General features: G+C 42.1%; 7 protein-coding genes across 7 annotated transcripts in view; all 7 read right to left on the minus strand.

Annotated features, from left to right (window-relative positions):
- Positions 1-15,697: 15,697 nt before the first annotated feature.
- On the minus strand, positions 15,698-25,714 carry si:dkey-43k4.5 (potassium voltage-gated channel subfamily S member 2). The gene is made up of 3 exons (XM_036569647.1): positions 25,611-25,714; positions 18,776-19,752; positions 15,698-16,519 (listed from the first exon to the last, which is right to left on the minus strand). Exons 2-3 carry the CDS (start codon positions 19,739-19,741, stop codon positions 15,980-15,982), a joined length of 1,506 nt encoding a protein of 501 aa, XP_036425540.1. The 5' UTR covers positions 19,742-19,752; positions 25,611-25,714; the 3' UTR covers positions 15,698-15,979.
- A 6,489-nt stretch (positions 25,715-32,203) lies between these two features.
- On the minus strand, positions 32,204-33,130 carry LOC118807669 (odorant receptor 131-2-like). The gene has a single exon (XM_036569700.1). It carries the CDS (start codon positions 33,128-33,130, stop codon positions 32,204-32,206), a length of 927 nt encoding a protein of 308 aa, XP_036425593.1.
- Positions 33,131-38,354: 5,224 nt separating this feature from the next.
- Positions 38,355-39,278, minus strand: LOC118807670 (odorant receptor 131-2-like). Its single transcript, XM_036569701.1, has one exon. The coding sequence runs from the start codon at positions 39,276-39,278 to the stop codon at positions 38,355-38,357; it is 924 nt and encodes a 307-aa protein (XP_036425594.1).
- Positions 39,279-45,499: 6,221 nt separating this feature from the next.
- On the minus strand, positions 45,500-46,444 carry LOC118807671 (odorant receptor 131-2-like). The gene has a single exon (XM_036569702.1). The coding sequence runs from the start codon at positions 46,442-46,444 to the stop codon at positions 45,500-45,502; it is 945 nt and encodes a 314-aa protein (XP_036425595.1).
- Positions 46,445-52,689: 6,245 nt separating this feature from the next.
- LOC118807672 (odorant receptor 131-2-like) lies at positions 52,690-53,634 on the minus strand. Its single transcript, XM_036569703.1, has one exon. The coding sequence runs from the start codon at positions 53,632-53,634 to the stop codon at positions 52,690-52,692; it is 945 nt and encodes a 314-aa protein (XP_036425596.1).
- Positions 53,635-59,333: 5,699 nt separating this feature from the next.
- On the minus strand, positions 59,334-60,278 carry LOC118807674 (odorant receptor 131-2-like). The gene has a single exon (XM_036569704.1). It carries the CDS (start codon positions 60,276-60,278, stop codon positions 59,334-59,336), a length of 945 nt encoding a protein of 314 aa, XP_036425597.1.
- An 11,598-nt stretch (positions 60,279-71,876) lies between these two features.
- Positions 71,877-72,089, minus strand: part of LOC118807675 (odorant receptor 131-2-like) — a 933-nt gene continuing 720 nt past the window's right edge. The window contains exon 1 of the mRNA XM_036569705.1: positions 71,877-72,089. This exon is cut by the window's right edge and continues 720 nt beyond it. Within this exon, the coding sequence (XP_036425598.1) occupies positions 71,877-72,089 (213 nt within the window).

Here is a 72,089-nt window from a genome sequence, read left to right on the forward strand (position 1 = left end):
AGTCTGTTACATCCTGTATTAAATGAGTAGGCATGCTGTTGAATCTCAAACATAGTAATATTACTTCTTTCTTACACACAATGTGAATACAGAACCAATGTCAGTACACGTTCTCTGTCCTATTGTTGGTCCTGAGCAAGGATTTTGTAATGTGCCTTAAATTATGCAAAGAACATCTATTTGCAAGTGGTTAAACCTGATTTGTCTGTTTGTTTTTACTTGTGTGGGTAATAAACCAGATTCATGGTCATCTGTGTCATTTGATGTTCTGAATATGGCTCTTGATTAGGAACTCTTGGAAGACGGTGCATCATCCCAGGAAATATTGCTTGACCTCACACACAGTCACATCAGTTATTATGGACAACGGTACTTAGTTACAATAGTCGTCTCGCCCATGGCCCCTCAGATATTACATATGGACTCACTTGCTAGCAGACATGTCTACTTTCATATTCGCAGCCACCTGGGATAACAGGTAATGGCCAAGCAACACCTTAGCACAGGGGTCGTAAACCCCGAATGTCAAGAAGAGCCATTTTGTCAAGTTTCAACAAAGATCTAACCACCTTGGGAGCCACAACTTTTCATGTCCATTTTATTGAAGTAAGTTAATGTTTCACCATCTTGGCTGTAAATATGTCTCAGTATGTGCTAATGTACTACAAGGAGATTCACTCGAAAGAGGCCCCGAATATTCCGTTGTAACTCCCGTTAGGATGAAGCAATCTGAACCAAAAAAATACGCTACTTACCTTGACTGATGTGTAAACGATTTCATTACATGCAATGCTGGAAGTGATCTCCGTTTTCTGGCAGACACACGGGTACAGGGGTCTGCATCCAGAAGGTATGAACCCGCAGGTTAAACGTCGCGACGGCTGTACAGCGTGTACCTCATCTCTCTGACGCAGGGGCATCCCGGCTTGTTCTAAACTCCATATACTGAGGAGCTCATTGCACGCTGTTTCATTCAGATTGTTTTGTCCTAGCGAGAGATATTACAGAATATTTGGGACCTCTTTCAAGTGAATCTCCCTGTAGAATAGGATAACAAGTATAAACGAAAACAGACTTTAGCTCAGCTATAGCTGCTTTTCTCGCATCTCCGGCAGGAAACCTTTCCTCAAAAGTAGAACAGTTTCTTGTAAAATGTCTCTCAGCGTTCAACTTTTTACAAATCTAAGGCCAGTTTCTCATTCGCCAGCTTCTTGTTCGAATTTTCCCACTCCACCTTGAATGAATGTAGCTAACTATGTAGCTGACTGTTGCACCATTTAAGGTAGAACGTGAAAATTCGAACAAGAAGCAGGCGAGCGAGAAGCGACTTCAGCTTGGCGACGTTTTAGTGTTTAACAGTTTCTCGTTGCAGGTTAAACGTATCAGCTGGAGTGATTATAAACGCAAATAATTTGTCTCCAAATTATCGATGTTCACCTTAAATCTTTCTCTTTGTTGTTTCATTAGCTACTAGCTAGGTGAGGTTGTTGTCTGTGTTGTATGGTGAGCAGGTGTCTCTGCACCTATCTTCATGGCTAAAGGGTGAATTAGCAGTTCTACATTAACTCCAGGGTTTAGGACCATTTATTGTTAAAAAACTTTATTTTACTGCAAAGGAGGATTATTTTGTTTTTACCTAAATATCTAGTTGTGCTGTGGAGCCACAACAGGACAATAAAGGAACTGCATGTGGCTCCGGAACCGCATGTTGCCGACCCCTGCCTTGTGTGCCGTAACAATGGCCTAACAATAAATTAGATAAATACATTGACAACCTTACCGTTGTCAAGCCAACATAAAGTTCATTCATGAAGTTTCCCCTTTTAGTTAATAATAAGAATAATAGTAAAAATGTATTGTACTGTGTTACTCCAGTGTTTGAAAGTTGGATAAATAAGAACAGTTTTGATGAGAGTTTCATGTCTGTTTAATCCTGTACTGTCAAGTCAAGTCAAAGTTTATTTATACAGCGCTTTTTACAACAGGTGTTGTCACAAAGCAGCTTTACAGAAAAATCTGTGTCCGAGCCCCCATGAGCGTCGCCAGTGGCGACAGTGGCAAGGAAAAACTCCCTAAGAGCAAGAGGAGGAAACACTGAGAGGAACCAAGACTCAGAAGGGGAACCCATCCTCCTCTGGTCGACACCGGATAGCAAACAAGATTAGTATAAAATATTAGAATACAAAACAGGGAAAAACAGGTGGAGCAATGGTTAATTAGATCAGGAGGGTCAGTTCATGAGGGATACTGGTGGAGTGTCATTCAAATTTGCATTATATGGTCACATATTTCAAATTATCATCCTCAACATCATCGTCACCATGGCTTATATTTATATAGCGCCTTTCTAAATGATCAAGGAAACTTTCAAATTAGAAAGTAGCAAAATAATCAACAATACAGAACACACACACACACACACACACCTTCACGGTTCCCACAGCTAGTGGGGGGGGGGTTTCACTGACCACAGTGTGGACTCACTTAGCTAGCCCACCACTATGGTGCATCACACAGGAGGCCGGCCCGGAAGACTTGAAGGCTGAAAAATGTTTATTTCCAAAATTCGCAATGGCTAATATTTAAAGTGAGTTTTGAGTCAAAGAGTTTTCTGTTCTTTTCTAAGTAAAATGAAACACTGTCCATAATAATTGCCCATAATGACCGACAGTATGATACAGCAGATAAAGATAAGGTTGAAAATGTTGTCTTTTAAGACCTTGACCTCTTTAACAAACCACAAAGGAGTGCTGTTATGAAATACCAGACCTTCTTTAATTCCTACATGTCCTGTCTTTTCTTAGCCAAAATATCAGAGGAGAGTTTTCAGTGGGGTCAGCGTTTGACTTCGGGTTCCACATGCATCATCTTGCCCAGACTTGGTGTTTATTTCACCCTAAATATGGAAGGGCAATGAAAGGAGAGAGATCTGAGAAACACAATCGCAGAACCGGACCACAAAAACGCTGCCAAAGTTTCCACAAGGACCAAAAGTAGACAACGTATTTGTTTAATGTTTTATTTTATGTTTATTTTTTGTATATGTTAATGATGCTGTAGTTGAACAATGAGATTGCTTGTAGCACCTCAAAGCATCTGTCCATTATATTTTTCATCAAACACAGTTATTTATGTCGGCTAAATCAGCACGGTCACCTTCTGAGTCATCTTTGGTTACAATTCTAGTGGCATGGAATGAACAAATACCAGCACCAGAATATCAGCACAGTTTATCTGTTGGAAAAAAAAAAACACATATATGATTATTCCCAGCAAGAAGTACAAGAGCCTATGTACATTGTCCGGACATTTAAGAGTGTCCAGTGAATCACAGAGCTGCGTTTCTTCCATCATCCTAACGATGTCAGGAGAAATGTAGTGCTTCTGGAAGTTTCCCTTAAAGCAGCATATAGGAGTTCAAAGCTTTGCCAAAACTGAAAAAGCAAATCAGCGCACAAGTTTAAAACCTGAAATCTAGAAAATCGTTAGATTAAATATTTGAAAGGAATATGCTAACATGCACCGAAGCTACCAACATTTTATTAACTTTTGTTTTTCCCCCTGAGGGCCACTTATGACATTTGTGTTGTTTTATGTATTAAAAACAGTCATCATTCATTTTTACATTAAACAGGCTGGTTTTGTTGCTGTGCCTTTAAGACTGGTTTATGTAAATGAGCTCTGTTCTGATTGGCTGTGCCTCATTCAAAAAGCAGTCTGGGCTGAAATCAGGCCCCCAACTTTTACCTTCCAGAGCGTGTCCCCGAAAGTGAGCTGATGAAGCTCAAGAGGACCATTTGAGAGAAGCTCTCCATTCACGTCCATTCATTTTGGGTTGATTTCAGTCTTAAAGGCACAGCTGACCGATCACTGTCTGTCATTTGATCCACAGACTCGACCATCGCTTTACAGCTTCAAAATAAAAGTTTATCGATGACAGAGAATGGTGCGATAAAGCTGTGATTCAAAAGAGTGTGCAGTAATGTTTGAAATAGAAGCGCCTCAAAAAAGAGTGAAGCGGATTCAGTGCATAATAATAATAATAATAATAATAATAATTAGCATTAATAGTTATTTGTAATTATCATTATCCATTTATTTATGTATTTTATAATGATCAGTAATATAGTATATGTTTAGTTGAGGCTTTTTCGCTGTATTTTCTTGTTCTCTAATTCTACTAGGAAGTAGTAACTACAATTGAGAGTGAGAGTTTACTGTCATGCTGAATAGTTGTGATGATTTATATTCCCCTCAACATTGTGCGTTAATATGCACCGCACGCTTTAGATTTGCGTCATTAAGGCGCCAGTGGGGTGCAACGCATTCCAGCTATTTTATGTTGCCTCTTATGCTCCTTGGAACCACCGGTGGTTCCAAAACGCACTTCGTCATATTCTTCACAACTTTCATATTTCATAAGCTACATTCTAAAGGTGGGGGTCGTATGAGAGCTGTAACTGTCTTCTTTCCAGTCAAATAGATGGTGATGTAATTTTAAACCCTTATAATAAAAGAAGCTGAACTCACAATTTTTTTCTACTGAAAGTCGACCCATTTTTCCACAAATCTGGGCTATAAACTATAAACAGATGGCGTCTCTTCAGTGATCTGCTCTGTAAACATTATTTTATCAAATAATACAAAGAGCGTCTAAGATTTTTGGCTTTCAGCAGTAAATTGTAAGCATATAGCAATATGTGTATGATCATAAAACACATTTACTGTTAATGTAAGGGGAGCTTTTACAAAAAATAAATAAATAAATAAATAAAAATGTGCATTTATTTCATGCAGTTACTGAATAATTTGCCTTACGATTTGGTCATGGAAATTCAGATGGACAAACCAAAATATACTCTGGAGCATACGAGGTTAATATCTCAAGGTTAATGTCAAAATAACTTTCTTGAAATTCTGACATCTGAAAATGACTTATTTTCTTAATATTTTGATTTAATATCTCAGAATAATGATTGCTTGAATTTTTGGCTTCATATTTCAAAATAGCATTTTCTCAATATTTTTATTTATCATTTCAAAATATTTACATTTTCTCAATATTTTGACTCCAAATATAATGACATTATCTCAATATGTTGACTTAGTATCTCAGAATAATGATTTATATTCCTGAAATTTTTACTTCTTAAGATTTTGACTTCAGATTATTACTATGCTAAAAGAATTACTTTCTTTACGTTTCTTTACTTTAATAACGTACTTCCTTGAAACTTTGAGACGCAGTAAGTGAACATTTTAAGAAATCATTATTTTGAGACACAAAGTCAAAATTGTTACATCCTGCCGGAGACAGAGAAGCGTGACGTCTTCCTCTCTGACCTGACGGGACTGGACTTCCATAAATCTGACTCTGTTATAATTTTATCACAGGGTTTGCATAATCTGTTCTGCATATTTGTTGGAAGTGTTGACTGTATGTAACGAACATGTAGGACTTTGTGAAAATTCATTCCCAGCTTTTCACCAAAGGAGCAGAATCAGCAGAGCTTCTACATCAGCAACAAACTCCGAGAGAGACGAGTAAAGAAATGCACTGGAGTGTGAGAATCCCTGACCGTTCCAGGAGCAAAGCTTGAGTTACCTTTAATGTGCTCCCCTTCAGAACCAACCTTCCGTAACGTGAGCTCGGAGATGAGTCGGGGGGTATATTAGGCGGGATATCTGCAACACAATACTCCAGCCATTAGGCTGCTGACACTCGCTCGCTGGACGAGAATACAAAGAGCAGAAATGCAGGAGATTTGTTTTGAAGAGCAAGAGACAGAAAGGAAAAAGTTATGGGATGTTTGTCATGCTGAGGAGGTAGTTGGCATGGAGACAGACAGAATGACCAACAAAGCATGAACTGAAAAAATGGAATTATAAAGCACTTTGTGAAAAAAGAAGGGTATTAAAATGCAGCCTTTAACTGACCACAGGTCGAGTGCTTTCTGCTGTACATACACAGCTTTTTACCGATGAAAACAAATGAGACAACAACCTCCAAAGCATAAACAAAGCATTGTCAAAAATCCTAATTAATAGGTCTGATCAATTTAGCAATACCCTATATTTCTTTCAGGTCACATGTGTCAGCTTTGATGCTGTAAAATTGTGACTTAGCTACTGACCAGTATACGCCGATCAGGTACATTATGACCACCTCCTTGTTTCTACGCTCATTGTCCATTTTATCAGCTCCACTTACTATATAGGTGCACTTTGTAGTTCTACAGTTACAGACTGTAGTCCATCTGTTTCTCTGATACTTTGTTAGCCCCCTTTTACCCTGTTCTTCAGTGGTCAGGACCCCCATGGACCCTCACAGAGCAGGTGCTATTTGGGTGGTGGATCATTCTCAGCACTGCAGTAACACTGACGTGGTGGTGGTGCGCTGGTCTGAGTGGATCAGACACAGCAGTGCTGCTGGAGTTTTTAAACACCTCAGTGTCGCTGCTGGACTGAGAACCGAAAACATCCAGCCAACAGCGTCCTGTGGGCAGTGTCCTGTGACCACTGATGAAAGACTAGAGGATGACCAACACAAACTGTGCAGCAGCAGATGAGCTATCGTCTCTGACTTTACATCTACAAGGTGGACTGACAAGGTAGGAGTGTCTAATAGAGTGGACAGTGAGTGGACACAGTGTTTAAAAACTCCAGCAGCACTGCTGTGTCTGATCCACTCGTACCAGCGCAACACACACTAACACACCACCACTACATCAGTGTTACTGCAGTGCTGAGAATGGTCCACCACCCAAATAGTACCTGCTCTGTGAGGGTCCATGGGGGTCCTGCCCACTGAAGAACAGGGTAAAAGGGGGCTAACAAAGTATGCAGAGAAACAGATGGACTACAGTCTGTAACTGTAGAACTACAAAGTGCACCTATATAGTAAGTGGAGCTGATAAAATGGACAATGAGCGTAGAAACAAGGAGGCGGTCATAATGATATGCCTGATCAGCCAAATGCAACTATTTCAGTTTTTGTGTGAAACATTTACAAACACTGTTCATATCGAGTATCAAGAGGAGAAACATCACCCAAGAATTTCTCCACTACAGGTCTGATTGCACCTGAAAACAACATCCCGCTCGAAACGAAAGCACCCCCTGCGTAGAAGGATAAGCGCTTTAGAAAACGTGTGTGTAGTTGCTAGCTGACTGAGACGTCTAGACACCAAGCCAGATGTTGAAGGTCTACTTAAAGACCTGTTCAGTTTAGCTTGTTGGCTATGCAGGGATCGTCGACTTGCAAAGCAGCGCTGTAAACTTCCATATAATCTGCCATGTTCTACTTATGCTAATCGATGTGCAGGGCTAATAATGGACACGTCCTAATTACAAATAAACTCTGAAATATGTTGAGTGTTGTGGTAATAATGTGTAGTCCTGATCAAATTATTCTTTGTATAATTATTCAATTCATATCCAGTTGGTCAACTGGTAAACAGTTGTGTTTAAATTCATTTTAAAATAAATTCAAGCAAGGTGTTCTTTATTAGCAGGGCTGATTAATTCTAGAAATTCTGGAGTCGACTCTAATTCCAATTCTAAGGAATGGGAATCAGCAGAATCGATTCAACACAGTAACCTTCTTGATTCCCAATTCCAAAAATCAAGACGTCAGCCATTTAATGCATGGACTTAATGCATGGACGCAGGAATTTAACAGGAATTAAACAGGAATTAAACAGACAGTTGTTAAGTGTGAACACATTGTTTGCACTATTACTCTCTAATATCTCTCCATAAATGGACCTATCCTGTTAATCTCTCTCTCTCTCTCTCTCTACCTCTCTCTCTCTCTATTTGAGCCCCTGAGCGACGTCTGCCTGAGTCGCCACATGGGAGCCACCAGAGCTCCATCTCTGTTAGCTGATCTATTTTGACCATCATGGAGTTTCATGCTGTACAAAGCTGTGCAAACCTCACCTGCATGAACTGACCCTCCTGCTGCTGCTGCTGCTGCATAAAACTAATTAATCATTGCTCCACCTGTTTTTCCCTGTTTTGTATTCTAATATTTTATACTAACTGTTTGCTATCTGGTGTTGACCAGAGGAGGATGGGTTCCCCTTCTGAGTCTTGGTTCCTCTCAAGGTTTCTTCCTCTTGCTCTTAGGGAGTTTTTCCTTGCCACTGTCACCATTAGCGACGCTCATGGGGGCTCGGACCTGGATTTTTCTGTAAAGTTGCTTTGTGACAACACCTGTTGTAAAAAGCGCTAAATAAATAAACTTTGACTTGACTTGGCCTGCATCGCCACCTAACTTAGCACAATTCCCAGGAAATTACCAGGAGGACTCGTGAACAGATGCCAATTCAAAACCAGGAAAACAATGGCGTCTTGTTTATGGCTGGTGCGTTTCTGTGATGCATTTGGTTTCGCAGTGTTTTCAGGTTTCATGAGTGAAGAACGTCACCAAAGTGTATTTGCTGGTGACGCACTAAAATGAAAATTCGTGGCTGAAGCTAAAAATAAAAACTCAGGATACGATCAGCCAAAAAGCAAATGATAAATAGAAACAGTTTCCATAAATTAACTTACAAAAAGATTACAGTATGATGGCTACAGATCCAGAAATCCTCAACAACAGAGAACAGTCGGCCATCCAAAACAACGAATTAAATTATTCTTCGGTTTATTCTTTGTTTTGCTGTTTTCTGCGTTTCGAGTGGGATGTTGTTTTCAGATGCAATCAAACCTGTCGTGGAGAAGTTCTTAGGTGTTGTATCTCCTTTTGATACTCAACAATCATAGAAACAGTAAAATAGTTGCACATGGCTGATATTTTCACTGTTGATCTGCCGCAGCTTATTTTGTTTGAATGTGTCTGTGCTGACAGGCGTAGGAGAGAGAAGAAAGGAAGCAGTGCCTCAATCACTATTTCTCCATTTCATTACCTTTACAATTATTTGTAAAATCTTGGATTCCGATACTTAGTTTTAGGCCTATTTAGTTGTTTTATTTTGGTCAAAAACCATTTTTGTCTTTCAGCCAAAAAATTATCATTTTCACTTTGTGAATACTTGAAGTATTGCCTTTGTTTCACAGTCTTACCAAGCCTTCTAGTCTCTTAGTTTGCTTTTCCGTGTATGACCATTGCTTTGTTTGTTTTTGACCTCATTTTTAGCCTAGCCCTCTTTGTATTGTTGGTATTTCTGGTTTGACCTTCTTTTCTGAATTTTTTGAAGTTTGGACTGCCCTCGTGGTTACTGTTTTCTCATTTTGGCTTCTGACTTTGGACTGGTTGACCTTGATTTTGCTAATAAGCATATTTCACTTCAGTTTGGTCTGCAAGCATCTGAATTCTGTCCAAACCTGACAATGACCAGCAAAGTGGAACATTTCTGTGAGGCTTCTGATTTTACTACAAACATTTTGTTTGTGAGCCACTTTATGTTAGAAATTTTAGACATTTTGTTTTCCACTTTGCCCAAAGGGGAAAGAAACAAAAATACAACCTATGTTTTCATATATGTGTTTTGGAAGGATGTGTTTTCCAGTTTGTCTACACAGTGACAGTACAACATCATGTTGCTGAGGACAAATCTGAACATATCTGTGAGGAATGGAGGCCAAAGCTTTGGAGTCGACTCTCCATTCCCAAATGCCTGGACTCTGGGATCGATTCCCAGCTCTAATTAGCCTGCTGAGGAGTGGAACACCATGCTAACCAAGTGTCATTAAAAAACAAGTAAATAAACAAACAAATAAATAAATAAATACATACATCTATTAGGTGAAAACAAAACTGTTGCAGTCATACAGTAAAAAAAAAACATACAAACCATTTTTCAGATTATCGTGATTCAACACTGTAACGAATGACATCAGAAAAAAAGAATAAAAAGGAATACAAGCCTCTGTAGCTTTTCAACAGTGATTCAGGTCAGTAGAGGCCATTTTGTTTGTAATAAAGTCACGAGTTTTATGGAACCGTTAGAACTACTTAGTCCTTCAGGTGAGCTGAGCTAATGTGAGTCTCACAGTCTTAAAGGCAGCACGTTTTCTGAGTCACTGCAGTGGAACTGAATTGCTGCTCTGCTGTCCTTCTGGTCTGTGAGGACATTTCAAGCCTTTCAGGGTTATTCAGGTACTGTAGTAGTCAGCATGGTCTGTGCAGTCACTCAGCCACTGTACTGATGTGGTCAGTGGAAGGTGCATCAAATGGTTTAGGGTTTCATCATTAATAAACCGCAGTGCTAATACTGATTAGAGGGAGGGTCAGCAGAATATCAGTAGAACAGCATCTTTTTGGTTGTTCATGTAAAAGCAGTGCACATTATAACTGCATTCTTCTGTACTGAGCTGGTTAGTGGGACAGATTAGTGCACAGACAGGGGGGTAAATGCAAAAAGACCCACTGATTTCAAACCGTTAGACATGCGTCAGATAAATGATGTGCAATAAAGAAGCGTGCAGGCATGTGTGTCGTTTAAACTGTTTTGCTTCAAAGCAGTTCACATCAGTACAGCTTGAATACTGCAGAGCATGGCATCTGCATCAGTTTAATCGTGAAGTTTGAACAGACAGGTTAGTGTTTTCACTGTGAAATAGTGACACACTGCCTGTAAACTGAATTCTGAGGGCGCTGTTATGATACTACAATTACAGGCTGATAGGCATTAACCCTTGTGTGGTGCTCAGGTCTGTGGGACCCATTTTCAATGGATACCAAAAGAAAAAATGATGTGGTTTATTATTATTTCAACCTCAGATTCTTGGTCTTTGCTCATTTTCTGTGAAGAACATATAAAATAACCCATTTTCAGTGTCTTCACTCTGTTCACCCCCCACACATTTATATATTATGGTGTTGGGTGAACCCGCGGGGAGTAAAAGTGTGGAGGTGCTGTGTCCTTCACTCTGTTGTCCTCCTACATGGCTGCTGTTAGTGTGTGTGTGTCTGTGTGTGTGTGTGTGTGTGTCTGTGTGTGTGTGTGTGAGGTTGGACAACATGGACAGGCTGCTGACTGGCTACAGCTGCTAAAGGAGAACCCTACGCTGGACACATATTTTAAACATCTGGTATTTTTACATAAATTGTTACGGCTGGATTGATTTAAAGAAACAATAATGCGGTGGGTCCACCAGACCACTGAGTAACAAACACATCAACACCACAGAAGGGTTAGGAAACAAAAAGCTTATTTGTGTGAATATATTAAAACACTGCACAATAAGGATGGGCATTCTGAATAATTTGAATATTCGAGTATCTGTACTGGGCTTATGAATGAATGTCAACCACACAGAAGGAAAAAACACAAAAGAAAAAGTATTTCAGCTGAAATGAACACAGAGCTGTGGCGAGCAGTCATTTAATACTTGCATAGTTTAAATGTAAGCATGATTCTATTGAATAAAACTGAACTAAACATTACATACATGCATTATGTAGTTCCCAGAAATCATCAGGCCTTCTCTGAAAGCCCAGCAGGCCCTGAGAGTTCCCCTCAGTATTCAAACACTGGCACTTTGAACAGTTAACCAAGTTCTTGAGTATCTGTGCACATCCCTAAAAACATCTATAAACATGATGAAAGTGATTTTTTTTTTTAAATTGGCAACACACAACATTGGCTCATTCATCAAAGCTGCATACATCTAAATCTGATCATAAAATAGGCGCATGCAAATGTCAGTTTGGTTATACATCAGTATCATCTTTGGCATCATAGCATGAGAGTAATAATTTGGCAATTTAGTAGAAATACTTTATATATAGTAAAATAAAAAAAAATCATCAATATCAATAACATTAAATATGTAACGTAACCTAACAATGTAATTTGCACATGTAAATCAGATCTTGCAGTTTTTGGTCTTTTTCTTGGCTCATTATTCTTTAAGATGAGTAGTAAAAGTCTAAACAGACAAACATCTGAGAATCAGACACAAAATCATGGCAGATTTAACAGGCTAAGAAGATCTCAACTGTACAAGAAAGAAGCTGTTTACACCTTGAATCAACAAGCATTTTCATTGAGACGTATACATGCACTCAATAATCCGATCATAATCAGATTTCAGCAATGGTCATGTAAACACCATACTCCGATCTAGAAATCTGATACAGAGGCTGGATTTTAGCTCAGTAATCAGATTTCTCAGTGCATGTAAACTCTTACTCCGATTTCTCAGTCTGCACATGTGCGAGATCAGATGTTGGATGTCGCGAGACGCAGCAAAACACTGTTGGAGCGGCGCTGAAACCAATTTCTCAGTAAAGGATTTGAATATTCTTCATCTTCTAGATGATGTATGTTCATATTTTCAGGTAAAGTGACACGATGTTTAAAAAAACTGCGGTATGAAGTTATGTTTTCATCACAACTTCTTCTGTGAGTTTATTGGCTGGTTGGAAGAAATCAGATTACTGCCTGACTCATGTAGACCTGGAGTTTCCCATTATCTGATTACTCAAGTGCATGTAAACGTGTTGATCAGATTACTGACAAAATCAGATTTTTTTTCTGAGTTATCAGATTATTGAGTGCATGTAAACACATTCACTGATAGGATTATGTTTGAATTCCACGTTCAGATTTTACTATATGAAAGACCAGGTGTAAACACTCGCAGGATGCACTGTGATCATATTATGATTGGATCACTCAAACCACATTCAGACATAGTCAGAGATGGATCTTGACCACATGTGATGCAAGTGTAAACGTAATGCGGTTTCTATGTGTAATTATAAGTCTTAACTTCCCTCTTTTGTCTAAAAAGTCCTCTGGACAGCAGTGGTGCTGATCACAGAGATGATTAGTTGCCTGTTTAAACTGCGTTCTATTGAAATCTGAATACACAGTCTGTCCAGGAAAACAGAAACAACGTATCTGTTGTGCGGGAAGTAAAATCAGATCACATCTGGAGACACTGTGAATCCATTTTAGTGAAACATATAAATGGAATCAATACAACAGCAGGGAACACTCGGGGCCTTCTAGGCCTTCAGAGAAGGTCTAATGATTTCTGGGAATTAAAAAATACATGTCTGTAATTTTTAGTTCATTTTAATTAAGAAGAACCATGCATGCATTTAAAGTCTGCAAGTGTTACAGTACTACTTTTGTTTCCAAGTTTTGCACGGAAACAAAAGGTTTAAATTCCTAAAATTCTTGGCCAATCAGGAATTGTTTTACATAGATATAGTTAAGCAAGCTCTTCTATTAGTGAGGACATTAGGAAATGAAAAGAAGTCCTAACACGTCAAAATAATCATTGGCATAATTACGCAGTGACAGAGAAATCAATCACGAAGGCATTTTACATGAAACATCACTCTAGGCCTTCCGGAAGTTCTAGATACATCTTTGACTGGTAATACAAGTGGCAGCCTAATCAGTGTGTTGCTAGAAATGGAAAACAGCGGCGGCAGCTTTACACCAGAGCTCACTACTAAGTCACAGTAAAAGTGCTACAAGGTGAAAAATATATAATATGTTTGTCACAAACTTCAAGTAAAACAAAGAATGTCTTTTAGAAGCTTCAGATGTCTGTGTTTAATATAGAACTGCCAAAAAATGTTCATGTGAAACGCCATTAGCTCAGTGCTGACAAAGATGTAGAATCCTACAGTGACGATAGCGCTTTTTCCTCATGTTCTGGCCCAGTTTTGACGTTTATGGCCCAAATTGAAAGCCTAGCTCTAATAGTCACAGTTCGCCAAAGTATTTAAGATATGATTTAGACAGGAAACGTGTTAATGCAAGGTGTAAACAAGCTCGTAGAGTAATCCTTGACTGCACAGGGATTTTTTTTATTAGCATTACAACCAGCCTGTTCAATGCTTTCCTTTAATTGATTCAAAACTGCACAAATTAGGGTGCATTGCATATGTATATATATATATATATATATATATATATATATATATATATATATATAAGGGTTAAAGGGGTCTGTCATATGCAACTGAGCAGGTGCTTCTTTCAACGTAGCAGAAGTGGATTCATCAACTGTGCTTATTTCAATGTCATACAACAGTTTAATGAATCAGATGCTGAGTAGTTAGCATGTCACTCTGGGTTAAATCTCCCCTCATTTTTACGCAACTTTAATAAATCTATATTATTACCTACCAGTGCACTTGCAATACACAGAATGAGTATGGTTAGGGCTAAATAATTTAGGGAAAAAATATCAATGATGATTATAGACTATAAATAAAGACTATAAATTAAGCTCTGGGTCTTTTTTTGCCAAGAAGACTAGCACATTAATTTCTTTGGACTTGAGGATTGATCGCTGAATGTGTGCCAGTCTGCCAGTTCACAAGCTCATTGTTATTACATCAAGTTTCTAAATAGGACGTATATTTAAGTACAATGTATGTTTAAAATTGCGCTCTTTTCAATACAGAAACGATTAATCATTCAGCCCTACTCATGACAGCTCAAACAGAGCATTCTCTCATCTGATTTAACATTTTTTGACGTTCACTGGCAAACATGTGTTTTCATTGGCAGATTATAATTTAAAATAAAGAACTATAAATTGCAATATTTATTTTCAAACTCTTTTCTGTCAGCCAGTTAACCAAAGTTCATGAGACACCTCCTGCATGAATGCCCCCAACAGAGCATTCTTGCTGCAAAGGGCATCCATCTGCCAGTTCTCACTCTGTCTAATTCAATGAATCAAATGATCCAAAGAACTAGGTTGTAATTATTCCTTATCCATAATTATTCCAGCTGTCACGAGAAGTCAGAAAAACAAGACCCACATCACCACCCACAGCTGTACATCCTCCCTACAAAGCTTCATCAAGGCCGAAACAGGCTCATAATACCATCGTGAACAGAATCATACGTTATCTCAGCTTCCTATGCGACTGAGATGGACCTCTGAAGTGGTGTTGTCATTTTGTAGTCGGGGTCTTGCTCAGATTAGAAACTCTGGGTCTAATCAGGTTTTCTCTGTGGGTAAAATGAATGGCATTTTCGAAAATTGCTGCTAATCGCACCCTGTGGTCAACAACGATCTGAACCCGATATGTTTTGCCGTAAGGAGTTTTACCCTCTGAACGTTGCCAGCTCCTCTGAATTACGAGGAGGTTAAGGAGCTGAAAAACGACTATTGCCACATACAAGCTAACACTGCTGTGGACTGACTGGCAACCTCCCCAAAATACTCCTCACAAACCAGCCACTTGGTACTTAAACTGCTTTGGCAGTTTTAGGCTGCAGTTTGAGTAGCTGGTGTTATTTTACAATAGTGTTCAATTAGAGAATTAGCTAATATCAAAATTTGAGAAGTAAGACGGGGGGATATCAAACTACCCCAGATAAATGGCATATAAACTGTTGTTTGGGACACTATTTGTGCAGTCGGGGTCTCTCGAGACCCTGTGCCACTTAATGCTGGAATAAAGAAGAAGCCTTTTTCCCTCTTTCCACAAACTCAGCATCTGAAGACTCTTTCCTTTTGACATCTTTTGAGAACTTAGACTTAGAACAGTTATTAGTATAAGCACTTAGTCAGTATTAAAAGATTTCTCTTTTATTCATAATATTATGTTGGAGGCTTGGGGTTGAACGAGATAGCCCTTGGTCCCAACAAAGGTGTGACAGAGGTGGTTTTCCAAAACAGCAGTTACTTCTCGCATAGAGAGAATTTGATTAGACCCAGAGTTCCTAATATACGCATGATGCAGGCTATGGAATGACACATGAGTTTAGAGGTCTATTGAATCAGTACGTGACTCTGTGAAGGTAAAACGGTTAGAAAAGCTGCACTCTTGAACCACTAGGTGCCTACGGCCAACCTCACTGCTCTGATTCAATACAGCACAGCCCTAATCTCAGTGTTTTTGTCAATGTACCAATAGAGTAGTGAAACGAAAACTCTGGCAAAGAAAATGCATAAATACATCCCTAATCATTCATGACCCAATTTTGACAATAATTAATTAGGACACAAGCACTCTTGTATGTCTAGACGTGCAGACGCGTTACCCTCAGAGCTGATAAAGTTCTTTTCCCCTTGCGAGTGGAGCTCTCCTCTCATACTGAGATGAAGACATTGGAAGCGGATGATGTACATAGCTGTAGTTTACCACCCCTCCTTCATTGTCTCCATCTTCATCCTCTTCCTCATCTTCCAAACACTGACTGTCCCCTTCGGATCCTTCTTCCCCCTCTCTGTCCTGCCCATTCATCCTCATTCTCTTCTTGTTGTTGTTCCTCACCGAAGCCTCCAGAGCCTTCTGTTTGCGGTAGAAATGTGAGAACTTGTTGAATATGATGGTGATGGGTAAGGCCACCACCAGCGTGCCTCCGAGGATGCAGCCTGTAGCCGCTAGCTTCCCTGCCACCGTGACAGGCACGACGTCCCCGTAGCCGACCGTGGTCATGCTAACTGTACCCCACCACCAGCAAGCAGGGATGGTGTCCAAACCGACGTCCTCCTCATATTCTGCAGTGTAAGCCATGCCAGAGAAAACAGACACGCCCACCGCCAGGTACAGCAGCAGGATGCCCACCTCTCTGTAACTGTGCTACAAGGGTGAACATGAAGCAGGGAAGAGAGTGAGCTGTTTGAATTCATGTGTGATATTTCCAGAGAGATCCAGTCTCTTTGGGCCAGATGTCATCTTATAATGTCTAGAGATGACCATAAGAAATTTTAGACTAATTGTGGGTGGAAACGTAGATTTATTAGGGTGGAAACAAACTGAGTGTGAAATTTTGGTACACCAAATATAAACGGGGGTTAGACTCAAAAGTTCCAGAAACTCTAAGTGAATTTCCAAAGCTTTTGACTGTAGCTTTTTACTGACTCTTACGTGCAAATTCACAAACATCACTCGCTTGTGCCATACAGTGTGAGACAAGAAACTTACTCACCATAGGAACATTCATTAGCTCTCTGAACAGCCGCTGTGACAGACGCTTATCTATTGTACGTGGCTGTAGCCCTAACAGCTCAGAAATTTCAAGCAAAGCCCATTTAACGAGGGATGTATCGTTGGTTATTTTCATCTGCCACCATGTTTATTATCATCAGTGGGTGCTGGTTCAAATCCCACGACTGACTAGGTATGCCTGGTTGTGCCCTTGGGCAAGGCACTTAACCCCCCACTGCCCCAGTTGGTGCTGCTCTGCTGGCAACACTGTGCTGCTCCCAGATTGGGCATAGTTAGGCAGCAAAATGATGAATTTCCCTTGTTGGGGCAATAAAGTACATAACATAACTTTGGAAAACTGTCAATTGCCTGAGGGACAACAAGCCTGTCTTAGCCCATTTATGTAACGCAAGTTAGTCTGGCTGAAAAGTTCTCCCAGAAAACTCCCAATTATGCATGTTGATGTGTGTCATGTGTTTGTGCAGAGAAAACATTACATGCAGCAAAAACAAACATCACTTCTTACAAGTGAAGACAGTTTTGTTGGCTTATGACAGTGTTTCGCTAGCTTGCTTGGTCTGCTTGTCTTCTTGATTGTACTTTTGACGTTAAAAAAGTACAGACTAGAGGAATTTGGGGGTGGGCGTTAGAGGGGGATAAGTCCCAAGATGAGTGTTCTCACTACAAGGCTTCCAGCACTGAGTGAAACCATACAGTGTCAACGAAAGTCATAAGCAAACCATGGTATATTTTTATGCCCAATTTCCTACTCAATGTTAATCACTGTCAATTTTTACTTGCTATTATGAGGTACCAATAAGTATCAATCTGTTAGAATGACACATGCCTCCTTCACAATACATGTAGCTAGCCACTGCACCTTTTGGAGTTAACTGCCCAATTTTGCATTCTTCACCTCATAGCTACACATGGTTGGCTAATATTGATAAGGAAGCGGGGGACTAAGCCATTCTTCCTACACAATAAGAGCAGAGTCAGTTGTGTGCTTGTGGATGCATGTCCCATTAAATAGAACACAACCTTCTTAAAACTGGTTTTCCTGACCACTCCTGACCTGCCATTACACAACACACGATTTTGAATGGAAATCAAAACACATTTTCATTTCATACACTCTCAGAAATAAAGGTACTGAACTGTCACTGGGGCAGTACCCCTGTTGTCATTGGGGTGGGACCCTCAAGGGTTCATCTCAGTACCTTTAGTCAGGGAACATAACTGAACCATAATCCACTGAAATGATATGTTCTAAGCTGTACTGACTCCACACACCCCGTCTCGTCTCCAGGCTTTTATTTTACTGTTCTGATTTAAAACATTCGGTTACGAAAAAACAACCACTGTTGTACCTTTGAGGGAACATTTACACTGTTTGTACCTTGATGAACAAAAAATGTACCTGAACAGAACCTTTATTTCTAACAGTGTAGCATAATGTGTTTCCAAGAGAAACACAGTATCAGGGAGGGTTTATGACAGTGGTCTTCAACCCTGGTCCTGGAGAGCTACCTTCCTGCAGCATTTAGTTCCATTCTGTATCCAATAAGCTGCACTCTAATACATCTAATCTAGCCAATCAGGGACTTGGGAAGAGGTTGATTATCTTGAACAGGTGTGGCAAACTGGCTGGAACTAGGCTGTGCAGGAAGGGCGCTCTTCAGGACCAGAGTTGGCGACCACTGGTCTATGAGCTAGCTGAGCGGTTTCTCTCTTTGATAGGTGGGGACGGTGGGAGGGGGAGATAAAACATATCACTGGTTAACATTTGTTTGATTTGACTGTGAAAACCTGTATGGTCTAAGCAGACTAGGTCCCATTACTTTTAGGACTGTAATGTCCAGGTAAGATTATTATTATTCCCCTGATGATGTATTTTGATTACCCTACCTTTAAAGTAGCGCCGAGTGACCTCAGCCCTGTTGAATGTCGGGCCAGCTTCAGCACCCTGAAGATTCTCATCAGCCTGAGGACCTGGACTAGTTTCCCTAAGTTCCCAAGCTCAGATTCGCCACCAGCAAGCAGATCAAAGAAGAGCGTGATGTAAATGGGCACCACTGAGATAATGTCAATCATGTTTAGTGGAAGGAGGAAAAACTTTCGACGGTTTGGGGCGAGAAGCATCCGTGTCACCACTTCGAAAGTGAACCAGCAGATACAGAAAATCTCTAAAGCTTGCATGGTTGGGTCCTCAATTTGCTGACCGTTCTCATCATACATGTGATACTCTGGGATGCTGTTGATGCACATGGTGGCAATTGACATTAGCACGACACTGATGGAAAGCAAACTGAAGAGCTTGCTTGGGATGGAATATCCTGGGTTTTCCAAGGTCAGCCACAGGCACTTCCGAACATTACCACAACGCATGTCCTGGAAATGCTGAATGTCCTTGTTGAGGTCAGATATCTCATCCACGGAAGTGTCCACACTGCTCACATCGCTCTCCTCATCCCAGGACTTGTGATGGCTTTCCAGCTTGCGATCATGGTACCGATAACTACAGCAACTGTCCAAGAAGAACTCGTTGATGCCCCAGTACTCGATCTCCTGGCAGAAGGAGAAGACGCACAGCTCTTCCATGATGTGCAGCTTTCCGGTCTGGTAGAAATGGAGGACGTAAGGGAAGAGGCCAGGGTTCCGGTCGAAGTAAAACTCCTTCTTCTGAACATCATAGTCATCACAAACCTGCAGAATGGCTTCCTCTGTGTCACAGGACAGAAGGCGGCACAGTCGCGTGTCTGGAAACTTCCGGAGCATGCTGGAGCAGAAACTGTGCTTCAGGCCACCCACATTGATGTTCACCAGCCGATCCTCCGGATCCTGGTCCCACCTGGGGAGATTCCTCTTCACCATGCTGCACCTTTCTGCAGAAGCATAAACCACAGCCTGTCAGAGCTGCATACATACAGATATAATCCAATTCACTGTATGTATGTAGAAGGTAGGCCATACAGGGTGATTCAAAAAGATTCATCCGATTTCATGATTTATTTCACTTGTAAATCGTTACAGAACAATGCAGTAAATTGTAAATGGGTTTAAATGAGCATAAAGTTTGATGTAATTTTACAAGGTCCCAATATGAACCTCCTCCAGCTGTACAGACAACATCAACACCATAGTCAAATTCATCCCACACTCGATTGAGCATGTCGGGTGTCGCTGCACTCACGGCTCTTTCAGTGCGATTTCGGAGATCATGCAGTGTTGTGGAACCAACAAGGGACACTCTGAGCTGTCGGAGGTTCACTGCTGTTATGACGGATTCACTCTTATTGAAGTGGAAAACGCAGAACGCTTTCTGCTCAGGAGTCTCATCTCCTCGCAGACTGAAGGGAGCCATCTTCCACTGACAGTCAGAAACTCTATGACCTCTTCTTTGGTATGTGATTGGTTCCTAAGCGCCTCACGGTTGTTAAAATATGGCGCTTTGAAATTGGATAAATCTTTTTGAATCACCCTGTATTTTACATCTTGTAAAAAGTATGCCAGGCAGCTCACTGAAAATTTAAATGCAAATTTCACAGTAATGTCAATAAAACCATGCTGGTGTCAAATTATAAAGAGATGACTCTTAACATTTAGCATAAATTAGGTAACAGGTTTTGGTACAGTATTGTGCAAAAAATCAGAGACCACCATTAATATATTTAAAGTCCACTCAAAATGGTCATTAAGTATAAATTATTCCAACTTATCAGGGGATTTTTCGGATATTAGCTATAAGATAATCCACTTGCATAATGAAGAAGAAAGGGAGTACAAAAAAAGGAGCTGTATCCGAAACTGGAGTTCAAAAAATGAAAGATTCTTATCCCATGTGTGGTGTTGATGTGTTTGTTACTCAGTGGTCTGCTGGACCCACCGCATTATTGTTTTTTAAATCAATACAGTCATAACAATTTATGTAAAAATACCAGATGTTTAAAATATCACAAGTGTCCAGCGTAGGGTTCTCCTTTAGCAGCTGTAGCCAGTCAGCAGCCTGTCCATGTTGTCCACCCTCCCACACACACACACACACACACTAACAGCAGGCCATGTAGGAGGAGAACAGAGTGAAGAACACAGCACCTCCACACTGTTACTCCCCGCAGGTTCACCCAACAACACGTGTAATATATAAATGTGTGGGGGGTGAACAGAGTGACGTCACTGAAAATGGGTTATTTTATATGTTCTTCACAGAAAATGAACAAAGACCAAGAATCTGAGGTTGAAATAATAATAAATGGCATTGTTTTTTTCTTTTGGTAAACACACTGAAAATGGGTCCCACAGACCTGAACACCACACAAGGGTTAAAGCTTTCATCTTTGAGAGAGAGGAGAAAATCAAGCTGCTTCAGATCCGAAAACATCCACAGGTGTTTCTGTCCATCCTTCCACTGTGAGAAGACGACTCAGCGCTGTGGGTCTGAAAGGATGTGTAGCTGATCAAAAAGAACCTCACTGAGAAAAGGAGACAGACACATCAAACAAAGAAGCTGAACAATGGACTGACCACCCCAGAGTCCAGACCTCAACATCACTGAATGTGTTTGATTACTTCAGAAAATCATCAACCAGCTTCTAAGACTGAACTCTTGAGATGTGGAGTTCGTTGTTGAGGCTTGTCTGTAATTTTCTGTTTTATGATTTTTTTCCTGACACTGACAAATGGATGAATTTAACTCTTTAATGGCTGTTTTGAGTGGAAATTAAATGGATGAAGGGTCTCTGACTTTTGCACACTTTGTTTTCTTGCATGACAAACACAGAATATACAAAACATTAGGGCTGCATGCGTTACAACAGGTGTTCCTAATATGTTGTGTATAGCCACTTGTGAGTTGTGCGTACACATATTTTGGGCTTGTTTATATAAAAATGTCTACAAACCAACCAAAGGACACAGCGACTGTTGGCTGTTTTAGGTAAATCTCCTGCTTGGGCAGCAACAGCACCACAGAGAATTACCATCCACAGCAAACTGGATTAATGTAAGAAATGTTTCAAAGTGTTTTAACGTTCTTCTTTGCATAATCGTGTCCATGAATTATGGATGACACTGGCACAGTCCAGATGTATCACATCATATGCATTAGCTTTATAAATGTATTTGTAAATGTCAGCATATATTTGTAAGTGTGCTTATTTATTTAACGCAATACATCCAGCTGTAATCTGTTCTGTTGTCAGAAACAGGCCTATCCCAAAAGAGAACAAGGCAGACTCCCTATGACATCATTAAGCTGACCAGTGTACACTGTAAAATCACAGTGAAGTACTTTCACTGTATTTACTGTAGCATATTGACTGTAAATAACAGTAAAACCTCAGCTGTTTACTGTGACTTCACAGTCAACTGCCCACAACTGCTGTGATGCAGTTACATGTTACTGTAGAATTACAATAATCTCCTATATTATTATATTTGAACTTGGGCCTGAACTATATATTGGCTGATGGTTCCACAGATTTATAGGCATCATCAAAACAGGACACTGCCAACAGGACGCTGTTGGCTGGATATTTTCGGTTCTCAGTCCAGCAGCGACACTGAGGTGTTTAAAAACTCCAGCAGCACTGCTGTGTCTCATCTACTCGTTCCAGCGCAACACACACTAACACACCACCACCACGTCAGTGTTACTGCAGTGCTGAGAATGATCCACCACCCAAATAGTACCTGCTCTGTGAGGGTCCATGGGGGTCCTGACCTTTGAAGAACATGGTAACAGAGTATGCAGAGAAACAGATGGTCTGTGTAGAGTGTAGATACTAGGAGGTGTACTATATGAATTGGCCAGTCTGAAGTTGATTATTTCATGATTCAAGCTCAAACCTCTACACTAGTCATTTCAAAGGGTTCTCTGTAGTAGAACTAAAAGCATCTCCACAGAGAACCTCTGAAATGCTCACGGCTGAGTGATACAGTCTGGTAGGTAAACTGTCACGGTTCAGGTGAGCAGCTGCTCATTTTTATTACAGCAATAACAGGCTGAACTGATAAACCTGAACATGAAATACCATCATGGTTAACATTCTGAATTACTTAACCTGACGTACATTTCTGCCTTTGGCAGCTTTTTAAATCTCACCTGTTGCAGTTGCCGACATGTTCCTCAATACTGTGCAGAGCAATTCAATTACAAATGTACAATAATTTGCTGTCTTGTGACAGACAGCTCCTTATCCTGTACTGTTTCCACCATATAATCCTTCAGTAAACAGTGTTGAACTCCTCCTGCTTTTCCCCTTTTTCTGTATCTTATATTACTGATCAAATTTCATTCTTTGCTGTTATTGTTTCCTATACGGTGTCGACCAGAGGAAGATGGGTTCCCCTTTTGAGTCTTGGTTCCTCTAAAGGTTTCTTCCTCTTGCTCTTAGGGAGTTTTCCTTGCCACTGTCGCCATTGGCGACGCTCATTGGGGCTCAGATCTGGATTTTTCTGTAAAGCTATGTTGTGACAACACCTGTTGTAAAAAGCCCTGTATAAATAAACTTTGACTTGACTTGAGCTCACCTGCAGGATAGGCGTCCCTAATGTTTGGCAAACTGTAGGCCTATTTGGTAATGGTAACATTACTTACAGTTTATGGCATTCGGTGTAGCATCAATGTCTAAAGGATTTTTTAAAGGGTCCATATTTGACAGTTTTCATGTAGTTTTTTCTCCCGGAGGTCCACTATATTCGCACAGAGTGGGGGTCCAAAAGTCTGAGCACACCTTGAAAATCTTCAGAAATTTTGAAACATTTTAAACCAAGAAAGGTTGTGAGAAGTAAAATGAAGAAGAAACACTCAAGATTCTGCTCTATTTCTATGTCAATATTCACATTTAAGCGAATCTGTAACATTGTCAATTTTTGTAAAAAAGGTCAGGATTGTTTTTTCAAATTCTTTCTTCTGAAGCTCGTATTCAGACGACTCTCTGGTGGATTTGATCTGCCTATCAGAGGCTTCTACACAAACTTGTGGAGTCCAGTTTGAGTGCACACTGTCCTAAAGTACCACCAAATACTGCAAAATTCTGAAATTCATGTGAACAGATTCCATTTTTCACTCAAATTTTTGAGCTTGTAATGAAAAAGTGTATCATATTAGAAATGCAATGCAAACTTGACACATTTTCAGGAGTGCACTCAGATTTTGGGCCCCACTGCACATCATAAATGATGCACAGCTACTGCAAGATTTTCACATCTCTCAGATTTAATATGATACATTTTTTCCAATATATTAAATTCAGCAAATAAACAGAAATTGTGCACTAAAAATGTCATATTTAAATGTGTTCTTCACTCAGAAAACTAACATGGGTTTGTGCAAACTTTTGCATGCGACTGTTTAAGCTTTGCCTTTACAAAAGAGCCCCTAAAGATCCATTTTTTAGGGGTGTATGTTTATGTCCACACAGAGTGGGGGTCCAAAAGTCTGTCTACACTGAAGATGAAAATCTTCAGAAATTTTAAAACATTTTAAACAAAGAAACGTTATGAGAAGAAAAATGAAGACATTACATTCAGGATTCTGTTCTATTTCTAGGTCAACATTCACATTTAAGTAAATCTGTGACATTCAGACCTTTTTTGTACAAAATGGTCAGATTTGTTTTTTCATATTCCTTCCACTGAAGCTCATGTTCAGACAGCTCTCTGGTAGATTTGATGATGATCTGAGGCTTTTACAAACTTGAGGATGCTGTCATAAAGTAAAATACCACCAAATACTGCAAAATTCTGAAATTCATGTAAACATTTCAAAGATTCTACTTTCACTTAAATTGTTGAGCTTGTAATGAAAAAGAGCATCACATTAGAAATGCAATGCAAACTTGACACATTTTCAGGAGTGCGCTCAGACTTTTGGACCCCACTGCACAGTATAAATGATGCACAGCCACTGCAAAATTTTCAGATGCCTGGAAAATTTCGCTGCATTAAAATAAACACATTCACAACACATATTTAACGAAAACAACTTCAAACATCTCCCTCTGTTCTTGTTCCTGTGCAGCGCGTGGCACTGCTGGGAGCACAGAACTCTGCACAGTGTACTACTTTATTTTCCCCAGTATATCTGATTCAGCTCCAGAAGCTCTTCATGAGTCTTAATCCGGCTGAATCAGGTTTGGGACCAAGACCTGTTCTGCCTATTTAGGTCTGTATTAAATGATAATTAAATGCAAAAGCTTGTAGAAACGTAGAGAGCATGCAAAAAACTGCAAAAACCCCAGAGTGCACTTTCTCTGGAGGACTGTCTATAGGCGCTTTCTGCACTTAAGGTACAACTTAATCTATATTTAAAGAGAGGAGCTCTTTGCCATGTTGCTCTGAAGAGGTTTGGGGCGGGTGGGGGGCTGGAGGGGCAGCAAAACGGAAAAGTAAACAGCACGACACTGAGAGCAGTCAGTACTCACCCTTTTCGGCTAGTTTTGCGTTAAATTGGGGGTATTTCTTCCTGCTCACGACCTGGTCAGTTATTATTCTTTGCCACATTGTCAACCACTGGAACACGTCAGGTTACGGAATTAATCACATTTATCGTAATCATTTGCATATTTGCGTGCATGTTTATTCAGGATTTCCAAGGCGAGGCTGAAGTTGGCTTCCTATTGGAATTCGCCGTTCCACCTTAAATGCCGCAGCATTTAAATGAAACTGCTGGCGCGTTTAAGGTGGAACGGAAAATTCTAAGAGGAATCTGACTTCAGCTTCGTGGTTTGATGCAACTCACCTCGCAGACGGAACGCCGCACGTGCGCTCTCCTCCTCCGGCTTCTCTCATGTCCCTCGGGCACTTTCGGTCACCGCTCGGCCTCCCTCGATGCCCCGAGTCTAATCATTTGTCAGCTCGACGTAACAGTTGTTTTCAATGCAGCTTTGTTTGCAAACCGCCCCCCTCCGCGCGCCGTCCACCTCTGACGGTAAACCGAGAGGATCTCTCTGTCACAGTGACGCCCTTCCCGCGCGCTACACGGTGGATTCCTGCACGCGAGCCAGCGTTGGCGGCGCACGTGGCTGCTGTCACACCTACCCTGCTGAAAAATATCGTAGAAACCACTAAAAGTTCCTGTTGGTGTCCAATGGTCAGTAATGGTAATCTCTGCTTTCCTGATGGGTTGATATCACACTATATGGGATCCTAATGGTTTAACAGGTGTTCTGGGACGGATTCCAGATGCTTTCTTAATGGGATCTAAAGCTATCCTACAGTTTTCAAGTTTCAAGTTTGTCATTTGCACAACATGTCAGGACATTCATGCGTTGAAATGCTTGTGGGAGGCTCAGCTAGTCACTTTACAGCAGGACAGCATTATATACATACTAAACACAGTGCAGACAAAACAAAACTAAAAATACAAAAAGAAAATACTAAACTGAAATATATTAAATATACACAAAATATAGAGACAGGAGGGACCTATGTAATAAAAAACTCTGCCATGTACAAATATATTAAACAAGGGATAATCTCTAAAGAATATATATATTACAGTGACTAGTGTTATTGTCCATAGCAGTGATATGATATAATAAATAATACTAACAAAGTGACAGAGTGTAATGGTAACTGGGGAGGACCCACAGCATCACAGCTTGAAGGAAACTAGGAAACTAGTGGTCTGTAGATTAAGCCAATTCCCAGTAGAAAGCACAAATGTCAGGTTTTAACCCCAATCGTTCTGATGGTCTTTGTCAGCAGCGTACTTTTTCCATCCGTTTTTAGTCAAAAGGAGCTGAAATTGTTTTTGTCAACAAACAAAGAGATTTAGGTTACTTTACAAAGCAGAGGTAGATCATTATGTTACATATTATATACATGTTATATATTGCGTTATTTGTGTTTATGTGCACTTTGAGCAATGCAAATTAGTTACTTTCTGTTTTAAAAGTGTGCAGATTAGTATTGTTCCCAGATAGCCAGCAAATATCGGTCCACTGGCTTGATAAGGTCGGCGCCCCGCTGGCTGTTTACCACTGCTGTTCCACCCTCAGACCACCCAGATTACTGTCCTGGATGCAAGCTCTAACTAGTTTTTAATCATCCAGACTTTTATTTTAGAAAATAAACTTAGAATATACAAACAACCGAGAGAAAAAAAATGACTAGGTCTAAAATGATTTTATAAAAGATGATGTTGTTGCTGACACTGTGCTAGATTAAAATTATTCACTAAATTAATTAATTTAGAATAACTAAAGAAAGGAAGGAAGGAAAAATAAGTTAATTGCACTGCAAGTGAAAATGAGCGATGATAGGTGAATATTTTTCTATTACTCTGCTTAAATACCAGTGGACCGTCCAGAAAACACTGAGCAAAATGCCAGTGGACCGCCAGCTTTGCCATCAGTGGGCCAACAGTGGTCCACTATCCTCTTGCTATCAGGGTTGTGTCTACATTAGGGATGCATTAGGGACGGCAGTGGGACGGGCGTCCAGCTAATGTGTCTCAGAACACGACGTCTTCCTCTCGGCCTTCTTTAATAAGGACATGTGAAGGACGTTTTCCTCAGTCTGACATCATTTTAAAGTAATTAAAAACACAAGCGCTGCTCACTGCTGCTCGTCTCACTCTGACTGGACTCACGTGATGCTCGTTGTCATGGCAACGTCTACACTGAGTGGTGCTCTACGTATGCGCATAATTTTGGATCGGATTACTTGTAGTGAGCATGTAAACGGAGGTTTTCCATCAGATTGTTGAGTAGAGTGAGCAAATAAACACTTCGGTCTTAATCTATAAACGGAATAAATTCAATTCATAGCCACTGTGCACTGAAGTATACACAGTAGGACAGTACAGTCTTTCAACCACCTATGTTACGACCCGGTCTAGGGTCAGGCCATAACAGAGAATGAGAGTGGGCTCTCTCCCCAGACCTGCTGCCAGACCAGACACCGAACATCATTTAAACCAGAAAATGACAGGTTTATTAAAGGCTCAAACAAGCTGGGTTGATGGCTTCAGGGATGAGCTTTAGCCAAAATAACAAAACAACTAATGATTTCAAACTTAACTAAACTAAAAACAAAAGAAACAAAAGACATATAGGCTACCCTAACTCCCTACCTTAAACTGGAGAAAAGGTAACCAAAACAACACAGCACCTGTCCCCTACTTTCCCCAAGCTCTCAAAGCATAAACAGTCACAATTTTAACAACAGCAGCAAAGCAAAGCAGACAGAAGTGAAGAGTGCCGGGCTGGTCTGGTCTGGACAGGTGTTCTTCCAGGTCAAGTCAGAGGGGAGAAAGCCCTGAACGTCTCCCAAGATGGTGGCTCGATGACCCTTTATACTTCTGTGCGCCCCCCTCTGGCCAATCATGTACCTGCACATAAGGGGACATGCAACAGGGAAAACACAAAATGCCAGCACAAGGCACACAAAAGGTATATTACGACCAGGGGTCGTAACACCTACTTTAAAGACCATGTAAAGTCACTTTTATGCCTTGCAATTCCATTCAGTCAACCAGAGTAAAGTCACATATATGGACTTTGGTAGCAAATGCTGAAATGCTAAATTGTCAGTCTATCACATACCATCTAAAACATACCATTTGAATGCTGAACGCCTTAAAGGAATGGCAACAACAAAATCCCACAAATTAATAATAACATAAAACCACAAGGGTCTGATAGAGCATTTCTTTATTTATTTCATTCATTTAGTTATAATTATTCAATGGCTGTTCATTCATCTGTTTGCATCTGCAGTGGATTGTTCCAAGTGTTTGAGCCTCCTGGGGCCTTGTGGTCTGAGACCCTGCAAAGTCCTTGGCAATCAGAGGCCCCTGGGCTCCTGGGCACCGACCCAGTCAGTAATCCACCCCTGATAAAAGTGTTCAGACACACTGCAAAAATAGCTTTTACTTAAAGATAGTTTTTAACTTAAAAAATACAAGGTTAATTTAACATTTTACATTCACTGAACTTCAGATAAGTTAACAAATGTAAAACACACATTTTTCTTCTGTCAGCTTAATATCAGACATTTAATAAACTCAATTTTAAGTTAACCAGTTATGTTTTTACGTTAAAAAGTTGCATTATTTTTAGAGTTACAGGGTTGAGTGAATGTGAACTAAAATGTACATTTTTCATAACCTAAAATGGAGAAATCACTGAAAAAAGGATGTTGCAAGTGCAAGATGTTAAATGGATTCACATATTAATGCAAACATAATAAGATGAAAGTATTTTAATGCTTATATTTTAAGCTAAAGTGTAGTTATATTGGGCTGGGTCAGGCAAAAGTGCTGTTGATTTAATATGATGCCCCTGAATTCATGCCTTAAACCCTTTTTCATATCCCCTTATGATGGAATTGTATTAGAGTGCAAATATGCAGATGTTGGAAAAGGAACCCAGTTCATAGCAGTGTCAGGCTAAACATCATTTTGTTGTAAATTTGTAAAAAGCCTCTTCATGGAGAAGCTGATCACAGTGGTTAATAAACTGTTGTTGTTTATGCCCCCGAGAAGAACATTCAAGGAGTTGCCCAGATGTTTTCTGGCCCACAGTGAGATACAAGCCTATTTCAACCCCAGTTTAACCACATGCTAGAACTACAGTGGACACTGAGGATCCCAGGATCTCATGTTTGTCACGTAGGTCACGCAAGATTATTATTGATTCTGGGTTTCTAAGATTACACTAGGCTTTATCTGCACAGTGTAACTGAACTGCTTACTGTGACCGCTAGTGATTTCATATCAGAGATATTATGTCATGTTTTGGTAAGGGTACATATTCATAAAACCTCTCAGAACTCAGAGAAGGAACATGTTTGAGAATGAGACCTCTGCTTCAAAGCCTTTTCAAAAATGTCACTGTAGGTGCAACTCCTGTAAGCAGCTGTAGGCCAGTTTATGTGGTTTTAGGTATTTTAATCCTTTCAACACTTTGTATTTAAACATAAATTCAAAAGAAAACATGATGGACAGGAAAGTAGGATTGACTGCATTTTGTCCATTTTGTGTAGTTTTGTATATTTCATCTAGACACAGCAGCTATCCTGAGCCATGGACTGCTCAGAAGAAAAGACGATAAATGGATACAAAGTAAATGGATACAACATTAAGCATCAAAGCTGCAGTATACAGTGGCACTGTAAAGTGTTTCTTTTTTTGAAATGTGATTTTTAGGCTTGCTGGAAGATTCTTAAATGAAATGCTTAATTCTTTAAATAATTAATGAAGAATAGTTTTTGATACAGTGCCAGCGCTAATGCATTCTGCATTCTGCCAATCCAGTGTGCCCCTCTATGCAAACAGTTGGAGGTTTAGCCTGATTACAGTCTTAAGACTATGAGAATTTTGTTTTCAGTGTGTTTGATTTAAAAAAAAAGTACAAATTAGGCTTTAAAAAATGGCAGGGGAAAAAGAAAAAAGAAGAACAACAAAAGCAGTAAAGTGGGCTGTGAAGATAGACTGGAGCTGTTAATAAAAAGGAAGCTCATTGCTGCAGTCATGCAAAAACAAAACCTTGTATCTCCATTCGTCATGTTTTACTTTTTTGTAAAATTCATGCTGAATGGACCAATATAAATGTTTCAAAACTGCTTTAAAAGAAATCTTGTTACATTAACTTCAAAAGTTTTTTTCCTTCTCCTGTGAAGGTGCGGAGTAACAAAGTTTTGTTTCAGTTGTGAAACATCCTACTGCAAATTTTTAGCATTTTCAAGTTTTCCCCTCATAAACTGTTTCTGTGTTCAGATTTAATGTTCTCTTGACCTGTGAATTGTAAAGGTTTTAACTAAAGGTGAAGTATAAATTGCTTTGGTGTCAGCTGTGTATGATAAGGACCCTTTCTAGGCTCAGCTTCTATCTTTCAAAAATTAGTCAAAAGTAGTTCATTATACAGTTTTACATTAAAGCCACATCATGATGAGGCTGTTGAGAGGCAACAAACATTACAATTTTAGCCAGTTGAATACAGCATGTTAATATGCAGTCACATTGCTAATATTCATATTCACAGCTTGCTGCACACTACAGATGACAGCATGGGCATTGTGGTGCTATTACAAAATAAGTAGGCATGTGAACATTTTGGCATATTGTAATGAAATGAGGTGAAGCGAGGGGCCCAAGCATTAAATTATCAAAATATTCCCACTGTCATTCCTGACAGTATACTACTAAAGCTTTGCTGATAGTGGGCATTCCCAAAAAAAATGCAGAACATTTGGAGTGACATGAAACACAGATATTACACATTGAGCTGAAATGATTTTTAAAACCTTCTGTCTTTATGCACACAATTTTTGAGACATCTCTTTTCTGCCGTGGCAAATCTTGACTATTAGACCTGGCCTTCAGTTTGGGCCATAAATTTAAAATCTGGTCAAAAAGAAAAAAACCCTTAATTTTCCAAGCAAAACTTTACAATTAAATAATTACTGCAACTACTAAAAAAATACTACAATACTTGCAGTGTATAAATACAACAAGGATGATGATTCTATTAAAACAAACAAAAAAAAAACAACAAAAAAAAACAATAAACTTGCTGTAGGTAGACATCACATGTGCATCATTCATACCAACACATTGTTAAGGTGCAAATTGTCATGGCTTGCTTCTCTACGGAGGTATACAGCAATCAGCCTTAACATTAAAGCTTCCTCCTTGTTTTCACACTCACTGACCATTTTATCAGCTCCACTTACTATACAGGAGCACACAGTTACAGACTGTAGTCCATCTGTTTCTCTGCATACTTTTTTACCCTGTTCTTCAATGGTCAGGACCCCTACAGGACCCCCACAGAACAGGTAGGTGGTGGTGTGTCATTCTCAGCACCGCAATGATACCGACTTGGTGGTGGTGTGTTAGTCTGTGTTGCGCTGGTCTGAGTGGATCAGACACAGCAGTGCTGCTGGAGTTTTTAAACACCTCAGTGTCGCTGTTGAACTGAGAACCAAAAATATCCAGCCAACAGCATCCTGTGGGCAGCGACCTGTGACCACTGATGAAGGACTAGAGGATGACCAACACAAACTGTGCAGCAGCAGATGAGCTGTCGTCTCTGACTTTACATCTACAAGGTGGACTGACAAGGTAGGAGTGGACAGTGAGTGGACACAGTGTTTAAAAACTCCAGCAGCACTGCTGTGTCTGATCCACTCGTACCAGCACAAGACACACTAACACACCACCACCAGGTCAGTGTCGCTGCAGTGCTGAGTGTCACTGTCGTGCTGATTGGAGTATCATTCAGAACAGCATCAGCTTAAACATACTCTCACAGCTCTGATTAAATGGCAAGAAATCATGAAATCCCATTTCAGTATTCTTTGACTTAGCCTTATACAGACCGAACTCTATGACTGAACTTCATTTGGTTCAATCTTCGTGAGGAACAGACTGCACGTTAAATACATTCTGACATATCTGAACATTTTTTGATCTCGGAATCCATATATAAGAGGACTGAGTAGCCTTGGAATAACGTTAGCCATTAAATAGGTACTGAACAAAATTATGCTTCTATATTTAGGGAACAGTGCTAAGAAAAAATAGTTTATAAGTGGAGTAACATAGGAGAGCATACAAAGAAGGAGCTGCAGGCCATGGAGCAAAATAGTGTTCCTGGCTTTTCTGGCAGAAGCCTGATCAGAGGTTGCAGCTTTAGCTGCCTGAAGAACCCTGAAGTAAGTAAAGATCAGCGTCATCCACACACATGATAAAAACATTGTCTCTACACAGATCACTCTCATGAGGTGCCTATTTGTGCCAAAAAGACTCTTGCTGTAGCAATTAATAGAGGATGAGAAAATACTGAGGGGTTCATTCACCAAAACAATGAAGATATCAGTTAGTGCAGGAATACAAGACACAAGCCACATCAGGCCGATGAAGATGTAGGTCCTTTTCACTGAACAAAGCTGAGGGTGATGCAGTGGTTTGCAGATGGCAATGTAGCGTTCCAAGGCCATTCCAGCTAGATTCAGTGGAGTGTTTTCTGCAGTTATTGCGGCGAACAGAAGCAGAAAACTGCAGACTGTGACATTCAAAAGAGGTACAGTATAAACGAGGACATGCAGAGTAACTGAAAGGAAGAGCATAATTATGTCATTGATGACGAGGTGAATGTACAGAATGTATCTGGTGTCAGTGTAGAAAACTGGATTTTTAAAAAAGGCAATCACAAAGATTCCATTGATGTAGGTTATGATGACACCCAACCCAACTGCAACTAAGTTCCTCATAAAAGCCTCTTCATCAAAAGGATTCTGGCTTGAGTTCATCCTCACCTTTGGATGAATTATCTTGTTAAGTTGTTTAGCCAAAAAGATATACAAGAAATATTTGCTGAGTAATTACTGCTAAATATTCACAGAGGATGTATTCAAACGTCTTGTTAAACAGAATTACAGAAATGATTGTAAATGACATTAAAGAAAAGATAGATCCGCTAGATGTTGAGTCCAGCAAAGACTCCAGCAGATGTCAAGCTGCAACTTTTATACTGTTTCAGGCTCTGTTACTGTGGCTTGCTTTTCCCTTGTGCTAATGACAAAAGCAGCCAAACAACAACAACAACAACATGACATTCAACACCACCTCATCTTAAGAGTACCAAGAAATTTCCATATTGAATCTTCATATTTGTACTGAAACACAAGGCAATGAACAGTAGACTCTCATTCCACTGAATACAATGTTTATTTTTTATTTATTTATCCATATAGTAATCACTGGTCATCTTTTTTTTCCTTTATTTTTGTACAATCCTGACATATTTAAGCTCCGTTCAGCATAGCAGCTTTAAACCAGGTATGTTTTTGACCTCTAGTGGTTCAACTCTGAAACTGCAGTATGTGCAATTTAAGGGAGCCTAGAGGGTGTTACACTTTTATTTAATTTAGGTAATTTTATCCAGTATTTCACTGTTAAAAGTAATACTAATCTAACGTAATCAAGAATAAAATTACTTGCATAGCCTACGGTATACAGCACAGTTGTTGGTTTAGCTTTGTACTCCAGCACGCTGAATTTAAAATAAAAAAATGACAGTGCCAAATGTCACTTTTAAGGCATTTTTTAAATGTTTATTTATGCACATGTAAGACATACATGTTGAGAGTATTTATGTCTTATGTCTACAATATCATGTAAAACTCTCAGCCAGATGTGATATTTTGACCCAAGAAAGCAAAATACTGACTCAAGACTTAAACACAATTCAGAACAGCTGTGGTGCCTCACATCTCATCACGCTGGGTGATAAATTAAAAACAAAACCTTAAAGCAGCTTTACAGAGAATCCAGGTCCATGCCCCCAGTGAGCAAGCCTTGGCTCAGCCAGGTCTGGACACTTTGGAGTTATGAAAACACTTTGCCCCCTCTAAGAGATTTTCTACTGGGGATGGCTAAGGCAGGATGTAGAGGACTTTTGCAGAAGGTGCAGCCTATGTACTACAGCAATCGCAGCAGTTTCCAGTGGGTGAGCCCAAGCAATGGGTTGGAGTCGACATAGTCGGACCGTTTGCACGCACTGCTGGGGGAAATGGATTTGTGTTGACTGCCAGGGATTATTTCACCAAGTAGCCAGACGGCTATGCACTGCGAGACCAAGAGGCCAAGACTATTGTCAATACCTTGGTTGTGCCTGGTCCTCATGGCAGGTTGCTCTGCAGTGCAAGATTCATATTTGTGTACCCTAGCCGTACTACTGCTGGTGAGGGAAATCGGGACCCCTGTGCACCAGCAGGTCCAGAGAACACCTGGCAGCTCCAAGACCACATAGATACAGCACAAACAGGAAGCAACTGCTGAGTTCCAGCATGCAACACCAAAAGGAACTATGATGTGGATGCTCATGTTTGGCACTCGCACTAGGGGAGCTCATGTGGATCTACAGCACTAAGAGAAAGAAGGGCAGCTGCCCTAAATGGGACAACCACTGGGTAGGACCATCTTGGGTCCTAGAAAGGTTAGAAGAAGTTGTGTACAGAGTGCTGCTCCCACCTTGCTGGTGCTGCACCAGACCACAGAGAGACAGTGCTTGGGAAAACCTATCTCGTCCCCCTGCAGCAGCGCTAAACCTTTACAAAATGTCCAAAATAAGGGCTTTGGTTTGGTTATCTGGGCTTCAAGTGAGAGATGAGGCTTGATTTGGTCAAGGATCTATTTGTTTGTTTTCTTTGTTGTCCAAGGTTCTCTCAAAAGTCCTTGCCCACATAAAGGTACAAAGGCATCAGTATTTTTCCTGTTCCTCTTTTTACTGTCCAGCTTTCAAATGTGGAACCTGTCTGTTTGTCTATTTTCTGTCATGACTGTGGTTTGCTGATCAGGGTAGAGGTTCCTGATTAGAACAATGAGATGCTCTGGTATAGCCATTTTCCTGAGTATATTCTTTAATTTTACAAAGTCAACACAGCTGATGACTTTGCAGTGGTCAGTGATGTCCTTTTAGAACTCCTAGGTTTTTCAAATACAACATACAACAGCAATAAAATCTCTTGTTCCTTTGCTTTTCCTGAGTCCTACTTGGACATCTGACAGTTCTCTTTCAATGTAAGGCTCTAATCTGCATTGAATGATCTTGAGAATAAATTTGTTGCCAAGTGATAAAATAAAAAAAAAACTGAATGGTACTTTGTGCCCATCTTTCTGGTCTCCTTTCTTTGGTATTGATATATAAAGTAAACTTATCCAGATCCACTTATCCACTTTTTCCAGATTTGTTGGCATAATTTGATCAGTACTTTAACCGAGGACAGCATCTTGAAATATTGCAGTGTTATTAATTCCTGTGGCTTTCCTTTTTTTGCAATGATCTTCTAGCATGTCCTTTACATGGAGGAAGGAGGCGTTTGCAGCACAGCCTTGCATACCAAGCCCTTAAAGTCCCATCTGAAATGCAGAGCAAGTGGCAGATGCCACATGGCCCCCGTTGAGGGTTAGCCATCCTGGCGGCCCACACAGTCCAAACAGACGTCTCTGATATGTCTCGGAGCATGTCGCCCCTGCCATGCTCTCTCTGCAGGGTGACTTTCAGAATGTCCATTGTTCTTGTCCAATACAAGTGCCATGAGGCGCCTGCTCCTTGGCCATGGGCACCCCATCTCTCTGGTGCAACAGTGCCTTCTGGGCTGGAGTGGTCTCTTGTTTGCAGGGTCATTTGAGTTTGAGTTCCTTTCTATTAACTGCCCCAGTTATAAAGATTATAATTTCAGCCAGTTGAATACAGTATATTGATGTGTAATCATTTTGATTTTATATATATATATATATATATATATATATATATATATATATATATATATTCACAACTTGCTGCATTCTAGAGATGACAACATGGGCATTATGGAGCTATTACAAAAAAAGAGAGTAGGCAAATGAATGTTTTGGCATATTCTAATATTGTGGTAGGTTCTGCAAAAGGAAATGAGGTGAGGCGAAGGGCCCATGCATTCCTACGGTTGCGTCTTGTAGTATACTATTAAAACTTGCTGATAGTGGACATTCCAAAAAGCAAATGCAAAACATCTGAGGTCACATGAAAGATATTACACATTAACTAAAATAATTTCAAAGTTACACACATGTACACAAATTTCTTTCTACATGAACACAATTATTTTTGAGTTTGAGACATTTCAGTCTTGACTATTAGCCCTGGCCTTCAGTTTGGGCCATAAGTATCAAAACCAACATCTGACTGAAAAGCATTGATTACGCTACTACTGACACTCTCAGTCAGTCTTGAAGCTCCAAAAGGATTAGACCGATGTTTTTTCTTTACAAATTGATCCCGTTGTAAATCAAAATATGAATGATTGATTTTGTTTTCAGTTATTAATAATGTTAATGGTTAATCTTACATGTTAGCCCTTCAGTCAAGCTCCTGATGTCCTAACCAATGGGAGAGGTAGTGTGGCTGTATCTTTAAATACCCTGGAGGACAAAACATCACGATTAGTTATTTTTCCATCAGGTGTTTGAACAGTTTAATCTTTTTGTTTTTCCAACCAAAACTTTACAATGAAATAATTACTACAATACTTGATAAACATCATGGATGATTATTCTATGATTATTATTATCATTAAGCTTTCTCTTATGGGCTAGTAGGCCCTGATTTTCTGCAAATAAGTCAAAATAAAGCATCATATAAGGGAGCAGAAAACCTGGGCCTATATTTACAAAGATTCTCAGAGTAGAAGTGCTGATCTAAGATTAGATTCGTCTGTTAGTTATTATAAGTTTACTGACTGGATCAAATCCTAGATGAGCACAGCTATTCTGAGGAGCTTCATGAATATGTCGATTTGCATGTTGTAGCTTTAATAAACAATGCAGTCCAGTCATTTGGCTAGGCTAGTTTTGGTTCAGTCTGTTTTATAGAGTGTACATCACAGTGTATCAATATAGGATATTTTTTTTTCTCTTCCAGCAGTTATCATTTGATCTAGTGCCATATTTAAGAATATATTGAATATGGTTTAACTTGCAGTAGGTAGACATCACATGTACATCATTCATATCAACACATTGTTAAGGTGCAAATTTTCATGGTTGGCCTCTCCACTGAGATACATCATCTCTAACAGGGGTCGGCAACATGCAGCTCTTTTACTGTCCTGTTGTGGCTCCATAGCAGAATTAGATTTCTAGGTAAATATAAAATAATCCTCCTTTGCAGTCAAATAAAGCTCTGCTGATCATTAATTCTAACACAGTTTATCAAACACTGGCATTAATGTATAACTGCTTCTTAACCAACTTTTAACCCTGAAGATTGGCATGTAGACTGCTGGTCACCATAGCAACGCAGATAAGAATCATTTGTAGCTAACAAAAAGGCAAAGAGAAAGATATAAGACGAACATCGATAATTTGGAGACATAATATTTTCATTTATAATCACTCCAGCTGGTTTCCTGATATGTTTAATCTGCAATGAGAAACTGTCAAATACCAAGAAGTCGCAAAGCTGAAGTCAGTTTCTTGTTCGCCAGCTTCTTGTTCGAATATTCCCGTTCCACCTTAAATGGTGCAGCAATTACACTTTGGCACCTCAGGCACCATTTAAGGTGGAATGGGAAAATTCAAAGAAGAAGTTCGTGAACGAGAAGTGACTTCAGCCTCGTAAAAATCTAAAGCTGAGAGACATTTTACAAGAAACTATTTCATTTTTGCAGAAAAGTTTCCTGCTGGAGATGTGAGAAAAGCAGCTACAGCTGAGCTAAAGCTCAAACCAGAGCAAAGTAAGTCTGCATTTTTGTTTATGTTATTTATTTTTTTATCCTATCTGAGTACATCAGCACATACTGAGACATATTTACAGCCAAGATGGTAAAATGGACATAAAATGTTGTGGCTCCCAAAGTGATTGATTTTTGTTGAAAGGACAAAATGGCTCTTCTTAACATTTGGGCTGCCGACACCTGATCTATAACATACACTCACATCTCTAATGGCACAAAATTTTGGAATCACATTTCAGTATTCTTTGAGTGAACTCTAGGACTGAACACTATTTGGTTCAATCTTTGTGAAGAACAGACTGCACGTTAAATACATTCTGACATATCTGAACATTTTTTGATCTCGGAATCCATATATAAGAGGACTGAGTAGCCTTGGAATAACATTAGACAGTAAATAGGTACTGAACAAAACTGTGCTTCTATATTTAGGGAACAGTGCCAGGAAAAAATAGTTTATAAGTTGAGTAACATAAGAGAGCATACAAAGAAGGAGCTGCAGGCCATGGAGCAAAATAGTGTTCCTGGCTTTTCTGGCAGAAACCTGACCAGAGGTTGCAGCTTTAGCTGCCTGAAGAACCCTGAAGTAAGTAAAGATCAGCGTCATCCACACACATGATAAATAAAGGGACTCTACAATGATTGTTCTGATGAGGTGCTGATTTGTGTTAAAGAGACTCTTAGGATAGCACATAATGGATGTTGAGAAAATACTGATGGGTTCATTCACCAAAACAATGATGATATCAGCTAATGCAGGAATAGACGACACAAGCCACATCAGGCTGATGAAGATGTAGGTCCTTTTCACTGAACAAAGCTGAGGGTGATGCAGTGGTTTGCAGATGGCAATGTAGCGTTCCAAGGCCATTCCAGCTAGATTCAGTGGAGTGTTTTCTGCAGTTGTTGTGGCGAACAGTAGCAGAAAACTGCAGACTGTGACATTCAAAAGAGGTACAGCGTAACTCAGGACATGCAGAGTAACTGAAAGGAAGAGCATTATTATGTCATTGATGACAAGGTGAATGTACAGAATGTATCTTGTATCAGTGTAGAAAACTGGATTTTTAAAAAAGGCAATCACAAACATTCCATTGATGTAGGTTATGATGACACCCAACCCAACTGTAATTAAGTTCTTCATAAAAGCATCTTCAAAAGGATCTCGACTTGAGTTCATCCTCACTGCAGCAACCTTTAGATGAATGTCATTTATATAATTAGTCACACAGACATACAAGAAATATGTGCTGTGTAATTACTGTTAAATATTCACAGAGGACACATTTAAACTTATTGTTAAGCAGAATTACACAAATGAATGTAAATTATATTAATTTAAAGAGAGAATAGACACTGCAGCAAAAACTCCAGCAGATGTTAAACTACTACTTTTATACTGTTTCAGGCTCTGTTACTGTGGCTTGCTTTTCCCTTGTGGTAATGACAAAAGCAGACAAACCAAGATGATAACAACATGACATTCACCACAACAGTCTTCATCTCAAGAGTACTAAGAAAGTTTAATGTAAAAACACAAGGCAATTTACCACAGATTTTCATTCCACTGTGTACAGTGTTTTATTTTATTTATGCATCCAGATAGTGATTCCTGGAGATTCACAGTCATCTATTTTCTATATTTTTGTACAATGCTGGCATATTCAAGCATCCCACTCATTCCAATTTCTATTGTAAACTGGTCCATATGACACAAATAAATAATGTTCACAGCAGATGGGGGCCTAACAGCATTAAACCAGGTATGTTTTTGACCTCTAGTGGTTCAACTCTGAAACTGCAGTATGTGAAATTTAAGGGAGCCTAGAGGGTGTTACACTTTTATTTCATTTAGGAAAGTTTATGCAATATTTCAGTTAAAAGTCACACTAATCTAACTAAATCAAGAATAAAAATGACTTGCATAGCCTACAGTATGAAGCACAGTCCATTAGTATTTGGCACCATACAGTTTTTGTTATTTTGGCTTTTGTACACCAGCACCCTGAATTTAAATGTCACTTTTAAATTTGGGGTATTTATGCATACGTAAGGTAGGCACAAGAAAGCAAAGTACTGACTAAAGACTTAAACACAATTTTGAACAGCTACAGCGCCTCATATCTCATCAAACTGACTGATGAATTAAAAACAAAACCTTAAAGGGGAGGGAGTTTTAGCTTTGTTCCTGGAGGGCCAGTTTCTAGCCTAGTGGTGGGAGAGTGAAGGAAGCGGGGCAAGATTTGGGCAGCAGTGCCTTAGCTAGTGCCAAAGCTAACTACACAGCTGTGCCATCTGAAACCTCCGGTGGAACACCAGAAGCCACACATGGATGCCTCACAGTGAGTGTAAAGACTCTTAAATAAAGCAGATTGGGAGACAATCCATGCGCAATTTGAGCTGAGAGCCAAATCGTTCGAGTGGCTGGATGAACAGAAAGCCCTGCAGTTGACACTTTGTTTGACTGGTGATGCTTTAGCTTGTCTCCTACTACTTGATTTGAGTGAAAGATCTGACTACATTGCAGTAGTTGAAGCACTCTGGAGGTGTTTTGGTCAGTGCCACAGGTCTGAGCTTTTGTGATCTGACCTGTGTCAAAGTTTATTTATGTAGCGCTTTTTTACAACAGGCATTGTCGCAAAGCAGCTTTACAGAAAAATCCAGGCTAGCCTAGGCACCTGGCTAGGGTGTGCCTAGTGAGGGGGAAGTTGGCAGGAAACTCCCTGAGGTTGCAGTAAGCAGGACGCCACAGACCCCTTGATCTTTGTACTGCATACCCCAAGGGAATACTGCTCAGGATGGGACTGATGATAAAATTGGCACACTTTCTGTGGTGGAGGTGGGGCACACATATACATCTAATTTTTGCCATGTTTCCATCCACATTGAGGGAGTTCCATGCACTGTGCTGGTGGAGACTGAGTCGACCACTACAATGGCCCATCCTTTAGTGGTTCCTGTGGGGCTCAAGCTGAAGGATACGACAGTGTTACTGGTGAGTTTGTACCAATGAAGGAAAGAGGGTGACTGAGCCATTTAGTCTTGATGGCGGAGGTGCCGGACATGTGCATTCTAGGTCTCAATTTTGAGGAAAAACAAGTGCCAAGTAGGCCTTGCAAATGCCATGCTAAGCTTCAAAGAGAGGCATGTAGTGATGATGAAGCCACTTGAGACACAGAGTGAGAGTTGGACGGGGCCCCTGGCTAAAAAGACTGGGTGTGCTTGGAAGCAGCAAAGGGAGGTGAGACCATGGCAGGATGACAAGATGCTGTAAAGAACCAGGGGAAGAGCATGCTCTTGGAAGGTGCCAAAAGAAAGCAACAAGCCATTGCATAGCAGGAGCATGGGGAGATGGGGGTTCCCTGAGCCCCAAGGGAAAACCCCCAAAAGCTTGTGGCATTTAGGATGGAACACGTGGCCACCAGAATGCTCACCTTTGCACATAAGAGCACTTTTGGCCCAGTGTGAATCAATGTGAATCTGGCAGTACACAAATCACAGACTCAGGCCTGACCATCAGAAGGGAAAATAAAATAGCAGCTGTGAGGGAAATCTGGAAAAGTGTGGGTGAGTTTGACGAACAGCAGTGAGAAATGTTGTGGCAGATTGTAACGGAATTTTAGGACTGCTTTTCATTGGAGGTGGAGGAGCTGGGGCAAACTCATCTAGTACAGCAGAACAACACTGGGGAAGCCGCACTGACACGGCAGCAGCCTCGACATCTCCTCCTGGGCCGGCTGGAGGCTGCAGACCAAGCCTTGAAATAATGCAGCACACAGCCATCATTGAGCTATCAGAGAGCCCCTGGGCATCACCGGTTGTCATGGTCCCTAAGAAAGATTCATACTCCATTCCTTGCTTAGATGAATGTTTAGATCTAGTGGCCAGGTCCCTCTGGTTTTCACCCTTAGACTTAAGAAACTGTACTGGCAGTTCCCATGGTCCCGAGATATTAGACCGAAAGTAACATTCTGCACAGGCAGGGGCTATGGCATTTCAAGGTCTTAAACTGGTTAGAGGTCTGCCAGTCAAGCTTTTTAAGCCCTAAGGCAACCCCTAACGAGCAAGCGTAGCCTGGCACCCATAGACCACAACCTGCCCTTTGTCTTAGATGCCTGTGTAGTGAACAAGCATGCAGGTACTGTGAGCACTGAGAAACCAGAGAGCAAGAGCTAAGACAATATGAGGGCTTACAGGTTGAGGTGACCATACAAACTGAGCTGTGCTGTGAGAGGTGGCCAGCAATGGAGTGGGCTGATCAACAAATGCTGGACCCAGACCTTCAGCCAGTGACATAGTGGGTGACAAAAACAACTATGGCCCCACAGGAAGGAGGTGGCAGTGTTGTCTCCATACACAAAAGGGCTGTGGGCCAAGTTTAAAACCCTGCTCCTGCTGGGAGGTGTTCTACAGCAGGCCTGGACAGAGAAGAGATGGCTGATAGTAGTACCTCAGTGGCTACAGGAGGAAGCTTAATAGCCATACATGGCTCAGCTGGGTCTGTTCACTTTGGAGTCATGAAAATACTGTGCCTCCTCCAAGAGAGTTTCTACTGTGGACAGCTGAGGCAGGATGTAGAGGACTTTTGCAGAAGGTGTGGCATGGGATGGAGTTGACATAGTCAGGCCATTTTTCAATCCATTTCCATGTATTATTTCAACAAATAGCCAGAAGGCTATGCACTGCCAGATCAAGAGGCCAAGACTGCAATCGATGACTTGGTTGCCCCTCATTCTCTTGGCATGTCAGAATATCAAAATATCAGTACACCATAACAGTCTGGCTCCTTACAGGGGCTGCACCAGACCACAGAGAGACAATGCTGGGGAAGAGCTAGCTCAGGCCCCTACAGCAGCACTACAACAACCAGTTGCATCAACCAGCCCTGGCAGGGTGGATGATGAAGAACACAAAACCATTTCTCAATGTCCAAAATGAGAGCTTCGGTTTAGTTATCTGGACTTTTTTTTTTACTGTCCAGCATTCAGATGTCCATTTTCTGTCATGAGTGTGGCTTGCCGATCAAGGTAGAGGTTCCTCAATGAGATGCTCTGGTATAGCAATTTTCCTGAGGATGTTCTTTAATTTTACAACATCAACAAATCTGAAGACTTTGCGGTAGTCAGTGATGTCTTTTTTTGAATTCCTTGGCTTTTCAAATATACCTCTTGTTCCTTTGCTTTTCCTGAATCCTACTTGCACATCTGACAGTTCTCTTTTAATGTAAGGCTTTAGTCTGCATTGAATGATCTTGAGAATAATTTCATTACCTAGTGATGAAAGACAATTGTGTGGCACTTTATGCCATATTTCTGGTCTCCTTTCTTTTTGTATTGATAAATAAACTGAACTCTTCCAATCTGTTGGCCATTATGCATTTTTCCAGATTTGTTCGCATAATTTGATCAGTATTTTAATTGAGTTGTCAGCATCTTGAAATATATCTATTGAAGTGTTATCAATTCCTGTGGCTCTTGTTTTTTTGCAATGATCTCAGGGTCTGTCTTCATCCTCTAGCACTGAAGGTTCTTTCCCTAATTAAACACACCCACTAAATCTGGCAATCAACAGATAAGACTCTTCTATTGAACAAAGCAGAAAAGACCTCAAACGGCAACTTCCAGCTATAGCAGTTCACTCTATGGTAGACACTAAACACACTAACTAACCCACAGTCCAAAACAATAATACATGTGTAAGTCATAAACACATTTTACACTAACAAACAATGCTAAACACAACAATGACAACAACAAACATCCTTTAAGTGGAGAGAGGATGCATACCACGCCCTTAAAGTCCCATCTGAAATACAGAGCAAGGGTTAGCCATCCTGGCGGCCCACACAGTCCAAACAAAGTCTCTGAGATGTCTCTCAGCATGTCTCCCTTGTCATGCTCTCTCTGCAGGGTGACTTTCAGAATGTCCATTGTCCTTGCCCAGTACAAGTGAGGCGCATGGTCCTTGGCCATGGGTGCCCTAACTCTCTCTCAGGGCTGTGTCTTTGGTGCAACAATGCCTCCTGGGCCAGAGTGGTCTCTTGTTTGCAGGGTCGTTTGAGTTCCTTTCTATTAACTGCTCCAGTGTGTTGTGGCATCAGCTTAGAAGAAGAAACAGAGGATGGCATTTTTTTTGCTTAAAAAAAATATATACTCTTCATTTGAACAAAGCAGAAATATCCACTGAATATCACTGAGAATAGCAAGGGAGGTCACCTCTTCACTCGATTGTGCAGAATAGGCCCCGATTTTCAACAATTGAATTTCATGATCTATAGCTGGATAAAGGAGAACATTTGTGAAGAGTTTTGTTGGTTTTAAATAGTGTATCTGTAATGTATTAGTTAATAAAAAGTTCTTAATAGAGTTTTGCATCAACAGCCACAACATTTCTAAGAGGCAACAAACATTATACAGGGTGATTCAAAAAGATGAATCCGATTTCAAAGCACCATATTTTTACACCTGTGAGGCGCTTAGGAACCAATCACAATCCAATTGAAAGAGGTCATAGAGTTTCTGACTGTCACCGGAAGATGGCTCCCTTCAGTCTGAGAGGAGATGAGACCCCTGAGCAGAAAGCATTCTGCGTGCTCCACTTCAATAAGAGTGAATCCTTCATAACTGTGCAACGTGATTTTCGTCGGCAGTGAAACTCCATCATGATTAGTTAATTTTCCATCGGGCGTTTGAACAGTTTAATCTTTTTGTTTTTCCAACCAAAACTTTACAATGAAATAATTACTACAATACTTGCAGTGAATAAACTTCATGGATGATTATTCTATGATTATTATTATCATTAAGCTTTCTCTTATGGGTTAGTAGGCCCTGATTTTCTGCAAAAAAGTCAAAATAAAGCATGATATAAGGGAGCAGAAAACCTGGGCCCATATTTACAAAGCTTCTCAAAGTAGAAGTGCTGATCTAAGATTAGATTCCTCTCTGATTTATTATAACTTTACTGACTGGATCAAATCCTAGATCAGCACTTCTTATCTGAGGAGCTTCATGGACACATTGATACAAATGCAGTGCCATCAGAAAAGTATTAATATAAAATCAATTTGCATGTTGCAGCATTAATAAACGATGAAGTACAGTCATTTGGTTTGACTAGATTTGGTTCAAACCATCTTGTGTACATCACATTGTATCAGTCTAGGATATGTTTTTTTCTATCTTCTAACAATGGGCTTTTGATCTAGTGCCATATTTAAGAATATGTTGAATATGGTTTAACTAGCAGTAGGTAGACATCACATGTGCATCATTCATACCAACACATTGTTAAGGTGCAAATTTTCATGGTTGGCCTCTCCACTGAGATACATCATCTCTAACATACATTCACATCTCTAATGGCAAGAAGTCATGAAATCCCATTTCAATATTCTTTGACTTAGTTTTTGTAAAGACTGATCTCTAGGGCGGAACACTTTGATTCAATCTTTGTGAGGAACAGGCTGCATGTTAAATACATTCTAACATATCTGAACATTTTTTGATCTCGGAATCCATATATAAGAGGACTGAGTAGCCTTGGAATAACATTAGACAGTAGATAGGTACTCAACAAAACTGTGCTTCTATATCTAGGGAACAGTGCCAGGAAAAAATAGTTTATAAGAGGAGTAACATAGGAGAACATACAAAGAAGGAGCTGCAGGCCATGGAGCAAAATAGTGTTCCGGGCTTTTCTAGCAGAATCCTGATCAGAGGTTGCAGCTTTAGCTGCCTGAAGAACCCTGAAGTAAGTAAAGATCAGCGTCATCCACACACATGATAAATAAAGGGACTCTACAATGATTGTTCTGATGAGGTGCTGATTTGTGTTAAAAAGACTCTTAGAATAGCAAGTAATGGATGTTGAGAAAATACTGATGGGTTCATTCACCAAAACAATGATGATATCAGTTAGTGCAGGAATAGACGACACAAGCCACATCAGGCTGATGAAGATGTAGGTCCTTTTCACTGAACAAAGCTGAGGGTGATGCAGTGGTTTGCAGATGGCAATGTAGCGTTCCAAGGCCATTCCGGCTAGATTCAGTGGAGTGTTTTCTGCAGTTGTTGTGGCGAACAGAAGCAGAAAACTGCAGACTGTGACATTCAAAAGAGGTACAGCGTAACTCAGGACATGCAGAGTAACTGAAAGGAAGAGCATTATTATGTCATTGATGACAAGGTGAATGTACAGAATGTATCTTGTGTCAGTGTAGAAAACTGGATTTTTAAAAAAGGCAATCACAAAGATTCCATTGATGTAGGTTATGATGACACCCAACCCAACTGTAATTAAGTTCTTCATAAAAGCATCTTCAAAAGGATCTCGACTTGAGTTCATCCTCACTGCAGCAACCTTTGGATGAATTATGTCATTTATATAATTAGTCAAACAGACATACAAGAAATATATGCTGCGTAATTACAGGACACGTTTAAACTTATTCTTAAACAGAATTACACAAATGAATGTAAATTATATTAAATTGAAGGGAGAACAGACACTTAAAATGTTGCCTCCAGCAAAAAACTCCAGCAGATGTTAAACTACTACTTTTATACTGTTTCAGGCTCTGTTACTGTGGCTTGCTTTTCCCTTGTGGTAATGACAAAAGCAGACAAACCAAGATGATAACAACATGACATTCACCACAACAGTCTTCATCTCAAGAGTACTAAGAAAGTTTAATGTAAAAACACAAGGCAATTTACCACAGATTTTCATTCCACTGGGTACAGTGTTTTATTTTTATTTATGCATCCAGATAGTGATTCCTGGAGATTCACAGTCATCTATTTTCTATATTTTTGTACAATCTTGACATATTCAAGCATCCCTCTCGTTCCAGTTTCTGTTGTAAACTGGTCCATATGACACAAATAAATAATGTTCACAGCAGATGGGGGCCTAACAGCATTAAACCGGGTATGTTTTTGACCTCTAGTGGTTCAACTCTGAAACTGCAGTATGTGAAATTTAAGGGAGCCTAGAGGGTGTTACACTTTTATTTCATTTAGGAAAGTTTATGCAATATTTCAGTTAAGTCACACTAATCTAACTAAATCAAGAATAAAAATGACTTGCATAGCCTACAGTATGAAGCACAGTCCATTAGTATTTGGCACCATACAGTTTTTGTTATTTTGGCTTTTGTACACCAGCACCCTGAATTTAAATGTCACTTTTAAATTTGGGGTATTTATGCATACGTAAGGTAGGCAGAAGAAAGCAAAGTACTGACTAAAGACTTAAACACAATTTTGAACAGCTACAGCGCCTCATATCTCATCAAACTGACTGATGAATTAAAAACAAAACCTTAAAGGGGAGGGAGTTTTAGCTTTGTTCCTGGAGGGCCAGTTTCTAGCCTAATGGTGGGAGAGTGAAGGAAGCGGGGCAAGATTCGGGCAGCAGTGCCTTAGCTAGTGCCAAAGCTAACTACGCAGCTGTGCCATCTGAAACCTCCGGTGGAACATCAGAAGCCGCACATGGATGCCTCACAGTGAGTGTAAAGACCCTTAAATAAAGCAGATTGGGAGACAATCCATGCGCAATTTGAGCTGAGAGCCAAATCGTTCGAGTGGCTGGATGAACAGAAAGCCCTGCAGTTGACACTTTGTTTGACTGGTGATGCTTTAGCTTGTCTCCTACTACTTGATTTGAGTGAAAGATCTGACTACATTGCAGTAGTTGAAGCACTCTGGAGGTGTTTTGGTCAGTGCCACAGGTCTGAGCTTTTGTGATCTGACCTGTGTCAAAGTTTATTTATGTAGCGCTTTTTTACAACAGGCATTGTCGCAAAGCAGCTTTACAGAAAAATCCAGGCTAGCCTAGGCACCTGGCTAGGGCGTGCCCAGTGAGGGGGAAGTTGGCAGGAAACTCCCTGAGGTTGCAGTAAGTGGGACGCTGCAGACCCCTTAATCTTTGTACCGCACACCCCAAGGGAATACTGCTCAGGATGGGACTGATGATAAAATTGGCACACTTTCTGTGGTGGAGGTGGGCCCACATATACATCTAATTTTTGCCATGTTTCCATCCACATTGAGGGAGTTCCATGCACTGTGCTGGTGGAGACTGAGTCGACCGCTACAATGGCCCATCCTTTAGTGGTTCCTGTGGGGCTCAAGCTGAAGGATACGACAGTGTTACTGGTGAGTTAGTACCAATGAAGGAAAGAGAGTGACTTACCCTCACAGTCAGGGTGAGAATATGGGCCATTTAGTCTTGATGGCGGAGGTGCCGGACATGTGCATTCTAGGTCTCAATTTTGAGGAAAAACAAGTGCCAAGTAGGCTTCGCAAATGCCATGCTAAGCTTCAAAGGGAGGCATGTAGTGATGATGAAGCCACTTGAGACACAGAGTGAGAGTTGGACGGGGCCCCTGGCTGAAAAGGCTGGGTGTGCTTGGAAGCAGCAAAGGGAGGTGAGACCATGGCAGGATGACAAGATGCTGTAAAGAACCAGGGGAAGAGCATGCTCTTGGAAGGTGCCAAAAGAAAGCAACAAGCCATTGCATAGCAGGAGCATGGGGAGATGGGGGTTCCCTGAGCCCCAAGGGAAAACCCCCAAAAGCTTGTGGCATTTAGGATGGAATACATGGCCACCAGAATGCTCACCTTTGCACATAAGAGCACTTTTGGCCCAATGTGAATCAATGTGAATCTGGCAGTACACAAATCACAGACTCAGGCCTGACCATCAGAAGGGAAAATAAAATAGCAGCTGTGAGGGAAATCTGGAAAAGTGTGGGTGAGTTTGACGAACAGCAGTGAGAAATGTTGTGGCAGATTGTAACGGAATTTTAGGACTGCTTTTCATTGAAGGTGGAGGAGCTGGGGCAAACTCATCTAGTACAGCAGAACAACACTGGGGAAGCCGCACTGACACGGCAGCAGCCTCGACATCTCCTCCTGGGCCGGCTGGAGGCTGCAGACCAAGCCTTGAAATAATGCAGCACACAGCCATCATTGAGCTATCAGAGAGCCCCTGGGCATCACCGGTTGTCGTGGTCCCTAAGAAAGATTCATGCTCCATTCCTTGCTTAGATGAATGTTTAGATCTAGTGGCCAGGTCCCTCTGGTTTTCACCCTTAGACTTAAGAAACTGTACTGGCAGTTCCCATGGTCCCGAGATATTAGACCCAAAGTAACATTCTGCACAGGCAGGGGCTATGGCATTTCAAGGTCTTAAACTGGTTAGAGGTCTGCCAGTCAAGCTTTTTAAGCCCTAAGGCAACCCCTAACGAGCAAGCGTAGCCTGGCACCCATAGACCACAACCTGCCCTTTGTCTTAGATGCCTGTGTAGTGAACAAGCATGCAGGTACTGTGAGCACTGAGAAACCAGAGAGCAAGAGCTAAGACAATATGAGGGCTTACAGGTTGAGGTGACCATACAAACTGAGCTGTGCTGTGAGAGGTGGCCAGCAATGGAGTGGGCTGATCAACAAATGCTGGACCCAGACCTTCAGCCAGTGACATAGTGGGTGACAAAAACAACTATGGCCCCACAGGAAGGAGGTGGCAGTGTTGTCTCCATACACAAAAGGGCTGTGGGCCAAGTTTAAAACCCTGCTCCTGCTGGGAGGTGTTCTACAGCAGGCCTGGACAGAGAAGAGATGGCTGATAGTAGTACCTCAGTGGCTACAGGAGGAAGCTTAATAGCCATACATGGCTCAGCTGGGTCTGTTCACTTTGGAGTCATGAAAATACTGTGCCTCCTCCAAGAGAGTTTCTACTGTGGACAGCTGAGGCAGGATGTAGAGGACTTTTGCAGAAGGTGTGGCATGGGATGGAGTTGACATAGTCAGGCCATTTTTCAATCCATTTCCATGTATTATTTCAACAAATAGCCAGAGGGCTATGCACTGCCAGATCAAGAGGCCAAGACTGCAGTCGATGACTTGGTTGCCCCTCATTCTCTTGGCATGTCAGAATATCAAAATATCAGTACACCATAACAGTCTGGCTCCTTACAGGGGCTGCACCAGACCACAGAGAGACAATGCTGGGGAAGAGCTAGCTCAGGCCCCTACAGCAGCACTACAACAACCAGTTGCATCAACCAGCCCTGGCAGGGTGGATGATGAAGAACACAAAACCATTTCTCAATGTCCAAAATGAGAGCTTCGGTTTAGTTATCTGGACTTTTTTTTTTACTGTCCAGCATTCAGATGTCCATTTTCTGTCATGAGTGTGGCTTGCCGATCAAGGTAGAGGTTCCTCAATGAGATGCTCTGGTATAGCAATTTTCCTGAGGATGTTCTTTAATTTTACAACATCAACAAATCTGAAGACTTTGCGGTAGTCAGTGATGTCTTTTTTTGAATTCCTTGGCTTTTCAAATATACCTCTTGTTCCTTTGCTTTTCCTGAATCCTACTTGCACATCTGACAGTTCTCTTTTAATGTAAGGCTTTAGTCTGCATTGAATGATCTTGAGAATAATTTCATTACCTAGTGATGAAAGACAATTGTGTGGCACTTTATGCCATATTTCTGGTCTCCTTTCTTTTTGTATTGATAAATAAACTGAACTCTTCCAATCTGTTGGCCATTATGCATTTTTCCAGATTTGTTCGCATAATTTGATCAGTATTTTAATTGAGTTGTCAGCATCTTGAAATATATCTATTGAAGTGTTATCAATTCCTGTGGCTCTTGTTTTTTTGCAATGATCTCAGGGTCTGTCTTCATCCTCTAGCACTGAAGGTTCTTTCCCTAATTAAACACACCCACTAAATCTGGCAATCAACAGATAAGACTCTTCTATTGAACAAAGCAGAAAAGACCTCAAACGGCAACTTCCAGCTATAGCAGTTCACTCTATGGTAGACACTAAACACACTAACTAACCCACAGTCCAAAACAATAATACATGTGTAAGTCATAAACACATTTTACACTAACAAACAATGCTAAACACAACAATGACAACAACAAACATCCTTTAAGTGGAGAGAGGATGCATGCCACGCCCTTAAAGTCCCATCTGAAATACAGAGCAAGGGTTAGCCATCCTGGCGGCCCACACAGTCCAAACAAAGTCTCTGAGATGTCTCTCAGCATGTCTCCCTTGTCATGCTCTCTCTGCAGGGTGACTTTCAGAATGTCCATTGTCCTTGCCCAGTACAAGTGAGGCGCATGGTCCTTGGCCATGGGTGCCCTAACTCTCTCTCAGGGCTGTGTCTTTGGTGCAACAATGCCTCCTGGGCCAGAGTGGTCTCTTGTTTGCAGGGTCGTTTGAGTTCCTTTCTATTAACTGCTCCAGTGTGTTGTGGCATCAGCTTAGAAGAAGAAACAGAGGATGGCATTTTTTTTGCTTAAAAAAATATATACTCTTCATTTGAACAAAGCAGAAATATCCACTGAATATCACTGAGAATAGCAAGGGAGGTCACCTCTTCACTCGATTGTGCAGAATAGGCCCCGATTTTCAACAATTGAATTTCATGATCTATAGCTGGATAAAGGAGAACATTTGTGAAGAGTTTTGTTGGTTTTAAATAGTGTATCTGTAATGTATTAGTTAATAAAAAGTTCTTAATAGAGTTTTGCATCAACAGCCACAACATTTCTAAGAGGCAACAAACATTATACAGGGTGATTCAAAAAGATGAATCCGATTTCAAAGCACCATATTTTTACACCTGTGAGGCGCTTAGGAACCAATCACAATCCAATTGAAAGAGGTCATAGAGTTTCTGACTGTCACCGGAAGATGGCTCCCTTCAGTCTGAGAGGAGATGAGACCCCTGAGCAGAAAGCATTCTGCGTGCTCCACTTCAATAAGAGTGAATCCTTCATAACTGTGCAACGTGATTTTCGTCGGCAGTGAAACTCCATCATGATTAGTTAATTTTCCATCGGGCGTTTGAACAGTTTAATCTTTTTGTTTTTCCAACCAAAACTTTACAATGAAATAATTACTACAATACTTGCAGTGAATAAACTTCATGGATGATTATTCTATGATTATTATTATCATTAAGCTTTCTCTTATGGGTTAGTAGGCCCTGATTTTCTGCAAAAAAGTCAAAATAAAGCATGATATAAGGGAGCAGAAAACCTGGGCCCATATTTACAAAGCTTCTCAAAGTAGAAGTGCTGATCTAAGATTAGATTCCTCTCTGATTTATTATAACTTTACTGACTGGATCAAATCCTAGATCAGCACTTCTTATCTGAGGAGCTTCATGGACACATTGATACAAATGCAGTGCCATCAGAAAAGTATTAATATAAAATCAATTTGCATGTTGCAGCATTAATAAACGATGAAGTACAGTCATTTGGTTTGACTAGATTTGGTTCAAACCATCTTGTGTACATCACATTGTATCAGTCTAGGATATGTTTTTTTCTATCTTCTAACAATGGGCTTTTGATCTAGTGCCATATTTAAGAATATGTTGAATATGGTTTAACTAGCAGTAGGTAGACATCACATGTGCATCATTCATACCAACACATTGTTAAGGTGCAAATTTTCATGGTTGGCCTCTCCACTGAGATACATCATCTCTAACATACATTCACATCTCTAATGGCAAGAAGTCATGAAATCCCATTTCAATATTCTTTGACTTAGTTTTTGTAAAGACTGATCTCTAGGGCGGAACACTTTGATTCAATCTTTGTGAGGAACAGGCTGCATGTTAAATACATTCTAACATATCTGAACATTTTTTGATCTCGGAATCCATATATAAGAGGACTGAGTAGCCTTGGAATAACATTAGACAGTAGATAGGTACTCAACAAAACTGTGCTTCTATATCTAGGGAACAGTGCCAGGAAAAAATAGTTTATAAGAGGAGTAACATAGGAGAACATACAAAGAAGGAGCTGCAGGCCATGGAGCAAAATAGTGTTCCGGGCTTTTCTAGCAGAATCCTGATCAGAGGTTGCAGCTTTAGCTGCCTGAAGAACCCTGAAGTAAGTAAAGAACAGCGTCATCCACACACATGATAAATAAAGGGACTCTACAATGATTGTTCTGATGAGGTGCTGATTTGTGTTAAAAAGACTCTTAGAATAGCAAGTAATGGATGTTGAGAAAATACTGATGGGTTCATTCACCAAAACAATGATGATATCAGTTAGTGCAGGAATAGAAGACTGAAGCCACATCAGGCTGATGAAGATGTAGGTCCTTTTCACTGAACAAAGCTGAGGGTGATGCAGTGGTTTGCAGATGGCAATGTAGCGTTCCAAGGCCATTCCGGCTAGATTCAGTGGAGTGTTTTCTGCAGTTGTTGTGGCGAACAGTAGCAGAAAACTGCAGACTGTGACATTCAAAAGAGGTACAGCGTAACTCAGGACATGCAGAGTAACTGAAAGGAAGAGCATTATTATGTCATTGATGACAAGGTGAATGTACAGAATGTATCTTGTGTCAGTGTAGAAAACTGGATTTTTAAAAAAGGCAATCACAAACATTCCATTGATGTAGGTTATGATGACACCCAACCCAACTGTAATTAAGTTCTTCATAAAAGCATCTTCAAAAGGATCTCGACTTGAGTTCATCCTCACTGCAGCAACCTTTGGATGAATTATGTCATTTATATAATTAGTCAAACAGACATACAAGAAATATATGCTGCGTAATTACAGGACACGTTTAAACTTATTCTTAAACAGAATTACACAAATGAATGTAAATTATATTAAATTGAAGGGAGAATAGACACTTAAAATGTTGCCTCCAGCAAAAAACTCCAGCAGATGTTAAACTACTACTTTTATACTGTTTCAGGCTCTGTTACTGTGGCTTGCTTTTCCCTTGTGGTAATGACAAAAGCAGACAAACCAAGATGATAACAACAACATGACATTCACCACAACAGTCTTCATCTCAAGAGTACTAAGAAAGTTTAATGTAAAAACACAAGGCAATTTACCACAGATTTTCATTCCACTGTGTACAGTGTTTTATTTTATTTATGCATCCAGATAGTGATTCCTGGAGATTCACAGTCATCTATTTTCTATATTTTTGTACAATGCTGGCATATTCAAGCATCCCACTCATTCCAATTTCTATTGTAAACTGGTCCATATGACACAAATAAATAATGTTCACAGCAGATGGGGGCCTAACAGCATTAAACCAGGTATGTTTTTGACCTCTAGTGGTTCAACTCTGAAACTGCAGTATGTGAAATTTAAGGGAGCCTAGAGGGTGTTACACTTTTATTTCATTTAGGAAAGTTTATGCAATATTTCAGTTAAAAGTCACACTAATCTAACTAAATCAAGAATAAAAATGACTTGCATAGCCTACAGTATGAAGCACAGTCCATTAGTATTTGGCACCATACAGTTTTTGTTATTTTGGCTTTTGTACACCAGCACCCTGAATTTAAATGTCACTTTTAAATTTGGGGTATTTATGCATACGTAAGGTAGGCACAAGAAAGCAAAGTACTGACTAAAGACTTAAACACAATTTTGAACAGCTACAGCGCCTCATATCTCATCAAACTGACTGATGAATTAAAAACAAAACCTTAAAGGGGAGGGAGTTTTAGCTTTGTTCCTGGAGGGCCAGTTTCTAGCCTAGTGGTGGGAGAGTGAAGGAAGCGGGGCAAGATTCGGGCAGCAGTGCCTTAGCTAGTGCCAAAGCTAACTACACAGCTGTGCCATCTGAAACCTCCGGTGGAACACCAGAAGCCACACATGGATGCCTCACAGTGAGTGTAAAGACTCTTAAATAAAGCAGATTGGGAGACAATCCATGCGCAATTTGAGCTGAGAGCCAAATCGTTCGAGTGGCTGGATGAACAGAAAGCCCTGCAGTTGACACTTTGTTTGACTGGTGATGCTTTAGCTTGTCTCCTACTACTTGATTTGAGTGAAAGATCTGACTACATTGCAGTAGTTGAAGCACTCTGGAGGTGTTTTGGTCAGTGCCACAGGTCTGAGCTTTTGTGATCTGACCTGTGTCAAAGTTTATTTATGTAGCGCTTTTTTACAACAGGCATTGTCGCAAAGCAGCTTTACAGAAAAATCCAGGCTAGCCTAGGCACCTGGCTAGGGCGTGCCCAGTGAGGGGGAAGTTGGCAGGAAACTCCCTGAGGTTGCAGTAAGTGGGACGCTGCAGACCCCTTAATCTTTGTACCGCACACCCCAAGGGAATACTGCTCAGGATGGGACTGATGATAAAATTGGCACACTTTCTGTGGTGGAGGTGGGCCCACATATACATCTAATTTTTGCCATGTTTCCATCCACATTGAGGGAGTTCCATGCACTGTGCTGGTGGAGACTGAGTCGACTGCTACAATGGCCCATCCTTTAGTGGTTCCTGTGGGGCTCAAGCTGAAGGATACGACAGTGTTACTGGTGAGTTAGTACCAATGAAGGAAAGAGGGTGACTGACCCTCACAGTCAGGGTGAGAATATGGGCCATTTAGTCTTGATGGCGGAGGTGCCAGACATGTGCATTCTAGGTCTCAATTTTGAGGAAAAACAAGTGCCAAGTAGGCTTCGCAAATGCCATGCTAAGCTTCAAAGGGAGGCATGTAGTGATGATGAAGCCACTTGAGACACAGAGTGAGAGTTGGACGGGGCCCCTGGCTAAAAAGACTGGGTGTGCTTGGAAGCAGCAAAGGGAGGTGAGACCATGGCAGGATGACAAGATGCTGTAAAGAACCAGGGGAAGAGCATGCTCTTGGAAGGTGCCAAAAGAAAGCAACAAGCCATTGCATAGCAGGAGCATGGGGAGATGGGGGTTCCCTGAGCCCCAAGGGAAAACCCCCAAAAGCTTGTGGCATTTAGGATGGAACACGTGGCCACCAGAATGCTCACCTTTGCACATAAGAGCACTTTTGGCCCAATGTGAATCAATGTGAATCTGGCAGTACACAAATCACAGACTCAGGCCTGACCATCAGAAGGGAAAATAAAATAGCAGCTGTGAGGGAAATCTGGAAAAGTGTGGGTGAGTTTGACGAACAGCAGTGAGAAATGTTGTGGCAGATTGTAACGGAATTTTAGGACTGCTTTTCATTGGAGGTGGAGGAGCTGGGGCAAACTCATCTAGTACAGCAGAACAACACTGGGGAAGCCGCACTGACACGGCAGCAGCCTTGACATCTCCTCCTGGGCCGGCTGGAGGCTGCAGACCAAGCCTTGAAATAATGCAGCACACAGCCATCATTGAGCTATCAGAGAGCCCCTGGGCATCACCGGTTGTCGTGGTCCCTAAGAAAGATTCATACTCCATTCCTTGCTTAGATGAATGTTTAGATCTAGTGGCCAGGTCCCTCTGGTTTTCACCCTTAGACTTAAGAAACTGTACTGGCAGTTCCCATGGTCCCGAGATATTAGACCGAAAGTAACATTCTGCACAGGCAGGGGCTATGGCATTTCAAGGTCTTAAACTGGTTAGAGGTCTGCCAGTCAAGCTTTTTAAGCCCTAAGGCAACCCCTAACGAGCAAGCGTAGCCTGGCACCCATAGACCACAACCTGCCCTTTGTCTTAGATGCCTGTGTAGTGAACAAGCATGCAGGTACTGTGAGCACTGAGAAACCAGAGAGCAAGAGCTAAGACAATATGAGGGCTTACAGGTTGAGGTGACCATACAAACTGAGCTGTGCTGTGAGAGGTGGCCAGCAATGGAGTGGGCTGATCAACAAATGCTGGACCCAGACCTTCAGCCAGTGACATAGTGGGTGACAAAAACAACTATGGCCCCACAGGAAGGAGGTGGCAGTGTTGTCTCCATACACAAAAGGGCTGTGGGCCAAGTTTAAAACCCTGCTCCTGCTGGGAGGTGTTCTACAGCAGGCCTGGACAGAGAAGAGATGGCTGATAGTAGTACCTCAGTGGCTACAGGAGGAAGCTTAATAGCCATACATGGCTCAGCTGGGTCTGTTCACTTTGGAGTCATGAAAATACTGTGCCTCCTCCAAGAGAGTTTCTACTGTGGACAGCTGAGGCAGGATGTAGAGGACTTTTGCAGAAGGTGTGGCATGGGATGGAGTTGACATAGTCAGGCCATTTTTCAATCCATTTCCATGTATTATTTCAACAAATAGCCAGAGGGCTATGCACTGCCAGATCAAGAGGCCAAGACTGCAGTCGATGACTTGGTTGCCCCTCATTCTCTTGGCATGTCAGAATATCAAAATATCAGTACACCATAACAGTCTGGCTCCTTACAGGGGCTGCACCAGACCACAGAGAGACAATGCTGGGGAAGAGCTAGCTCAGGCCCCTACAGCAGCACTACAACAACCAGTTGCATCAACCAGCCCTGGCAGGGTGGATGATGAAGAACACAAAACCATTTCTCAATGTCCAAAATGAGAGCTTCGGTTTAGTTATCTGGACTTTTTTTTTACTGTCCAGCATTCAGATGTCCATTTTCTGTCATGAGTGTGGCTTGCCGATCAAGGTAGAGGTTCCTCAATGAGATGCTCTGGTATAGCAATTTTCCTGAGGATGTTCTTTAATTTTACAACATCAACAAATCTGAAGACTTTGCGGTAGTCAGTGATGTCTTTTTTTGAATTCCTTGGCTTTTCAAATATACCTCTTGTTCCTTTGCTTTTCCTGAATCCTACTTGCACATCTGTGTCACACAAGTGGAGAGAGGATGCATACCACGCCCTTAAAGTCCCATCTGAAATACAGAGCAAGGGTTAGCCATCCTGGCGGCCCACACAGTCCAAACAAAGTCTCTGAGATGTCTCTCAGCATGTCTCCCTTGTCATGCTCTCTCTGCAGGGTGACTTTCAGAATGTCCATTGTCCTTGCCCAGTACAAGTGAGGCGCATGGTCCTTGGCCATGGGTGCCCTAACTCTCTCTCAGGGCTGTGTCTTTGGTGCAACAATGCCTCCTGGGCCAGAGTGGTCTCTTGTTTGCAGGGTTGTTTGAGTTCCTTTCTATTAACTGCTCCAGTGTGTTGTGGCATCAGCTTAGAAGAAGAAACAGAGGATGGCATTTTTTTTGCTTAAAAAAAATATATACTCTTCATTTGAACAAAGCAGAAATATCCACTGAATATCACTGAGAATAGCAAGGGAGGTCACCTCTTCACTCGATTGTGCAGAATAGGCCCCGATTTTCAACAATTGAATTTCATGATCTATAGCTGGATAAAGGAGAACATTTGTGAAGAGTTTTGTTGGTTTTAAATAGTGTATCTGTAATGTATTAGTTAATAAAAAGTTCTTAATAGAGTTTTGCATCAACAGCCACAACATTTCTAAGAGGCAACAAACATTATACAGGGTGATTCAAAAAGATTAATCCAATTTCAAAGCACCATATTTTTACACCTGTGAGGCGCTTAGGAACCAATCACAATCCAATTGAAAGAGGTCATAGAGTTTCTGACTGTCACCGGAAGATGGCTCCCTTCAGTCTGAGAGGAGATGAGACCCCTGAGCAGAAAGCATTCTGCGTGCTCCACTTCAATAAGAGTGAATCCGTCATAACTGTGCAACGTGATTTTCGTCGGCAGTGAAACTCCATCATGATTAGTTAATTTTCCATCGGGCGTTTGAACAGTTTAATCTTTTTGTTTTTCCAACCAAAACTTTACAATGAAATAATTACTACAATACTTGCAGTGAATAAACTTCATGGATGATTATTCTATGATTATTATTATCATTAAGCTTTCTCTTATGGGCTAGTAGGCCCTGATTTTCTGCAAAAAAGTCAAAATAAAGCATGATATAAGGGAGCAGAAAACCTGGGCCCATATTTACAAAGCTTCTCAAAGTAGAAGTGCTGATCTAAGATTAGATTCCTCTCTGATTTATTATAACTTTACTGACTGGATCAAATCCTAGATCAGCACTTCTTATCTGAGGAGCTTCATGGACACATTGATACAAATGCAGTGCCATAAGAAAAGTATTAATATAAAATCAATTTGCATGTTGCAGCATTAATAAACGATGAAGTACAGTCATTTGGTTCGACTAGATTTGGTTCAAACCATCTTGTGTACATCACATTGTATCAGTCTAGGATATGTTTTTTTCTATCTTCTAACAATGGGCTTTTGATCTAGTGCCATATTTAAGAATATGTTGAATATGGTTTAACTAGCAGTAGGTAGACATCACATGTGCATCATTCATACCAACACATTGTTAAGGTGCAAATTTTCATGGTTGGCCTCTCCACTGAGATACATCATCTCTAACATACATTCACATCTCTAACGGCAAGAAGTCATGAAATCCCATTTCAATATTCTTTGACTTAGTTTTTGTAAAGACTGAACTCTAGGGCGGAACACTTTGATTCAATCTTTGTGAGGAACAGGCTGCACGTTAAATACATTCTAACATATCTGAACATTTTTTGATCTCGGAATCCATATATAAGAGGACTGAGTACTCTTGGACTAACATTAGACAGTAGATAGGTACTCAACAAAACTGTGCTTCTATATTTAGGGAACAGTGCTAGGAAAAAATAGTTTATAAGAGGAGTAACATAGGAGAGCATACAAAGAAGGAGCTGCAGGCCATGGAGCAAAATAGTGTTCCGGGCTTTTCTAGCAGAATCCTGATCAGAGGTTGCAGCTTTAGCTGCCTGAAGAACCCTGAAGTAAGTAAAGAACAGCGTCATCCACACACATGATAAATAAAGGGACTCTACAATGATTGTTCTGATGAGGTGCTGATTTGTGTTAAAAAGACTCTTGGGATAGCACATAATGGATGTTGAGAAAATACTGATGGGTTCATTCACCAACACAATGAAGATATTGGTTAGTGCGGGAACAGAAGACAGAAGCCATATCAGGCTGATGAGGATGTAGGTCCTTTTCACTGAACAAAGCTGAGGGTGATGCAGTGGTTTGCAGATGGCAATGTAGCGTTCCAAGGCCATTCCGGCTAGATTCAGTGGAGTGTTTTCTGCAGTTACTGCGGCGAACAGAAGCAGAAAACTGCAGACTGTGACATTCAAAAGAGGTACAGTGTAACTCAGGACATGCAGAGTTACTGAAAGGAAGAGCATAATTATGTCATTGATGACAAGGTGAATGTACAGAATGTATCTTGTGTCAGTGTAGAAAACTGGATTTTTAAAAAAGACAGTCACAACGATTCCATTCATGTAGGTTATAATAACACCCAAACCAACTGTAATTAAGTTCTTCATAAAAGCATCTTCAAAAGGATCTCGACTTGAGTTCATCCTCACTGCAGCAACCCTTAGATGAATTAAGGTCATTTATATAATTAGTCACACAGACATACAAGAAATATATGCTGTGTAATTACTGTTAAATATTCACAGAGGACACATTTAAACTTATTGTTAAGCAGAATTACACAAATGAATGTAAATGATATTAATTTAAAGAGAGAATAGACACTTGCCTCCAGCTAAAAACTCCAGCAGATGTTAAACTACTACTTTTATACTGTTTCAGGCTCTGTTACTGTGGCTTGCTTTTCCCTTGTGGTAATGACAAAAGCAGACAAACCAAGATGATAACAACAACATGACATTCACCACAACTGTCTTCATCTCAAGAGTACTAAGAAAGTTTAATGTAAAAACACAAGGCAATTTACCACAGATTTTCATTCCACTGTGTAGAGTGTTTTATTTTTATTTATGCATCCAGATAGTGATCCCTGGAGATTCACAGTCATCTATTTTCTATATTTTTGTACAATGCTGACATATTCAAGCTTCGCCCTGTATCACACCATGGTTAGAATATTTCATTCCTTTCATTCCAATTTCTATTCTAAACTGTTTCATATGATACAAATCAACAATGTTCACAACAGATGGAAGCATAACAGCATTAAACCAGATGACCTCTAGTGGTTCAACTCTGAAACTGCAGTATGTGAAATTTAAGGGAGCCTAGAGGGTGTTACACTTTTATTTCATTTAGGAAATCTTATGCAATATTTATCTCTTATGCCTATACCATCATGTAAAACTTTCGGCCAGATGTGAAATTTTGGCACAAGCAAGCAAAGTCCTGACTCAAGACTTAAACACAGTTCTGAACAGCTACAGTGTGTCACATCTCATCAAGCTGACTGATGAATTAAAAACAAAACCTTAAAGGGGAGGGAGTTTTAGCTTTGTTCCTGGAAGGCCAGTTTCTAGCACAGTTTGATAATTTCCCTTCTTAATTATTCCTAAGCACTATCAAGTTTATTTCCATCCCTAGTGACCATAAGGATGGTGTTTGTCCTGTCTTTTGTTTGGGTCCCCAGGCTTCTTAATGACTTGTTCAGGATTCCTCTGATTGCCTCAGTCAATCTTGTTCCTGGCCATCTTCTTCCTGTTTTACCTTCAGCTGTGAGTTCAGAAAATGAATGCATGCTGTATGGGTTGGGTTTCCCCCAGCATTATTTTATGGGTTTATTGCTGGAAGGACTCTTATGGTAAAGGTGGAACTCACTTTTTATCTTTGACTGTTTATGCTGAGTTCAGAGAAAGCAGCAGAGTCCAGGAGGCTGACAGCTTAGGAGGCAGGATGTTGCTCAGGCTTAAAGAGCTCTGTTAACATTACATTCCTTAGGTGAGGCAAGCTGTGGTCACATACAACAGTGAATAAAGCCCAAAGGTTGTGCTGAAACAGCTCTTCCATTCTGCTTAGCAGAAAAAAATTACATTCTGTGTCCACACTTTACAAACTCCCACCAGGAGATATTGCCCATTCATCTGCTAGTGTTAGCCACTATGCTAAACACAGGGAGAGGAGGGGGGAGCGCTTACTTTGAAAATTGAGAAAGGTGAACAGACATCGCCGTGTGCTCAGCTGCAGCGGGGTAAGGCTCAAGTTGGTGTGTGTGTGGTAGGAGTGTGAAGGAAGTGGGGCAAGATGCGGGCAGCAGTGCCCTAGCTTGTGCCAAAGCTAACTACGCAGCTGTGCCATCTGAAACCACCAATGGAACATCAGAAGCCCCACATGGATGCCTGACTGTGAGTGACCCTTAAATACTCTGATAAAACAGATTGGGAGACATTCCATGCGCAATTTGAACTGAGAGCCTAATCGTTCGAGTGGCTGGACGAACAGAAAGCCCTGCATTTGACACTTTGTTTGACTGGTGATGCTTTAGCTTGTCTCCTACTACTTGATTCAAAACTGACTACACTGCATTAAGTTGATGCACTCCGGAGGTGTTTTGGTCTGTGCCACAGGTCTGAGCTTTTGTGATCTGACCTGTGTCAAAGTTTATTTATGTAGTGCTTTTACAACAGGCGTTGTCGCAAAGCAGCTTTACAGAAAATTCCGGCTCTGAGTCCCCATGTGCGTCGCCAGTAGTGACAGTGGCAAGGAAAACCTCCCCAAAAGCAAGAGGAAAAAACCTTGAGAGGAACCAAGACTCAAAGGGGAACCCATCCTCCTCTGGTCGACACCGGATAGCAGACAATAACACAAGAGCAAAATGAACAGAGAATAAGTTTTAATGTATAGTATTATAAAATGTATAGTAGTGTAAAATATTAAAATACAGAAAAGGGGAAAAACAGGTGAAACCATGGCTATGAATAAATAAACCGACATAGACTGGCCAGGGAGTCATTAACGAGCCCTATCTAATGATACTGAAGGCTAGCCAGATGTGCTTATGCTCACATTTTGCCCCAAGTTCAAAACGTGCTAACATGTGACCACGTGCACGTTCATCAGAGCACTGTTCCCAGCAGAGCTCAGTGTTCACACAGAACTAGCTTGATAACAAAACTTGCAAGAGTCTCTGGAGTATGCATTAGAGAGGGAGATGGTGCTGTTAGCAGTTTTGCAGTGCTCCACAGCTAAAACAGTGAATGTGTTGAGTATGTCACAGTTGCCAGCATGGGCTGAGTGGATGACAGAAATGATTAGCAGACTGACTATTCCCACTGCTATGCAGTCAGAGGTGCAGGACCACCAGTGTTGGTCGTGCGGCTAGCCTAGGCACCTGGCTAGGGCAGGCCCAGTGAGGGGGAAGTTGGCAGGAAACTCCCTGAGGTTTCAGTAAGCGGGACGCTGCAGACCCCTTGATCTTTGTACTGCATACCCCAAGGGAATACTGCTCAGGATGGGACTGATGATAAAATTGGCACACTTTCTGTGGCGGAGGTGGGGCACGCATATACATCTAATTTTTGCCATGTTTTTATCCACATTGAGGGAGTTCCATGCACTGTGCTGGTGGAGAGTGGGTCGACCACTGCAATGGCCCGTCCTTTAGTGGTTCCTGTGGGGCTCAAGCAGAGGATACAACAGTGTTACTGGTGAGTTAATACCAATGAAGGGAAGAGGGTGACTGACCTTGACAGTCAGGGTAAGAATATGGGCCATTTAGTCTTGATGGCGGAGGTGCTGGGCATGTGCATTCTAGGCCTCGATTTTTTAAAGGATACCAAGTGCCAAGTAGACCTTGCAAATGTCATGCTAAGCTTCAAAGGGAGGCATGTAGTGATGATTAAGCCACTTGAGACACAGAGTGAGGTTCGGGCAGGGCCCCTGGCTGAAAAGGCTGGATGTGCTTGGAAGCAGCGAAGGGAGGCAAGGCCATGGCCGGACGACAAGATGCTGTTAAGAACCAGGGGAAGAGCCAAAACTTGGAAGGTGCCAAAAGGAAGCAACAAGCCATTGAGTAGCAGGGGCATTGGGGAGTGGGGCTTCCCTGAGCCCCAAGGTAGAACCCCCAAAAGCTTGTGGCATTTGGAATGGAACACGTGGCCCCCAGAATGCTCACCTTTGCACATAAGAGCACTTTTGGCCCCTATGTCCCTATGTGAATCTGGCAGTACACAAATCACAGACTCAGTCCTGACCATCAGAAGGGAAAATAAAATTTTGACGAACAACAGCGAGAAATGTTGTGGCAGATTTTAATGGAATTGTAGGACTGCTTTCATTGGAGGTGGAGGAGCTGGGGCAAACTCATCTAGTGCAGCAGAACAACACTGGGGAAGCCGCGCTGACACGGCAGTGGCCTCGACATCTCCCCCTGGGCTGGCTGGAGGCTGCAGACCAAGCCTTGGAATAATGCAGCACACAGCCATCATTGAGCTATCAGAGAGCCCCTGGGCATCACCGGTTGTCGTGGTACCTAAGAAAGATTCATACTCCATTCCTCGCTTGTATGAATGTTTAGATCTAGTGGTCTAGATTCAAGGTCTTACACTGGTCAGAGAACTGTCAGTCAGCTTTTTAGGCCCTGAGGCAACCCCTAACGAGCAAGCCTAGCCTGGCACCCCTAGACCACAACCTGCCCTTTATCTTAGATGCCTGTGTAGTGAACAAGCATGCAGGTACTGTGAACGTTGAGAAACCAGAGGGCAAGAGCTGAGACAAGATAAGGGCATACAGCTTAAGGTGGTGTGCACAGTAACCATATGTGCTGGGAGAGGTGGCCAGCAATGAGTGGGCTGATCAACAAATGGACCCAGACCTGAAGCTAGTGATGCAGTGGGTGACAAAACAACTATGGCCCCACTGGAAGAGGTGGCAGCACTGTCTCCATACACAAAAGTGCTGTGGCAGGATGTAGAGGACTTTTGCAGAAGGCATGGCATGGGATGGAGTCGACATAGTCAGGCCATTTTCACGCACTGCTGGGGAAAATTGATTTGTGTTCATTTCCATGGATTATTTCACCAAATAGCCAGAGGGCTATGCACTGCCGGCCTTCACCTTCATTGCGCCGTGGGGTTTCTTTCCGAGCCCTTTGACTCGCATGCACGTTAGACTCCTTGGTCCGTGTTTCAAGACGGGTCGCGTGGGGGGCCGGCATCGCCGCTGACTCCGAGCGCCCTTGGGTACGTGGGCCGGTACTCGCCCGCGGCCCCTTAAAGCGCCCCCCGCACCCTGACCCTTCTGAGCCGAACCGGAGCCGGTCGCGTTGCACCGCCGCGGAAGAAATGCACCCAGCGGCGGCCGAGAGAACCCGCACCGGACAACGGCCTTCCCCGGACCGCCGTTACTGGCCTCACACCATCCACGGGCTGAACCTCGGTCACAAGCGAAGCGGATTTCCATACGCCACATTTCCCCGTGCCCAGTTAAGGATGGGGGGGGTTCGGCGCTGGGCTCTTCCCTCTTCGTTTGCCGCTACTAGGGGTATCCTCGTTAGTTTCTTTTCCTCCACTTAGTAATATGCTTAAATTCAGCGGGTTGTCTCGTCTGATCTGAGGTCGGGCTCGAAGGGAGGGGTGGGATCATGAAGCCTGCGCTGCCTGGAACCGAACCAGGGCTGACAACGAGCACCCGGGGGGGGTCCCAGTCTCCGGCCGAAGCGTGCGGGGGGGAGTGTGGCATAAAGATGGGTGATCGTAACCCCCTTGCTACCCACGGCACGCGTCTCCCGACTCAGAAGAGGCAAAAGCACAGTTCAGACCCTTCCGCTCTCGGTGCAGGAAGATGACACGGGCAGCCAGAGAGGAGTTAACCCCATCAACTGGCAGCCGTGCTTCTTCCTCGCCAGAGACGTGCGTCCCCAGACCCCCCCACACACACCCAGCGGGGGGGGGAAGAGGTCAGGGAAGAACCAGTGCCCTTCTGCCCCACGCGCCGGCAGCGATGAATTCAAGTTCCCCCCCGATCCCACATCGACACGCTCTCGCCGGCGCCCGCCCTGGTAATGTAGCGCGGCCCGAGCGGAAGATGTGGAGGGAAGGAAGCATAAAACAAAACCACCCGGGGGAGGGAGAGAAACGGGCAGTTCACATTAGTTCTCGCAGCTGGCTGCGTTCTTCATTGACACACGAGCCGAGTGATCCACTGCTAAGAGTAGTACTCTTTTATTATCGTTGGTTGAAAGGCCCAGAATATTAAATGGACACCATGGTTCATAGTTGAACAAGGTTCGGGATGGGCGCCCTCCAGTCGTTCACCCTCCTAACGCTTAGGAGGGGTCCCAGTCCTTCGGGTTCATTGAAACTCGCCCCTGCGCCCACCCAAGACCCCCATCCGTCGCCGGATGGAGCTCGCGTAACGCGGCAAGCAGTAGGTACCCGTCCCTGTGCCAGGGTACCAGGTGCGCACGGAGCGGTTAGAGTAGGAGACCGAGCCCGGAGGACCACAGGAGGAGGAGGAGGAGGAGGAGTGCAGCGGTACGGCTGCAAATGACAGCAGGCCCCAAGCAGGGGGAAGCAGACCAGCATCCGAAAGCAAGGGTAACGGCCTCACCTGCGTCCGAGCCCGGAGCTCGCAGCACAGCACACGCATGCATGCACCATCCTCCAGCATCCAGCGGACTTAGCAGCGGAGGGGGAAAGCGGAACCAACACTCAGCTCATCCACCTATGGCTGGGAACTCGCAAACACACCCTCCATGCACCACGAGGGAGGAGAAGGGCGAGGCCTTACCGGTCTTTACGCAGACTTTCAGACCACCCTTGCATCCTTCCTCCCAGCTTTTAAAGGAGTCAGGAGGCGCGCCCCGCCGCGCTACCCGGCCTACATTAATGATCCTTCTGCAGGTTCATCTACGGAAACCTTGTTACGACTTTTACTTCCTCTAGATAGTCAAGTTTGATCAACTTTTCGGCGTCAGGCCAAGGCCCCCGGCGAGGGTGCCCCGACCACGGCCGATCCGAGAACCTCACTAAACCATCCGATCGGTAATAGCGATGGGCGGTGTGTACAAAGGGCAGGGAGTTAATCAATGCGAGCTTATGACTCGCGCTTATTGGGAATTCCTCGTTGATGGGGAAGAATTACAATCCCCAATCCCAATCACGAACGGGGTTCCGCGGATTACCCGCGCCTGTCGACGGAGGTGAGCGTCCCGCTGATCCGTCCAGTGTGGTGTGTGTGCGGCCGCGGACATCTAAGGGCATCACAGACTTGTTATTGCTCCATCTCGTGCGGCTGAACACCGCTTATCCCTCTAAGAAGTTGGGGGGAACGCCGACTGCGGGGGGCTGCGTAACTATTTAGCATGAGGGAGTCTTGTTCTGGAACTGGACTCCTATTCCATTATGCCTAGCTCAGGGTATTCAGGCGTCTGCTGTCCATGGGCGAGGCGGGATGAGCCACCGACCCGGGTAAACCCGAGAAGCCTTTCCATACGGAAAGCTTGTCGGTGGGATTCGGGTGCCACCGGGGGCATGGGCTTTAAAAGAAGGCCGCAGCCTCTTTTACGCGCAGGGGCCCAACGGCGTGCACCCCACCTCGCTTGCAACGTCCGTGCGATCGGCCAGACTGAGCGAATCGAGACTGGCCTTCTGAGTCTCTCTCGGATAGGTTCGGGTGGGCTTCATCGTTCGTTGAAAGCCCCCTGGAGGCTGGCCCGCAAAGACGGGGAGCAACACACGCGCCCCTAGTGGCCGTATCTAGTGCCAGATGGTGGCCTAACCCCTTGCGGGCCGGGTATGCCGTTCGATCGGAGGGAGGGTGAGAGCACAGAGCTCTCCCCTCGTAGAGGACCAAGCCCCACACACCCAGGGGATTCATGAGGACTTGGCCCGTAAATCTCACCGTCTTTCAGGTTCGTTTCACCGAGTCCCCGCGGACTCGGCACGTTTTCTGACCCCTCCACCGAAATTCCCCACCATCGTATAGAACCGAGCCATGCACCGTGGTGGGGCAGTGCGACTCGGCCACTTAGGACACCGTCTTTCGGTTAGAAAAGAGCACGGAGCTCTTACGCTGGAAGAACCGAGCCCGACCAGGAAGAAGACACTTGGTCGCCACACTCGCCATCTTTCGGGTTGTTTGCACGGGGTCCCCGCGGACCCTCCATGCCCTGGAACATTCATCCAAGTTGCACAGTTTTGACTTGTCGCATTGGAGAAGACTGGTTGGACTTGAAAATATTTCAAACAAACTTCGGGGGCGAAGTTTTTAGGACTTCGAACTTCCGTGAGCCTTGGACCCTCCGAGGGGGGTTTTTTCCAAGTTCCATGGCCCACAGAGTGCACTTTTTTCAACCCAGCACGGTGGGTCATGCGCCCTGGAGGTGCCACCTAGACGAATTTTATGAAGTTTTTGTACCACCGTTTCCCCCCTGAAACAGCCGCTTGGGCGAATTTTATGGACTTTGTCGTCTTTCGGCCTTGGGGAGCCCTGGGGGTCCTGGGCCGGGCCCCCGGAGCAAAATCTCGGCACCGACTTTATACCCTTATTTCTCCGCAACGGAACCACCTGTCCCCACAGGTCTGGTATCGGAAAGGACCGGGCCTGAGCTCTCGAACGACACTGGGCTCGACCTCCTAACCTCCGGGGTCCAAGAAATGCCACACCCACACCCACACCCACAACCCATACGAGCCGTTGGAAAGGACTCGCTTGCCCGCTTCATCTGATACCCTAGCCCGATCCCCAATACCCACCCTTACACTTCCTAGGCCCCTTTCCCCCCACTGACCTCCATTAACTTCCTTCCCCGGGCTTCTTCGGATTCCCCACTCCCACCCATCCGGGGCCTCGAGGAACCCAGCGCACCATCTGAACCCTTATGGCCCACACTTAAGCACTCCCCCCCACATTAAACCCTTTAATACCGCCACTACAGATAACCAGGCCACTGGGAGGCCAAAAAAACTTTAACTCTGAAACTGATGTCCAGTGGTAGACCATAAAAACTTTCAACATAGACCATAAAAACTTTCAACATTTTTTACTGACCACTGGTAACCCAGAAAAACTTGGTCAATTTTTCCCAAGTTTTTACTCCGGCCACTGGTAGACCATAAAAACTTAGAATTTTTTTTTTCTTTTTTCGCAGCGCTTTTCATCCATGAGGGGGCTTAGCTAAAGCCCGTGGCCAACCACAGTGCCATCTGGTCGGGCTTGCAGCTCGGGTCACAGACACGTTCAGTCATAATCCCACAGATGGTAGCTTCGCACCATTGGCTCCTCAGCCCAGCACACGCAGCAAATGTCTGAACCTGCGGTTCCTCTCATACTGAAAACCTGTGACAAATCATGAAAGAGACGGCATGGATGACTCGAGTCAGACTACGCCCAGACAAGCCCAATCAGGTGTACCTTCCTGGGAGAATGGGAGAGTCCGCATGCCCTTCGACCTACCTTGTCCCATACCTACCTCTTCGCGTACCTACCAGCGGCTCCAGATCCCCGTCACCACACCTGCCAACCGCAACGCCATGACACAAGGCGATGCACCAGTTGTTACTAGTGCACACCCACTGTCCCTCCTTGCACTGGCCCCTCTGCCAATGCACCTTGCTCGCCTGATCTCGATTTAACGCCCTCAGCCTTCAATGAGCATAATCGTGTCCGAAAGCTTCGGTGATGCCGGCCAGGTATGGGCCCAACGCTCCAGTGCCATCCATTTTCAGGGCTAGTTGATTCGGCAGGTGAGAGAACCCGCACCAGACGGCGGCCTTCCCCGGACTCGATTTGAGTTCATTTCCATGGATTATTTCACCAAATAGCCAGAGGGCTATGCACTGCCAGATCAAGAGGCCAAGATTGCAGTCGATGCCTTGGTTGCCCCTGGTCCTCATGGCATGTCAGAATGTCAAAATGTCAGTACACTGTGACAGGCTGGCTCCTTACAGGGGCTGGATAATGGAGAACAGAAAACCATCACTCAATGTCCAAAATGAGAGCTTTGGTTTAGTTATCTGGACTTCAAGTGAGAGGTGAAGTTTGATTTGGTCAAGGATCAATTTGTTTGTTTTCTTTGTTGTCCAGGTTTCTCTCAAAAGTCTTTTGCCCACATTAAGGTACAAAGGCATCAAAATTTTTCCTGTTCCACTTTTTTACTGTCCAGCTTTCAGATGTGGAACCTGTCTGTTCATTTTCTGTCGTGACTGTGGCTGACTGACTAGCGTAGAAGTTCCTCAAACACACCCACTAAATCTCGCAATCAACAAGACTCTTCTATTGAAGAAAGCAAAAAAGACCACAAACAGCAAGAACAGTGAGGAAGGTCACTTCCAGCTATAGCAGTTCACTCTACGGTAGACACTAAAACACACTAAACCCCCAGCCCAAAACAATAAAACTTGTAAGTCATAAACACATTTTACACTAACAAACAATGCTAAACACAACAATGACAAACAATAATGACCTTTAAGTGGAGAGAGAAGGCATACCATGCCCTTAAAGTCTCATCTGAAATACAGAGCAAGGGTTAGCCATCCTGGCGGCCCACACAGTCCAAACAAAGTCTCTGAGATGTCTCTGAGCATGTTGCCCCTGCCTTGCTCTCTCTGCAAGGTGATTTTCAGAATGTCTATTGTCCTTGTCCAACACAGGTCCCAAGAGGCGCATGGTCCTTGGCCATGGGTGCCCCAACTCTCTCTCAGGGCTGTCTTTGGTGCGACAGTGCCTCCTGGGCCAGAGTGGTCTCTTGTTTGCAGGGCCTTTTGTGTGTTGTGGCTTCAGCTTAGAAGAAGAAACACAGGATGCCATTTTTTTGCTAAAAAAATACTCTTTATTTGAACAAAGCAGAAATATCTACTGAATATCAGTGAAAATAGCAGGGGAGGTCACCTCTAGCCATACAACTTCACTCTTGTGCAGAATAGGGACCAATTTTTAACAACTAAATTTCATGATCTATAGCTGGATAAAAGAGGACATTTGTGAAGAGTTTTGTTGGTTTTGAATAGTGTATCTGTAATGTATTAGTCAAAAACAGTTCTTAATAGAGTTTTGCATCAACAGCCACAACCTTTCTAAGAGGCAACAAACATTATACAGGGTGATTCAAATAGATTCGCCTAGGAACCTATCACATACCAATTGAAAGAGGGGGTCATATAGTTTCTGACTGTCACCGGAAAATGGCTCCCTTCAGTCTGCAAGGAGATGAGACCTGAGCAGAAAGCGTTCTGCGTTCTCCACTTCAATAAGAGTGAATCCGTCATAACTGTGCAACATGATTTTCGTCAGCAGTGAACCTCCAACAGCTCAGAGCGTTCGCTGTTGGTTCCACAACGCTGGATGATTTCCGAAATCGCACTGAAAGAGCTGTGAGTGCAGTGACACCCGACACGCTTAATCAAGTATGGGATACAGTGTATGACCATCAAGGATGATTATTCTACTAAATAAAATGAGCTAAAAATAAACATTTTATTTTACAAAAATAAAAAAACAAAATAAAGCATTACATAAGGGAGCAGAAAACCTGGGCCCATATTTACAAAGCTTCTCAGAGTAGAAATGCTGATCTAAGATTAGATTCCTCTTTTATTTATTATAACTTTACTGACTGGATCAAATCCTAGATCAGCACTACTATTCCGAGGAGCTGCATGAATATGTTCATGATATACAAATGCAGTGCCATCAGAAAAGGATTAACATAAAATCAATTTGCATGTTGTAGCTTTAATAAACAATGCAATCCAGTCATTTGGTTAGGCTAGATTTGGCTCAAACTATTTTAAAGAGTGTACATCACAGTATATTAATCTAGGATATTTTGTTTTTTTTTCCCTTCCAGCAGTTATCATTTGATCTAGTGCCATATTTAAGAATATATTGAATATGGTTTAACTGGCAGTAGGTAGACATCACATGTGCATCATTCATACCAACACATTGTTAAGGTGCAAATTTTCATGGTTGGCCTCTCCACTGAGATACATCATCTATAACAGGGGGCGGCAACGTGCAGCTCTGGAGCCGCATGTGGCTCCTTTACTGTCCTGTTGTGGCTCCACAGCAGAATTAGATTTGTAGATAAACACAAAATAATCCTCCTTTGCAGTAAAATAAAGCCAGGAAAGGACAAAATGGCTTTTCTTAGCATTTGGCTTGCCAACCCCTGGTCTATTACATGCACTCACATCTTTGATGGCACAATATCATGGAATCACCTCTCAGTATTCTTTGACTTAGCCTTGTGAAGACTGAACACTATGTGGTTCAATCTTTGTGAGGAACAGACTGCACGTTAAATACATTCTGACATATCTGAACATTTTTTGATCTCGGAATCCATATATAAGAGGACTGAGTAGCCTTGGAATAACATTAGACAGTAGATAGGTACTGAACAAAACTGTGCTTCTATATTTAGGGAACAGTGCTAAGAAAAAATAGTTTAT

Source organism: Colossoma macropomum, unplaced genomic scaffold (assembly GCF_904425465.1).
Source record: "Colossoma macropomum unplaced genomic scaffold, Colossoma_macropomum, whole genome shotgun sequence".
Lineage (NCBI taxonomy): Eukaryota > Metazoa > Chordata > Actinopteri > Characiformes > Serrasalmidae > Colossoma > Colossoma macropomum.

What these genes read in the sequence shown, in the direction of transcription:
- LOC118807674 (XM_036569704.1), bottom strand. Translation starts at nt 60,278, where the DNA reads ATGAACTCAAGTCGAGATCCTTTTGAAGATGCTTTTATGAAGAACTTA.
- LOC118807672 (XM_036569703.1), bottom strand. Translation starts at nt 53,634, where the DNA reads ATGAACTCAAGTCGAGATCCTTTTGAAGATGCTTTTATGAAGAACTTA.
- LOC118807671 (XM_036569702.1), bottom strand. Translation starts at nt 46,444, where the DNA reads ATGAACTCAAGTCGAGATCCTTTTGAAGATGCTTTTATGAAGAACTTA.
- LOC118807670 (XM_036569701.1), bottom strand. Translation starts at nt 39,278, where the DNA reads ATGAACTCAAGTCGAGATCCTTTTGAAGATGCTTTTATGAAGAACTTA.
- LOC118807669 (XM_036569700.1), bottom strand. Translation starts at nt 33,130, where the DNA reads ATGAACTCAAGCCAGAATCCTTTTGATGAAGAGGCTTTTATGAGGAAC.
- si:dkey-43k4.5 (XM_036569647.1), bottom strand. Translation starts at nt 19,741, where the DNA reads ATGGTGAAGAGGAATCTCCCCAGGTGGGACCAGGATCCGGAGGATCGG. An exon ending in CACTCGGCGCTACTTTAAAG is followed by an intron (nt 16,520 to 18,775) that starts GTAGGGTAATCA and finishes TCACCCTTGTAG; the next exon opens with CACAGTTACAGAGAGGTGGG.